This window comes from Salvia miltiorrhiza, unplaced genomic scaffold (assembly GCF_028751815.1).
Source record: "Salvia miltiorrhiza cultivar Shanhuang (shh) unplaced genomic scaffold, IMPLAD_Smil_shh Hic_asm_8, whole genome shotgun sequence".
NCBI classification, from domain to species: domain Eukaryota; kingdom Viridiplantae; phylum Streptophyta; class Magnoliopsida; order Lamiales; family Lamiaceae; genus Salvia; species Salvia miltiorrhiza.
Genome location: NW_026651397.1, coordinates 445,477 through 517,565, shown reverse-complemented (window position 1 = coordinate 517,565; position 72,089 = coordinate 445,477). Strand labels below are relative to the sequence as shown.

General features: G+C 39.3%; 1 protein-coding gene and 2 long non-coding RNA genes across 10 annotated transcripts; all 3 read right to left on the bottom strand.

The window, feature by feature from the left end:
- Positions 1-30,296: 30,296 nt before the first annotated feature.
- Positions 30,297-33,072, bottom strand: LOC131002251 (uncharacterized). The gene is made up of 3 exons (XR_009094226.1): positions 32,956-33,072; positions 31,204-31,284; positions 30,297-30,583 (listed from the first exon to the last, which is right to left on the bottom strand). It is a non-coding gene; the product is annotated as an uncharacterized LOC131002251 (long non-coding RNA).
- Positions 33,073-38,029: 4,957 nt separating this feature from the next.
- On the bottom strand, positions 38,030-40,717 carry LOC131002262 (uncharacterized). The gene is made up of 2 exons (XR_009094236.1): positions 40,608-40,717; positions 38,030-39,017 (listed from the first exon to the last, which is right to left on the bottom strand). It is a non-coding gene; the product is annotated as an uncharacterized LOC131002262 (long non-coding RNA).
- A 2,663-nt stretch (positions 40,718-43,380) lies between these two features.
- LOC131002233 (uncharacterized) lies at positions 43,381-52,119 on the bottom strand. 8 transcript variants are annotated; one of them, XR_009094208.1, is made up of 4 exons: positions 50,049-50,652; positions 48,701-49,368; positions 44,309-44,373; positions 43,381-43,612 (listed from the first exon to the last, which is right to left on the bottom strand). XR_009094208.1 is itself a non-coding variant. In XM_057928740.1 (4 exons), exon 4 carries the CDS (start codon positions 48,199-48,201, stop codon positions 47,137-47,139), a length of 1,065 nt encoding a protein of 354 aa, XP_057784723.1. In that variant the 5' UTR covers position 48,202; positions 48,701-49,368; positions 50,049-50,113; positions 52,041-52,119; the 3' UTR covers positions 46,945-47,136. The 8 variants fall into 8 exon arrangements, 6 of the variants coding, with proteins under 6 accessions (XP_057784723.1, XP_057784722.1, XP_057784720.1 ...); XM_057928740.1 differs by lacking the exons at positions 43,381-43,612; positions 44,309-44,373 and adding exons at positions 46,945-48,202; positions 52,041-52,119 and having other exon boundaries at positions 50,049-50,113; XM_057928739.1 differs by lacking the exons at positions 43,381-43,612; positions 44,309-44,373 and adding exons at positions 46,945-48,202; positions 51,896-52,009 and having other exon boundaries at positions 50,049-50,113.
- Between the last annotated feature and the right edge of the window lie 19,970 nt (positions 52,120-72,089).

Sequence of the window (72,089 nt, the reverse complement as noted above, 5' to 3'; positions counted from 1 at the left end):
TCAACAGATTATCAATCTCGCCCTTGACCTTTATTACGAGAATATATGTACATATATAAGGTATTTGCTCGAATAAAAATCCTCAAATGAGAATGTATATTTAACTATGCATGATCCTTATGCATGAATTATTATTCTGAAATAATAATCAGGGAATTTCTATTGTTAATCCAGGTTATCGGATTTAAACAAAAGTAAGTCTCGTCTCATGAAGCCAGATAATTAATAAAAATTAATCCGTTCTCTTAGGTTGTTCTAATCCGCCAATTAAATAAACCCCGCTCCTCATAGTCAATAGAAAATAAATAAATACTTCAACTTATTCGCTTTATAACCTCATAATTAATCGGGCTTAATAAATAGGAACAAGTAATGTTATAAGATTAAATAATTAAAAGGCTCCACATAAGGCAGCCTAATAATTAATTAAATATGATTGACTTGAGTAGTTAACATGAGACCCGATTGAAATAATTCATCGGCTCAAGTAATTAAATAAATCTTGGCCCAATAAATAATTTGATTAACTGGCTCAATTAAATAAATTAAACGAGGCCCAACGAAGATAATATAACAGCTCAGTTAAAATAAAATAGATGGGCTTCAATTTAAATAAATTCGGCCCAAAATTAATAAATAATCCAGCCCAACTCAAGCCCACTGAAAATAAATAACAAAGCCCAATAAAATAATAACTAGGAGGCCCAAATTTTTCGGCCCAACTCAATTAAAATAAAGGCCCAATCACAGCCCAAATACTAAAATAAATAAAGCCCAAAGAATTGGCCCAACTCCATCTTCTTCTCCTTCAAACACGGTCCATACCATTCTCTCACCCACACAATTTAAATCTCGCCTCTCTCTCTTTATTCAAAAAAAATCGAGCTCCCTCTCTTCAAGAAATCGCTATCTCTCTTTTTCTTCTCTCAAAATTGTCGGCCATGCTTGTTTCACTTCCTCTTGCTCAAAATCCCATCTCTCTCTCTCAAAGGAAACACATATCTCTCCTCACTCACGCATCTCTCCATCTCGCTCAAAATCAGTCGAGCTCAGCCGAGTTCTCTCTCTCAAAAATCACTCACGCCTCTCTCCATCTTCCTCTTCAGCCGAGTTTTCCCTCAAGATCAGTCGAGCTCAGCCCCTTCCTCTTTCTTTCTCGATCTGTTCGTCCGAGGCGAGAAGGACGAGCCCAGTTTCTCCCTGACATTGAAATCGCCTCTGTCACCGCTGCAACATCCGGCGAACAGCCGGGTCTCGCTCGACCTCCTGCGTCGGCTCTTCTCACTCTCAAAGAAACACACACACAGACGCACATCTCACCCTCTCACGCGATCTGCTGCCGCTGCCTGAGACCCGCGAAGGATCCGGCGCAACCACCGCCGACAGATGTTGCTGTTGCTGCTGCTGTCTGAGATCGGTGGTCAAAACGCCTGCTGGAGGAACGCCGCTGCCGTCAGCTCGTCCGAAGTCGCCGCCAACTACCGCTGCCGTTTCGCCGGAGTCGCGGCCTGGAGCTGCTGCAGCTCGAGCCCTTGCTCGGCCATGGTTCAGGTCAGCTGCTGTTGTGTGATTTCCGGCGAGCAGGGGAGGGTCCACGTTTGTTGTCGCTGTTCCCGGCGAAGGGTGTTGCCTTCGTTGTTCTCCGGGGTCGATGGGGTTCGAGTTGCGCCCCACGTCGCCGCTGCTGCCGTTCTCGGACTTCTCCGTCGAAAGTCTGCCGCCTCCGTCGATTCCCCGAGCCCCGACGTCGCTGCTGTAACTCGGATTCCGACAAGGCAGCTCGCTTTCGTCTTCCTTGAGCTCGACTAAACAGGGCAGTCGGCCCTATTCCTTAAGCTAAGTTCTTTAGTTTAATTCTTCCTTTTTATCGATTCGAAAACGTGAACTAGACAAGGTGAAATCTTCTTGTTTTGCATAACTCAAATTATGCTCGTTTACTCCTATGTAATCTGTCATTTGTTCATGATCGCATAGTTGGGTGTTTACTAAGTTCAAGATGCTTATAACTTGCTATTCTAGAGTGCATCAGATTGTGAAACTTATGATCTCTCTACTGTAGGACATATCTTCCCTATTTGATGTTGATGCAGATGAACTGTGATATGTAAGATATGGATGTGAACTGGATTGAATATTAGGATAGCATGATTACCTTGAATGTTTGTGCTTTTGGTTGGCTGCGGTGATGTTGAGTTCAATGAGAAAATAGCTGAAAACAAATTGTGTATTTTGTTTGCTTAACAATGCAGGAGGAACTTAGGAAGAAACTGGAGAGGATCAGGTCAATCTTACCTCTCGAATCTTGCAGCAACTATGACAACTTCCTCAAGCTGTTGATGCGTAAAGAGAGAAGGATTTTTGGTGGATGATATAATAAAGAGTGAAGTTGGTGGCTGTAAAGGGAGGAAAGCATGGCTTTTGGTGGTTGAAGAGGTGGGGAATAAAGGATGGTGGCAACATACTTATTTCTTTCCACTAACTCTAATGATTTTCCTTTATTGCTTTAATGATTTTCCTTTATTGATTCCTTGTCTGCTGATGGTATTAAACAAGGAATGGTGTTGCATTTGATGTGTAGTAATGTGGGATATGGCTGAAGTACAGCTCTTGCCTCTTGGGAATTATAGACTTGTAGTACAGTAACGCGCTTAATGAAATACTAATCTTGAATTCTTACTAATGTAGCGTATATATATATATACTCGCACGATATTTGATTTCTTGCTTGCTAGCATCGATGGACTGTAAAATAAATTTAAATTAAATCCGTAGATTTAATTCTCCTCACAAGCCGGAAATAATCCACGACTTAAGTAATTATAAATAATAGAATCGATAGTCTCATCTCGCTTAATTAATTAACGTAACTTTGCTAAGTCAGTTATAACTCTGAAATAATATCATTGACTGCTTTAATAATATGAATTCAGGATCATAAGCTGAATTCATATCAGGATAATAAACGTTTTCATTCACTGATGAACAAAAATAAACACTCATTACTGGATTTAAAATATATAAAAGAGCGGGTCACTACATCAAACAATTCTCATCACAAAACATCTCAAATACATCACATCATAACTCATAATTATGCATCCTCAATCATATAACATCATACGATACAAACGCTCTCATGATTCATCATGTAACATCAACATATGCTCTTACAACATAATAACTCATTATTAATCATGTTGTCATCCTCAAACTCAAACTATGCACCTTTAAAGTGTAACATCATAACTCATCATATAACCTCAACATCATGCTCTTCAAAATTTAACGTTAAATAAACTTTGAAATTTTACATACCTCGTTGAGCCTGGTGTGATGGTGCGCTGAGCTCACGGTTGTTAATAACTATTAGTCTAGTGACTCATTCTAGACTAAACTCAAGACTTCTAATTCAGAGCTTAACCTTCGCTCTGATACCACTCTGTCACAGCCCGCCCTAACTAGGGATAGTTAGGCCGAGTGATCCACGACTAGGGATGGGGTTAAAGAAGAAGGGGAAGAAAAGGGGCGTTATTTATAGCCGTAAAACTTACTCATCTTAATAAAACTCGTCATTTTTATTCATTAATACTCAATTGAAAACAGTCTATGAAAGACAGCATAAAACTTAATTAATATCATTAATCAAGTTATACATCATATGAAACCATTCTCTTAAGACTCAAAGTATGACATAACATACTATAACATCAACAACATCTTGCAGCGGAAAGTAGCTAGACATATGTATGAAGACATATTCTAGACAGGTTAACTATTTATTAACAACCCTGGAGATTCCGCTCATTGCAGCACCATCATCACATCAGCTCAACCTGCACATTTAGAAAACATATACAGGGCTGAGTACAAAAGCACTCAGTGGGCACGTATGCCTAGGTATAAAAATACATGCTTCAAAACTGTAAATTGTCATGCCATCATAATCAGTACAGCAAGGGAGTTTTTCGCTAAAAATGCCCAAGCTTACTAAGTTCATTTGTGATTCTTAAAGTTCGTCTGATCAGACTAAGTTCTTTTGTAATCTATCATATCTGAAACTGTGTGCCGGAGAGGTGGCCACCTCTCACGGTCACTTGACCGGCCAACCCGCTAGATGACTCACGGTCACTGGTGTACACTAGCCCTGGCAGGATAGCTATCAACTGCTCAGGACCCGAATTCGATTGCATCATTGGCAAAGCCAAAGCAGATAGATATCATACTAAAATTTAAACATTTTATGGCAAGACAACAGTTGTAATATTTTCCAGTTCAAAGATTTGTAACGAAATAACTTGTTCAAAGGTAGCATTAAACTCGTTTGATAGATATATAAAACTGAAATTAACAGTTAAATCATCTCATGCATTCATTCGTATAAGAGGCCTACGACACGCAGGGGATCTCTATATACGTATAGTAAAAGTAATGCCCACCTCGTTGTGTCTCTGTATCAATGAGTAACGTCACTCTCTCCCTCAAGTCGTTACTTCCCAAAAGGACCTTCATCGTTATGAAGAATTGGTGAGAAGTTATAAAAGAAACCTCGATTAATAATCTAATTTCTTTTATGAAACATTAGTATCTCTAATGTTCATATCTCTTGATTGTTAATCAATATAACAATTATTATCTCTCGTCATTACTCATTAATTATAACATCCTTATGTTATAATTAGCAGCGCTTCAATTAAAAGAAATATTTAACACATCGAAAAGTCCACTTTCTTAGCAGATCTATTCGCTCTCATCTCGTCTAATTAACCAATTAGAAAGTTAAACTTTCCATTAGGCATGTATTTGAGTCACGGGTCAACAAGAATCGACTATGCTCAAATTCTAATTTCACTAAAAATTTCGACATGACCTATTCATATATAATGTCAGCCACGAGATTTCAACGCGTGAATCTCACTACGTGAACTCGTCTCTCGACTCAAAACTTAACATCTTGACATCTTTTCAACGCAAACCAAACAATTCAAAATCATCAAAACTCTTTATCAGTAAACTATCATTTATACTCGACACCAATTGTTCGAGTGTCAGATACCAACATTTATGTGCGTTAATCATAACTCTCACAACTCACACCATTTAGTCATATCGTGTCATCCATCAAAACAAATATAATCAAGTTATTTTCTAGAAAGTTTTGCTGTTTTTGTGTCATCTTTAAAAATTCATAACAACCAACTCAATCATCATAAACTCTCATACCAATTGATCTCAAAAACTCCATGAAGTGTAGTTCACTCTAAAAATGGTAGTTAACCAAAAAGGTTAAAGGTTTTTTGGAGATACTGCTCTTTTAGTGCAGGCTGTCAAAGATTGACAGTTTCTGCCAATTTTGTTTAGGCCATTAGAAACCAAGGCAAACCTTAATAAAATTCCATCAAATTTAATCAGCCAAAACTAAAGGTATCCTTGAAGATTTGGTTAAAATTTCACAAGAGAAAATGTTCATATGATCTGCCAAATAAACAATGAAACTCATACACTTATACTGTTGGAAAAATATGACAGCAGAATAGGGCATTTTTGAAATAATAAACTGCTCTGTTTCAGAGGTCATAAAAATCGAAATCTTATGTTTTTAGAAAAGTATTGAAGTCTAGTTTCGTTTAAAAAAAACGGTGATGCAAAATCCTTCATGGATTAATAGATATAAACGTTTTTGTGAAGTCTACCAACAGTTGACAGATTCTGTCAAGGATTTTTTCAAAATATCTTTAAAATACCAAACATCATCCAAAAGACATGAAATTTTGCAGCGACGAAATACACATATCATAGATAAACATACTAAAATTTCAGAGCCATCAAGCAATGAAAACTCATCGAAACATAAGCTTAAAACTGCTGTAAAATTTTGACAGAATTCCAGTTTTAATTTCGTTCAACAATTATCATCCATAAATTGTAAATCAATTAGCATGCTCATGTGATATCGTAGAACACATATACGCAATAATATTCATTATGCAACGTCCCAAACTTCACGAATTTAAATAATCATACTCTAAAAACTTATAAAATTTTCGTGCTTGGAAAAATACGAATTTAATATATATCGATTCTAGCATACCCTTAAGCACAAATATCAAGTCAAAACGATCAAACAAAAATCGAAAGACAAGCTAATATGTGAAAAACGGGGCTGCCCTCATGGGTTTCATAGCTACGGTTCGTTCCGTTCTTACTCCCTTCATTAAACATGCTCAACATCTAGCCAAGAACAACATACTAAAATTTCACGACGATCCGACGTCGTTTCAAAATAAAGTCGAGAATCGACGTTTTTCGACGTCGACGAAAATCGAAAAGAAAACCATCAAAACGTAGGTAGAGATCTTACCTACTTAGATACGTGATCGAAAAGATGATCGGCGCTCGTCTCGGTGCTTAAATCGGAAGTCAAAAGCTTGAGCTCAAGCTAAAATGAAAATGGCGTGAAGTGTGTGTGTGTTTTAGGTGTTGTGTGTGTGAATGTGTTTGTTGTTGTGTGAGTTGGCTGATATAGCCGTGTAATAAATGTGAGTGGGTGGGTTTGGTTGGTTGGGGGGTGGTTTGGGGTAGGGTAGGTTTAGATATTTAGGATATTAACCCGTTAGTCGTTAAATATCTCGTTTCGTCTCGTTTTAACGACTAACTACCCATACTCTTCGTTACTCGCCCTCTCAACCTCTACTCACTTTCATTGCACTCGTAATTCTATATAAATAAAGAAAACGCAAGCTCGTTCTCGAAATTCTGATAAACGAGCTCATTTCGTTTATCGAGAAATCCTGATTTACTATTCACTCGTCGTCCAAAAATAAAAACTTTCATTATTGGACTCGTATCGAAAAACTAAGAATATTTCTCGACGACGTGCACATAAGATTTTGAAAGTCGACAAAAAGACGAAATAGCAGTATTTTACTATTCATCGTCAAAAAGTCAAAATTTTGAAAAACGTCTTAACGGACTCAGATCTCACTTCCGAGTTCATCGTTCTCATTCAAATAATTATCTCGAATTATTCAAATACTCAAACTCAAATACGGATATAAAATCTCACATCATTCTCACATCATCGAAAGAACATCTCAACATCTTAAAAAAATAACAAGAAAACTTCATATAACTCCTCATCTCTTTACAAAGTAAATCAAACAAGGGATCTAAACCCTAATTACTCAAACTCAAGAAATTAAACACGTCATCAAAAGCCCGGGTATTACATACCCTCCCCCTTAAAATAAATTTCGTCCCGAAATTTGTACCTCTTGTAAATGTTTCGGGTACGTCTCTCACATCTTATCCTCAAGCTCTCTTTCCACTTCTTTCTAACTATCATATCTCCATTGGACCTTATCCAATGCAATCGACTTATTACTCAATTGCCGAATTTTATGATCTAGCATCATCTGAGGTCTCTCTTCATAACTCAAGTCTGGTTCTAAGATCATTTCTTCTTAGTAAACCACATGGTTTGGGTCGAAAATATATATCCTCTCAATTGTGACACGTGAAACGCGTTATGCACATTTCCAAAGCTAGGTGGCAAAGCCAACCTATACGCTATTGGACCTATCTTTTGCAATGTCTCGTAAGGACTTATAACTCTGGTCTAAGCTGTCTTTTAACTCCAAATCTATTCATCCCCTTTGAGGGTGAAACCTTCAAGAAAACTTTGTCTCCTATCTCGAAACTTTGTCTCACATCTTATAGGCAAACTCAATTAGTGGCAACACATTATCCCGATTTACTCCTCTATCAAGGATAGTAGTTCTTATCATATCTTCTATCGCCTGCTATGCTAAAATTCATCCTTGTACCCAACTCTTTCTGTAACTCATCCAAAAATGTGATGAAATTTATTTATTTTCTCTTTCTGAGGTGATCTACACCGGTACTCAATGCAATCTTATAATCTCACGAACGTACAATTGTGCTAACTTATCTGGTCCATACGCGATTAGGATCGGTAAGAAATGTGCAGATTTTGTTAGTCGATCTACAATCACCCAAATTGCTGTATTTCCTCTTTGACTTTTGGGTAAAGCTGTCACAAAATCCATCGCTATGTGATCCCATTTCCACTCGGGAATCTCCAACGGTTTTAACTTCCCATATGGTCGTTGGTGTAATGCTTTCACTTGCTGACAAGCTAAGCATCGCTCTACAAACGAAGCTATGTCTCATTTCATTCCGTCCCACAAAAATCTATTTTTTTTACAACCTGATACATCTTTGTGCCTCCTGGGTGGGCGGTGTAAGGCGTGTCATGAGTCTCACTCATGATCGTATTCTTAAGTTCATCATCGCGGGGAATGCATCTTCTCCCCTTAAATAAGATAGCATTGTCTGATTTTTTTTTTTTTTTTGTAACTCTTGAGATCTCCTGCTCTTATCCTTTCTCGTAACTTGTTCATTGTCTCATCTTTCCTTGTGCTTCAATCACCATTTTCCTCAAACTAGGCATCGTCGCAACAATACTTGCTATCGTCCCTGGTGGTTTTATCATCTCTATCCTCATCTTGTCAAAGTCCTTTATAAGCTCATCCTCTCTCGTGAGAAGACATCCTAACTTTGATGAGACCTTTCGGCTCAATGCATCGGCTACTACATTGGCCTTGTCAGGGTGATAGTTAATGTCGCAGTTAACATCCTTTACTAATTCGAGCCATCTCATTTGCCTCATGTTAATATCCTTATGCTTGAAAAAGTATTTCAAAGTTTTGTGGTTCGTGAAAATCTCACATCTAACTCCGTAGAGATGATGTCTCCAAATTTTCAGGGCATGCACAACGGCTGCAAGCTCTAAATCATGCGTTGGATAATTTATCTCGTGGGGTCTAAGTTATCGTGATGCATAGACTATAACTCTTTCTTCTTGCATCAAAACACATCCTAGCCCACTCTCTAACGCATCTGCGTAGATGGTATACTCTTTATCCATTTCTAGGACTATCAGCACTGGTGCTGTAGTCAATTTCCTTTAAGCTCTTAAAAACTCTTTTCACACTCCTCTTTCCAATTGTATTTAGCTTATTTTCTAAGTAATTGTGTCATCGGTCTTGCTATCGTGGAAAATCCTTCAATAAACCTCTGATAGTATCCTGCTAAGCCTAAAAAGTTGAGAATCTTGTTAGGCGTAGTTGGTGATCTCCACTCATGTACAGCTTGTACCTTGACGGGGTCAACTTTAATTCCTTCAGATGATATAACATGTCCTAGTAAAGTTACTTTGTTCAACCAAAACTCGCACTTGGTGAATTTGGCAAAAAGCTTCTCAACTCTTAGTGTTTCCAACATCGTTTTCAAATGTTTTGGAGCTCCTGCTCATTCTTCGAATAGATGAGAATATCATCTATGAAAACTAGGACAAATTTATCCAGTTATTGATGAAAACTCAATTCATGTGATCCATGAAAACTACTGGTGCCTTCGTCAAACCGAATGGCATAACTATGAACTCATAGTGCTCATACCTCATTTGAAAAGCTGTCTTAGGTATATCATTCTGTCAAAATTTGAACTGGTGGTAATATGATCTCAAGTCAACTTTCAAGAAAAATGCGCTCCTCGTAATTGATCAAACAAGTCATCTATCCTCGGCAAAGGATATTTGTTCTTGAGTGTCAATTTATTCAGCTCTCGATAATCTATGCACATTCTCAACGTGCCATCCTTCTTTTTGACAAAAAGGACTGGTGCTCCCTACAGGGATACACTATGTCTAATAAAACCTAACTCGAGCAATTCTTGTAGCTGAATCTTCAGCTCTTGTAGCTCCTTAGGCGCCATTCTATAGGGTGCCTTCGACACTAGTGCTGATCCAGGTTCTAGGTCGATAGTGAACTCCAACTGTCTTGTTGGTGGCAATCCTGGTAAGACCTCGGGAAATACATCTCTATATTCCCTTACCACTACTACATCCTCAAAGTTTTTACTTGATTCTCCTTCATCATTCAAGTAAACTAGGTAAGCTTGTGCTCCTTTCTTCTTTACCAATTTCGATGCCTGAAGTGCCGAAATGATTGAAATTCTCTTCTTTCTATCAATGTCGTGAAAACATGTCTGTTCCTTCCCAGGTGGTTGGAAAGTTATCTGTCTCTTCTTACAATCAATCGGGCCAAAGTTCTCTGCTAACCATTCCATCCTTAGAATAATGTCTACGTTCCACATAGGCATTAAGTGCAAGGTTCTTGCTTTCATCTTTAGTGATCCTAACTCAAGCTCTAAGTTAGAAATCATGTGAGAAACTGTAGTAGCTCTTCCTACAGGAGTGATTACTCTCAACTCGGGACTAGCTTGTTTTTGGTTCGAGTTTGAAGGTAACATGCTTCAACCAATTAAAGAATGCGAAGCTCCTGTATTAAACAGGATTCTAACTGGTGCATCCAATAACTTGCCCATACTACCTTAAAGTCCTGCCTTAAACCGGCACTTAAAACTCAGACATCTCTTCATCAGTATCCATCTTCTGATGAGCGAACGTGTTAGCTCACAGAATTCTCGATTATACTCTACAACCGATTTCTTTCCTTGCATCAAACTTCGATAATCAGCCTCTCGCTGCTTACTGTACTCCTCTGTACATACTTCTCAAGAGTAGTCTTCAATTGTTCTCAAGTGTAGTTTGCCAGTTGCTCAGGTGTTAAAGTCCTCTGACGTGCCTCTCACTAGTCTTATACATCAAAAGAATCTACTAGGATAACTCAAAAGTTGTAAGGGTTCAACCCTAGAATGACATCAAAACAAATTGTTCAAGAGACTCAAATGAATGACCAGAGGGTAGAATGAAGTAACTACCAGGTCGAACAAAAATGACCTAGAGTAAGAACCCATCTGGCTTTTCAACCGAAAGTTGAAACACATGGGTTTATAAACCCAAAACACGTCTACTGAGATTTGGATCATGCGGACTGGCCAGGTCCAACATAATCACTCCCCAGTCACACGGGATATACTATCCCGAACTTGGAAATTCTGTGTCTTCTAAACCCTCAACATACTATACATAACAAAACTTAAGTTCACACCAGCAAGCTAAAAGCTTAAACTCAGGGTCCTATGTTCTAGACTCTTGTTTCGAAAGTTCAATATTTTTTTACTCTCCTCTCATGTTGCGGTGGTGGTGGCGGAGTATTATCCCGCCTATCCTTCACATCACACTCTTGATGACATCTTTGAGGCATTTTTGAAATCACAAAAGGAAAACTCAACTCGACCAACGCTCTAAGCATCCTCAAAACTCAAGTTCAATTTACTAACTCAACTTTAAGGAAAACCCTCACGGTCACCTTAACATTCATCTGTAAGGCAATAAGCACTCACGAAATGCTAACAAAAAGACCACTCTGGTCAACCTAATATATCCATCAGTAGAATGCCTCTTTTTAGAGGGCTTACATAAAGGGGTTATTTAAACCCTACAAAAACCATAGTATCTATCGTAATGTCCCTTCTAAACCGACACCATTAATAGTACTATGTCTCGGTCTGGACCTCCTACGGTAATTGCTACCAGTTAACTCATCTAGTTGCTACTTTAGCACACTAGGAACATCCATCTACTTAACATCAGTAGGGTACTATATTCGCATGCTTATCTATCATCATGTCAAAATCTCAAGTACCAGTATCTCCTAAGTAAGTTATATACATCGCAATGTAATTGCAACTAATCAAAAACGAGGGTGTACCGCGCATACTCTCAAGATCATCCTTAGCTCTAGCCTACATCGACTTCTCTTCTCATCCTCATCAACTCTAGCCCTCCTCGGCTACTTCTCATCCTCATTATCGTTTATCATTTTATCATCTTTGGTAACTGATACTCAAGGATCGACTCGATATCTGCTACACTCTTCTAGAGTCCCTGGTAGAAAACAAGCATCCGGTCAGTAGATCCGCATAGAAAATCTGGGTATCTGTAACAAATCTCATCTCCTGTGTCCAATGCTCAAGACAACATGTCCCATCATATTGAGTGGCTTTCTTCCTTGCTCAATCCTACCACTCGATTGGTAGCACGGGGACTAGGTGCACGATGCCATCCAGTCTAGTAACAACCATAAGGCTTTCATCCTTTCATAGTCTATGAACATGTGTTTGAAAATCTGCTAGGGTATCTCTGTACCACATACTGTACGCCTCGTCCTCGTATCCGATCTTTCCTGAGTTCGATCTCACAACAGTCCACTTTCGTGCAGTGCCAACAGTCCTGGCCAACCTATAAGGAGAACTTAAAGGTGACTCTAGGAACTAACTCTACTTGGCTCCAGCAACAGAAATAAACAAAACATAACTTAGCAAAACTCCTATTAAGTAGTACTGTTATCTTAAAACTCAAGCTCAAAACATCTAAATTCTCATCTCGTCCCATCTTTACTCAGTAGGGAATCTCTCTAAACAATGATATTAGATCCCTTAATCTAAATCATCGTGACTCAGTAAGACAACTCAACAATTCTCTCTCAAAGCCATCTCCAAAGACTATGGCTCATGATACCTCCTCAAGTACCATTAAGGTTGCGTGAGCAAAACTCGCGTCACAAAACAACTCAACATATCGTACAATATCTCATTGCAGCATGCTAATAACTCATCATTAATCATGCTATTATACTCAAGCTCATAACTCAACTCATAACTCAAACCAACAAGTATTTAAAGCAATTGCTAATTCTCTCAAGCTTTAGCTCTAAGTTCTCATTTCATCCTTCTACTTAGTAAAAAAATCTCTCTTAACAATGACATTAGATTCCTTCATCTAAATCATCGTGACTTATCACAACTGCTCAAACAATTCTCATCACAAAACATCTCAAATACATCACATCATAACTCATAATTATGCATCCTCAATCATATAACATCATACGATACAAACGCTCTCATGATTCATCATGTAACATCAACATATGCTCTTACAACATAATAACTCATTATTAATCATGTTGTCATCCTCAAACTCAAACTATGCACCTTTAAAGTGTAACATCATAACTCATCATATAACCTCAACATCATGCTCTTCAAAATTTAACGTCAAATAAACTTTGAAATTTTACATACCTCGTTGAGCCTGGTGTGATGGTGCGCTGAGCTCACGGTTGTTAATAACTATTAGTCTAGTGACTCATTCTAGACTAAACTCAAGACTTCTAATTCAGAGCTTAACCTTCGCTCTGATACCACTCTGTCACAGCCCGCCCTAACTAGGGATAGTTAGGCCGAGTGATCCACGACTAGGGATGGGGTTAAAGAAGAAGGGGAAGAAAAGGGGCGTTATTTATAGCCGTAAAACTTACTCATCTTAATAAAACTCGTCATTTTTATTCATTAATACTCAATTGAAAACAGTCTATGAAAGACAGCATAAAACTTAATTAATATCATTAATCAAGTTATACATCATATGAAACCATTCTCTTAAGACTCAAAGTATGACATAACATACTATAACATCAACAACATCTTGCAGCGGAAAGTAGCTAGACATATGTATGAAGACATATTCTAGACAGGTTAACTATTTATTAACAACCCTGGAGATTCCGCTCATTGCAGCACCATCATCACATCAGCTCAACCTGCACATTTAGAAAACATATGCAGGGCTGAGTACGAAAGCACTCAGTGGGCACGTATGCCTAGGTATAAAAATACATGCTTCAAAACTGTAAATTGTCATGCCATCATAATCAGTACAGCAAGGGAGTTTTTCGCTAAAAATGCCCAAGCTTACTAAGTTCATTTGTGATTCTTAAAGTTCGTCTGATCAGACTAAGTTCTTTTGTAATCTATCATATCTGAAACTGTGTGCCGGAGAGGTGGCCACCTCTCACGGTCACTTGACCGGCCAACCCGCTAGATGACTCACGGTCACTGGTGTACACTAGCCCTGGCAGGATAGCTATCAACTGCTCAGGACCCGAATTCGATTGCATCATTGGCAAAGCCAAAGCAGATAGATATCATACTAAAATTTAAACATTTTATGGCAAGACAACAGTTGTAATATTTTCCAGTTCAAAGATTTGTAACGAAATAACTTGTTCAAAGGTAGCATTAAACTCGTTTGATAGATATATAAAACTGAAATTAATAGTTAAATCATCTCATGCATTCATTCGTATAAGAGGCCTACGACACGCAGGGGATCTCTATATACGTATAGTAAAAGTAATGCCCACCTCGTTGTGTCTCTGTATCAATGAGTAACGTCACTCTCTCCCTCAAGTCGTTACTTCCCAAAAGGACCTTCATCGTTATGAAGAATTGGTGAGAAGTTATAAAAGAAACCTCGATTAATAATCTAATTTCTTTTATGAAACATTAGTATCTCTAATGTTCATATCTCTTGATTGTTAATCAATATAACAATTATTATCTCTCGTCATTACTCATTAATTATAACATCCTTATGTTATAATTAGCAGCGCTTCAATTAAAAGAAATATTTAACACATCGAAAAGTCCACTTTCTTAGCAGATCTATTCGCTCTCATCTCGTCTAATTAACCAATTAGAAAGTTAAACTTTCCATTAGGCATGTATTTGAGTCACGCGTCAACAAGAATCGACTATGCTCAAATTCTAATTTCACTAAAAATTTCGACATGACCTATTCATATATAATGTCAGCCACGAGATTTCAACGCGTGAATCTCACTACGTGAACTCGTCTCTCGACTCAAAACTTAACATCTTGACATCTTTTCAACGCAAACCAAACAATTCAAAATCATCAAAACTCTTTATCAGTAAACTATCATTTATACTCGACACCAATTGTTCGAGTGTCAGATACCAACATTTATGTGCGTTAATCATAACTCTCACAACTCACACCATTTAGTCATATCGTATCATCCATCAAAACAAATATAATCAAGTTATTTTCTAGAAAGTTTTGCTGTTTTTGTGTCATCTTTAAAAATTCATAACAACCAACTCAATCATCATAAACTCTCATACCAATTGATCTCAAAAACTCCATGAAGTGTAGTTCACTCTAAAAATGGTAGTTAACCAAAAAGGTTAAAGGTTTTTTGGAGATATTGCTCTTTTAGTGCAGGCTGTCAAAGATTGACAGTTTCTGCCAATTTTGTTTAGGCCATTAGAAACCAAGGCAAACCTTAATAAAATTCCATCAAATTTAATCAGCCAAAACTAAAGGTATCCTTGAAGATTTGGTTAAAATTTCACAAGAGAAAATGTTCATATGATCTGCCAAATAAACAATGAAACTCATACACTTATACTGTTGGAAAAATATGACAGCAGAACAGGGCATTTTTGAAATAATAAACTGCTCTGTTTCAGAGGTCATAAAAATCGAAATCTTATGTTTTTAGAAACGTATTGAAGTCTAGTTTCGTTTAAAAAAAACGGTGATGCAAAATCCTTCATGGATTAATAGATATAAACGTTTTTGTGAAGTCTACCAACAGTTGACAGATTCTGTCAAGGATTTTTTCAAAATATCTTTAAAATACCAAACATCATCCAAAAGACATGAAATTTTGCAGCGACGAAATACACATATCATAGATAAACATACTAAAATTTCAGAGCCATCAAGCAATGAAAACTCATCGAAACATAAGCTTGAAACTGCTGTAAAATTTTGACAGAATTCCAGTTTTAATTTCGTTCAACAATTATCATCCATAAATTGTAAATCAATTAGCATGCTCATGTGATATCGTAGAACACATATACGCAATAATATTCATTATGCAACGTCCCAAACTTCACGAATTTAAATAATCATACTCTAAAAACTTATAAATTTTCGTGCTTGGAAAAATACGAATTTAATATATATCGATTCTAGCATACCCTTAAGCACAAATATCAAGTCAAAACGATCAAACAAAAATCGAAAGACAAGCTAATATGTGAAAAACGGGGCTGCCCTCATGGGTTTCATAGCTACGGTTCGTTCCGTTCTTACTCCCTTCATTAAACATGCTCAACATCTAGCCAAGAACAACATACTAAAATTTCACGACTATCCGACGTCGTTTCAAAATAAAGTCGAGAATCGACGTTTTTCGACGTCGACGAAAATCGAAAAGAAAACCATCAAAACGTAGGTAGAGATCTTACCTACTTAGATACGTGATCGAAATGATGATCGGCGCTCGTCTCGGTGCTCAAATCGGAAGTCAAAAGCTTGAGCTCAAGCTAAAATGAAAATGACGTGAAGTGTGTGTGTGTTTTAGGTGTTGTGTGTGTGAATGTGTTTGTTGTTGTGTGAGTTGGCTGATATAGCCGTGTAATAAATGTGAGTGGGTGGGTTTGGTTGGTTGGGGGGTGGTTTGGGGTAGGGTAGGTTTAGATATTTAGGATATTAACCCGTTAGTCGTTAAATATCTCGTTTCGTCTCGTTTTAACGACTAACTACCCATACTCTTCGTTACTCGCCCTCTCAACCTCTACTCACTTTCATTGCACTCATAATTCTATATAAATAAAGAAAACGCAAGCTCGTTCTCGAAATTTTGATAAACGAGCTCATTTCGTTTATCGAGAAATCCTGATTTACTATTCACTCGTCGTCCAAAAATAAAAACTTTCATTATTGGACTCGTATCGAAAAACTAAGAATATTTCTCGACGACGTGCACATAAGATTTTGAAAGTCGACAAAAAGACGAAATAGCAGTATTTTACTATTCATCGTCAAAAAGTCAAAATTTTGAAAAACGTCTTAACGGACTCAGATCTCACTTCCGAGTTCATCGTTCTCATTCAAATAATTATCTCGAATTATTCAAATACTCAAACTCAAATACGAATATAAAATCTCACATCATTCTCACATCATCGAAAGAACATCTCAACATCTTAAAAAAATAACAAGAAAACTTCATATAACTCCTCATCTATTTACAAAGTAAATCAAACAAGGGATCTAAACCCTAATTACTCAAACTCAAGAAATTAAACACGTCATCAAAAGCCCGGGTATTACATTTCTTGAGAACTCAAAGATTGTATGGATGAATGGGTTAGTGTTCTGATGTTTAATTATATGGCTGGCAGACAAACTAAAGTTGTCACGACCGGTCCTAATTAAGGATAATTAAGCCGGGAAAACCGTGACTAATGGAGGGATATTAGAAGCGTGGTAGAAAGGGGATAATTAAACAAAGAAGAATCACATTTCATCATTTAACAAAAGGAATATTTATAATATAACAGAAGTTTAGTCGTATAGACTCAAATAACTAGTAAGTTCAGATATCTCTGACTTAGCCAAATAAACATAAAACTTCTGAGTACGCAGCGGAATAAGGTTCTGATTACATGTATGAAGACATGTAATCCTAGAGTTCATTAATACATAATAAGACAAAAGAATCTTGCTCGTCACTTCATCACCATCGGCAGCTGCTCAACCTGCACATTTAGAAATATATGCAGGGCTTGAGTACAAAAGTACTCAGTGGGCACGTATGCCTAAGTATAAAATACATGCTTCAAAACTGTAAATTGTCATGCCATAATAAACAGTACAGCAAGGGAGTTTTTCGCTAAAAGGCCCAAGCTTACTAAATTCATTTGTGATTCTTAAAGTTCGACTGCAGTCTAAGTTCTCTTGTAATCTATCATATCTGGAACTTTGTGCCGGAGAGGTGGCCACCTCTCACGGTCACTTGACCGGCCAACCCGCTAGATGACTCACGGTCACTGGTGTACACTAGCCCTGGCAGGATAGCTATCAACTGCTCAAGACCCGAATTCGATTACATGATAAAAGTCACATCAGATAGATATCATACTGAAATTTAAATATTTTATGGCAAGACAATATTTGAAATAACTTCAATTAATTTAATCATGAAATAACTTGCTTGAACGTAATATTTAAACTCATTTGATATATATGAAAGTAATGCCCACCTGTTAGAAACTTTTTGTGGTACAGTAGCTCCTTGACTGATTATTAATCTCGTGCTTGACCTTTATTACGAGAATATAAATAAGATATTGCTCGAGTAAAATCCTCAAATAATGAGATTACAGAATTAACTATGCATGATCTTTATGCATGATTTATTACTCCGAGATGATATTAGAGAATTACTACTATTAATCCTCACTATCGGATCAAATAAATACCAACTAGGTTTCATCTTGCGTGGTTGAGTAATTAACTAAAATAATCCGTTCGCTTCAGGTGTTCTAATCCGCCAATTAAATAAACCCCATTCCTCGTAGTCAATAAAAAAAATAATTAAATAATTACTTCAACTTATTCGCTTTATAACCTCATAATTAATCAGGCTTAATAAATAGGAACAAGTAATGTTATAAGATTAAATAATTAAAAGGCTCAACATAAGGCAGCCTAATAATTAATTAAACAAATATGGGCTTGATTTAAATAAATCGTGGCATTCCAATAATTAAATTGAAAAGTTTAGTTGGAGTAATTCATGGACTCAAGTAATTAAATAATTTTAGGGCCCAGTTGAATAAATAACCAAGGCCTAAAGAAAATAAATAGGAGGCCCAATCGGAATAAAATAACAAAGCCCAATGAATTAATTAAATTAGGCCCAATGAATTAATTAAATTAGGCCCAATGAATTAAACTAAAGCCCAAGCAAAATAATTGAATTAGGCCCAATTATAATAAATACAACAAGGCCCAAAAATAAATAAATAATGAAGCCCAAAGAAAATAAAATAAAGGCCCAAATTTTCGGCCCAACTCAAGCCCACTGTAATTTAAAACAAAATCGGCCCACTGAAACGAAGCCCAAATAAGGAGTCCAACATAATTAAATAAACTCCGGCCCAATGAAATGGCCCAATGTAATGGCCCAATTATTAAAATAAATAAAGTCCAACTCAATTAAATAAAGCCCATACAAATCAAAACAACAATTAAATCAAAGCCCATATAAATAAAATCGGAGGCCCAATCAGTAATTAAAATCGGCCATTTAAATAAAATCAGAGGCCCAATATTAATAAATAAGCCAGCCCAACTCAAGCCCACTAAAAATAAATCAACAAGGCCCAAAGAATTTAATAAATAAGCCCAATTAAAATAAGGAGCCCAACTTTAATTAAAATAGGAAAAAGCCCAAAATTTCCCCCCCCCCCCCAACATCTCGGTTCTCTCTCTCTATTTCAATACACACTCACATACACCCTCACAAATAGATCTCTCTCTCTTCCTCTCAATTCTCATCTCTCTCTTCTCCAATGAGGGCTCGCCGCCGCTGCTCCGAAATCCGGCGAGCACCGCCGCCGCGACTCTCTCTCCGACCAGATTCGCCTCTCTTTCTGCTCCCTCAAATCTCCTCCGGCTATGGCCGAGCAGCAGCTGATCGGCCCGTCATCTCTCCCTCCGTCGACCAGCTTCGCATCCAGCCGCCGTCCAGCCCCCTGTCCAGCCGCCGTTGCTGCTGTGCGATTTCCGGCGAGCAGGGGTCCGTCGTTGCTGCTATCTCCGGAGTCGAAGGTTCGAGTCACGTATCCAACTATAGCTGCTGTTTCACTGGGTCGTGGATTGGAGTTCTATCGCCGGACGTCGCCGCTTGGGAGTGCCGCCGTCAGCCGCTGCTGTTAACAGCAAGAGTCCGGCAGCCTCCTTTCCCGGAGCCTCCGTCGCCGTGAGTCGCAGAGCTCCGACAGTCCACTACCACTCAATCTAAAGCTAAGTTCTCTAGTCATTCTTCCTTTTTATCGATTCGAAAACGTGAACTAAACAAGGTGAAATCTTCTTGTTTTGCATAACTCAAATTATGCTTGATTAGAACTACATAGGAACTGTCACTAGAATATTAGAATGTTGTTGGTGCTTGCTAAGTTCAAGATGATTATACGGTTTTCCGGTATTGTGAAACTAACCATAATCATGCTTGATATGAATATTTTCTGGAATGGTTATTTGAGATAGTGAATTACCTCACTTGTTTTCAACTGATTGGTTGTTACTGGAGTTTAGTGAAGTATGAAATAGCTGAAATGAATTGAAACTGTCATTATTTAACGAATGAATGAGACTTTGGCAGAAAATGGTAGAGTTAAAGTATAAAACTCACAGTGAATTTGCTTCGTTTGGTTGATGAACTATTTGCCAAACTTGAGTAGTTTAAACTAGGGAGATAACTGAAATGAATTTGGTCCTTCTGTTAATGCAGGTTGCATATGGAAGAAATTGAACCCAGCTTACCTTTGAAATTTTGGCAGCAGGACAATGAATGTAGTTTTCTCCTGGGTGGTTTCCCTTGTGAAGATTGGGAGTGAAAATGGTATGCGTGGCTGAAAATGTTGGTGGTGCACTTGAATATAGTGGGGAAAAATAAGTAGTGGTGAAAGTGGTGGGGAAAAAAAATAATGATAGTGGTGTATAGAAGTTGGGGAACAAAATTTAATGGAAAGAAAAAGAGAAGAAAAAGAAAGGAAAAAAAATGTAGAGGAGAATTATTGATGTATTTTCTCTGACTCGGTGATTCTGTAACTGTAAAGTGAATCGCGTGCTCATATTTGCTTGTACTGTTTATTTAAATAAATCTCGATTTCGACATGTGATATCTCGCTAAAATCGATAAGTTATAAAATGAATCTAAATTAAATCCATAGATTTAATTCGTTCGTTGTTCTGATATCTAAATCAAATCCGCAGATTTAATTAACTTCTTGAGTCGGAAATAATTCCCGACCTGAGTAAAATAAAATCAAATTCCATCTCGCTTAAAAAAAATAAATAAATAACGTGACTTTGCTAAGTCAGTTATAACTCTGAAATAATATCATTGACTGCTTTAACAATATAAATTCAGGATCATAAGCTGAATTCATATCAGAATAATAACCGTTTTCATTCACTGATGAACAAAAATAAACACTCATTACTGGATTTAAAATATATAAAAGAGCGGGCCACTACATACTACCCCTCTTAACAAAAATTTCGTCCCGAAATTTGCATATTTCTTCTACAACAGTTCGGGGTATTTCTCCTTCATTTTGTCTTCAAGCTCCCACGTGGCTTCCTCTTGTCCGTGGTGTCTCCATAAGACTTTTACTGATGTGATTGCCTTATTCCTGAGTTGTTGTACTTTTCGATCTAGAATGGCCTCTGGTCTCTCTTCATAACTCAAGTCTGGGCAAAGGATCATCTCTTCTTGGTGGATTATGTGCTTTGGATTGAAAACGTATTTTCTGAGTTGTGATACGTGGAAAACATTGTGAACGTTTCCAAAGCTTGGTGGTAACGCCAACCTATAGGCTACTGGGCCTATTCTCTCCAAAATCTCATAAGGTCCTACGAATCGGGGCCTAAGTTTTCCCTTGACACCAAACCTAGTTATCCCCTTGGTAGGAGATACCTTTAGGAAGACCTTGTCTCCTATTTCAAACTGTAATTCGGTTCGGCGTGCATCAGCGTAAGATTTCTGTCTATCTTGCGCCTCCTTTATTCGCCCTCTAATTTGGCGGACTATCTCAACCATCTCATTGACCATGTCTGGTCCTAAAACTTTTCTCTCACCCACTTCATCCCAATAAAGCGGTGATCTACATTTTCTTCCATATAATGCCTCATATGGTGCCATATCGATAGTCGCCTGGTAACTGTTATTATAGGCAAATTCAATCAACGGCAGCACTGCTTCCCAACTTCCACCCCTGTCTAACACCACTGTTCTCAACATATCTTCGAGGGTCTGAATTGTCCTTTCAGACTGCCCATCTGTCTGCGGGTGGAAGGCGGTGCTGAAATTTAACCTCGTGCCTAACTCTTTCTGTAAGCTTGTCCAAAATCTAGATGTGAATTTTGAGTCTCGGTCTGAAGTGATTGACACGGGTACACCGTGTAAGCGTATAATCTCTCGAACATACAACTTAGCTAACTTGTCTGACCTATGTGTGATCGGTATTGGTATAAAATGAGCACATTTTGTAAGTCGATCCACTATTACCCAAATGGCAGTGTTTCCTTTCTTTGTTTTGGGCAAACTGGTCACAAAATCCATTGCTATGTGCTCCCACTTCCATTCTGGGATTTCCAATGGTTGTAGTTTTCCATATGGCCTTTGGTGTAAGGTCTTCACCTGTTGGCATGCCAGGCATTTCTCCACAAATGACGCTATGTCTCTCTTCATGCCTTCCCACCAAAAGTGTTTCTTTAGGTCCTGATACATCTTAGTACTCCCTGGGTGGGCAGTATAAGGGGTATCGTGAGCCTCACTCATGATTTGATCCTTAAGCTCATCATCGTGGGGAATGCATATTCTTCCCTCAAAGAGGATAGCATTATCTGCTGCTTCTTGATAATTCTTGACTCCTCCTTTCCTTACTGCTTCCCGTAGTTTCTCCATTTTCTCGTCTTTTCTTTGTGCTTCTACAATCATCTTTCTCAAGCTAGGTATTGTTGCAACAACGCTTGCTATCGTCCCTGGTGGTTTAACCACTTCTATGCTCATTTTTCCAAACTCTTTGATGAGCTCATTCTTTTGGGTGACGAGACATCCCAACCTAGATTGAGTTTTTCGGCTCAATGCATCAGCTACTACATTGGCCTTACCCGGGTGGTAGTTAATACCGCAGTCATAATCCTTCACTAGTTTGAGCCATCTCCTTTGTCTCATATTAAGGTCCTTTTGCTCGAGAAAGTATTTCAGGCTTTTGTGATCTGTGAATATTTCACACCTAACTCCATATAGGTGGTGTCTCCAAATCTTCAGCGCATGCACCACTGCAGCTAACTCCAGATCATGAGTCGGGTAATTCAGTTCATGTGGCCTAAGCTGTCGTGACGCATATGCTATCACTCTTCCTTCTTGCATCAGCACGCAGCCAAGTCCATTTTTGGACGCGTCTGTGTAGATCACGTATTCCTTATCAGCTGTTGGGACGGCTAACACTGGTGCCGTAGTCAACTTTTCCTTGAGTTCTTGGAAGCTCTTCTCGCACTCCTCTGTCCAAGAGAATTTTATTCCCTTCTTGAGTAGTTGCGTCATTGGCCTTGCAATTTTGGAAAATCCTTCCATAATCCTCCGATAGTAACCTGCCAATCCTAAGAAACTTCTTATCTCATTAGGGTTAGTAGGCGATCTCCATTCGCGCACTGCTTGCACTTTTTCAGGGTCCACTTTAATCCCTTCTGATGACACAATATGTCCTAAAAACGTGACTTCGCTGAGCCAAAACTCGCACTTGCTGAATTTGGCATAAAGGCGCTCTGTCCTCAACGTTTCTAGAACAATTCTCAGATGTTTCTCATGGTCTTTCTCATTCTTCGAGTAGATCAGGATGTCATCTATGAATACCAAGACAAATTTATCTAAGTACGGATGGAATACTCGATTCATGAGGTCCATGAACACGGCTGGCGCATTAGTTAGCCCGAATGGCACAACTACAAATTCGTAGTGGCCATACCTATTTCGAAATGCCGTCTTAGGTACATCTTCTGGTCGAATCTTCAGCTGGTGATAACCAGACCGCAAATCAATCTTCGAGAACACGCTTGCACCCTTGAGCTGGTCGAAGAGGTCATCTATCCTTGGTAAAGGATATTTGTTCTTCAGTGTCACTTTGTTCAGTTCCCTATAGTCTATACACATTCGCAATGTGCCATCATTTTTCTTCACGAAAAGTACGGGTGCACCCCAAGGTGATACACTTGGTCTAATGAATCCAAGTTCCAAAAGTTCTTGCAGTTGTATCTTGAGTTCTTCCAACTCTTTAGGAGCCATTCGGTATGGTGCCTTCGAAATGGGAGCTGCCCCGGGCTCCAAATCAATGGTAAACTCAATTGGTCTGTCCGGTGGTGGCCCTGGCAGAATCTCTGGAAATACATCTGAAAAGTCCCGTACAATTGCTACATCTTCTATGCTCCTTTCAGTTCCCAGTTCTCCGTGCAAGTATACGAGGTAAGCTGGGTATCCCTTATTCATCATTTTCGTTGCTTGGAGGGCGGAGATGATCATCTTTCTTCTTCCCATACTAATTCCGTGGAAATGTGACGGCTCCCTTCCTGGGGATCGGAATGATATCCGTCTTTCGTTACAAAGGATGGTGGCATAGTTCTCGGCTAGCCAGTCCATTCCTAGGATTATGTCCACATCTCCCATCGGTATAACATACGAGCTGTTCACTACAATCTTGAGTGACCCTATGTTCAGTTCTAGGTTCAAGCACACATGGTCTACTGTCGTCATCCCTCCTATAGGTGATGATATACTCAACTCCTGATCAGCTCTTTCCATTTTAAGTTTTAAGGTGTCGACACATGTACTTGAAATGAAAGTATGCGATGCGCCCGTATCAAATAGAAGTACAACAGGAGTATTGAGTAGCATGCCCATACCTGCCAGGTTTCCCTGGTTGTTCTCGGGCTGTTTCTGCCTCATAGCATAGGCTCTAGCATGACGAGGTTTTTCATGTTGTTTCTGTTGTCGCTGCTGTTGTTGGCGGACCTGTTGCTGATACGGTTGTTGAGGTTGTGGTTGGTACTGTAGCTGTTGGTGCTGCTGTGGCTGCTGATACTGTGGTTGCTGCCTTGGATATGGTTGGGGCAAAGCTTGAATTGCTCACAGAGGTGGAGCCTGGATAGGTGGGTTTGGTCTTGAACCCGTTCCATGTTGCTTATTCGGGCACCGGTTTGCATAGTGCCCCTTCTGGTTACAGATATAGCAACTATCATTGCCGGCCTTACAGATTCCCACATGATTTTTGTTACATTTGGGGCAATGTGGGGCCCTCTGTTGGTTATTTCCCATCTGTTTCGGTGCACTCTGACCTCCATAGCCCTGTGACTGGAAGACCCGTCCCTGCCATGGCCTCTTCTCGCCTTGGTTCGGTTTACTGTTGTCCCATCTTCTTTTTCCTTTAAAATTCTGATTATGATTTTGATCCTGTGGAGGTGCTGGCGCAGGTACAATTGCAAGTCTTTCTCCAGGCATGGCTGCCTCAATGTCTAACGCTCGGCTGAGCGACTCAGTGTAAGACAATCCTCCGTGGCTTGCCAAAGCCATCCTAATCTCGTGCCTCAGTCCGGCACAAAACTTTTCAGCCATCTTCTCATCTGTGTCAACTTGTTCCGGCGCATATCTAGACATATCGCAGAACATCCTATCGTATTGAGTTACCGACATCTTCCCTTGCTTTAGATTGTAAAATTCAGCCTCATTTTTCTTGCGGTAGCTCTTGGGTATATACTTGTCATATATACCGGCTTTGAATTGTTCCCAAGTCAGGTTTTCTAACTGCTCTGCTGTCATCGTTTTCATCCTTGCTTCCCACCAGAATCAGCTGACCCAGTCAACTGAAAGGACATACAAGTCAGACGTTCTTGGTCGGTGCAACGCAGGAAGTTGAAAATGCGTTCAATAGCGCGAACCCAAGTTTCAGCTTCTTGCGGGTCTCCTGTCCCGTTGAAGGTAGGTGGGTTCTGTCGCAAGAATAATTCTTCAATCCGTCGTTCTGGCTGAACAGGTGGTTGAACTATTTCGGGTTCTGGTTCTGGCCCTGTTTCTGGGCCTCTTCTTTCATTTCGGGGAATCCTGTCCCCTCCTCTTGGTCGTCCTCGTTTTGGCGGCATTCTATTAGGTCAAAACACAAGTTGTCAGCGCATTAAAATACAATAAGGACATACTATCATTTCTATGGTTACTCCTTAACTCATCGAGTTCTGCTCTTGCTAAAACTTAAGCGAATATATAAATAAAACATAGCGGGATGACTTGCCGCGAAAGACCAATAAGGTCACCATATATAACATAGGAAAATTGCCTCAATGAGGACTTTACATCATCATAAAAGTCTAGATTCAAAGATCTATTTAAGTACCACACATGATGAACTGGCTACCTAGCGAAGCCATCACAAAAAGTACTCTATCACGGAACGCCCCAAGGTTTCACGTCTCCTTACTTAATACTAGTCAAAATAACTAAGCCAACATAGGGGCATACAAAAGCATCGAAATGATCATCGTTTTCGAAATATACAAATAAGATCCTACTAAATGCACAAGAGATTGTTTGTATGCATTACGTGCTTGACCCTTGGGTTGAAGCATACGTGTTTGACTAATTTAATCTGATGAGTATCTGTTTGTCCTTGGGTCACAAAAATCTACCAATAGCTAGTAGATCGCAATGATTCAAATCAAAAATGGCAATTAGGCAAAGTGTTTCAATAATTTGCCAAACAATTGAAAATGAATAACCATAGGATAGAAATGAATTGACTGTAAGGTCGAAACGAAATGACCTAATAGTCTGAACTCGTTTGGCTTTTCAGATGAAGGTTTAAAATATATAGGTTTAAAGACCCATATATGACGACTACTGAGATTTTGGCCATGTGGACTGGCCAGGTCCGACACAACTACTTCTCAGTCATTCGGAAATACTTTTCCGAACTTGGCAACTCTTGTTCCTTGGCTGCAAAAGGTATATTTGGTCTAAAATCACCACTTTCTTCTTAATATCTTGAACATGTCCTTGAGAATATTCTAGAGCTTCTCAAACTTGGAGTCTACCTCCTAGTTTAATGCAATCCTTAAACATCTTCTATAGGCGAAATAAGGTAGGCTCGACCTTACTCAACAATGTTCCTCTATATGATCTTAATGTAGTACTTCTAGTACTTAGTGTTTCTTCACATAGCGCTTGAAATGCAACCATATAATTTGAAGCACTCTTTCATTTTATTGCAAAAAACCTTTTGAATCATCACGCATTCAATAAGGAAATAGCTTTTGCTCATCTGAGCACCTTTATAGGGTATGTGTCTCCATGTGTAATGCTAAGTCATAGAATGACCTTAGTCAATGCTCTCATTGCGGCTACCAGACTAAATGCATAATCCAAGACGTTCTAACTGAGGCGATGTCCTCAATAGGTTAAGGTATATATACTTATCTTGAGTATATCCTTAGGGTCTCATTAGAATCTTAATTCATTTGTTTCAGCATTGATCCATTGTCGGCGCTTCTAGCTATTATTAAACTCTAAACCATCTTCGAGAACTTCTCTCGTCTTACACACTTGCGTAAACTTTTATGATCAATCATAATGGTTGGTAACTGCTAGTACCCATATCACATCTCGTCTTTCCAATTCGTAGTAGGTGATCGTAATCAATAGGGATTCTCAGTCATGTCCTTATCTATTGCGATAGGTACTGTAAGTAGAATGGTTCTGAATATCTGAAACTATAAGCTGATAGCTTTAATCGTAATATTATAACATCATATACAAAGCATTTTGACCCCTCGTAAGTCTAACTCTGAAGTTCATACATGAATCATGAAGGTTATCCTCAAGCCATAACTAGTGATAATCGAGGCTAGAAGCGAGTCTCAGCTTATTAAGGATTAGCTAACTGATTACATCAGTCGCACTCATCACCTATAAGCAATATTGTACTTAAACTATCATCGAAGGCAATAGTCGATTAGGTGTTCCGTCTCGCGTGAACAATCTGAATGAAGAACTATGCCTGCTTCAGTGATTCGTGCGTGGCACTCTGCTTGCACTGCTTTCATTGGATTCTCTTCCTCTTTCTTAGCTCTTCACCATGGCTATAGTGAAATATAACTGAGTTTCTATCTTCTATTGTTCTTCTCGTAACAGTGGTCATGCATTCTTAACGCATCTAAGTTCATTGAGATATCTAATCAATCAATAAAGCATAAAACTTGAATGTAAGCATCAGTACATTCATATAGAACGTGAACTTCTCAATGTTTTAAAATCACTACCACCTTCTTTCTTGCTGAGCATGACGATGTGATGAAGTGATGAGCTTTGGTCGACTGACTCTTTCATAGCAGTGATCATACTAGAAAAATTGGTTAACTCTAGGGTTCAGAGCAAATGAACTGCTCTGATACCACTCTGTCACGACCGGTCCTAATTAAGGATAATTAAGCCGGGAAAACCGTGACTAATGGAGGGATATTAGAAGCGGGGTAGAAAGGGGATAATTAAACAAAGAAGAATCACATTTCATCATTTAACAAAAGGAATATTTATAATATAACAGAAGTTTAGTCGTATAGACTCAAATAACTAGTAAGTTCAGATATCTCTGACTTAGCCAAATAAACATAAAACTTCTGAGTACGCAGCGGAATAAGGTTCTGATTACATGTATGAAGACATGTAATCCTAGAGTTCATTAATACATAATAAGACAAAAGAATCCTGCTCGTCACTTCATCACCATCGGCAGCTGCTCAACCTGCACATTTAGAAATATATGCAGGGCTTGAGTACAAAAGTACTCAGTGGGCACGTATGCCTAAGTATAAAATACATGCTTCAAAACTGTAAATTGTCATGCCATAATAAACAGTACAGCAAGGGAGTTTTTCGCTAAAAGGCCCAAGCTTACTAAATTCATTTGTGATTCTTAAAGTTCGACTGCAGTCTAAGTTCTCTTGTAATCTATCATATCTGGAACTTTGTGCCGGAGAGGTGGCCACCTCTCACGGTCACTTGACCGGCCAACCCGCTAGATGACTCACGGTCACTGGTGTACACTAGCCCTGGCAGGATAGCTATCAACTGCTCAAGACCCGAATTCGATTACATGATAAAAGTCACATCAGATAGATATCATACTGAAATTTAAATATTTTATGGCAAGACAATATTTGAAATAACTTCAATTAATTTAATCATGAAATAACTTGCTTGAACGTAATATTTAAACTCATTTGATATATATGAAAGTAATGCCCACCTGTTAGAAACTTTTTGTGGTACAGTAGCTCCTTGACTGATTATTAATCTCGTGCTTGACCTTTATTACGAGAATATAAATAAGATATTGCTCGAGTAAAATCCTCAAATAATGAGATTACAGAATTAACTATGCATGATCTTTATGCATGATTTATTACTCCGAGATGATATTAGAGAATTACTACTATTAATCCTCACTATCGGATCAAATAAATACCAACTAGGTTTCATCTTGCGTGGTTGAGTAATTAACTAAAATAATCCGTTCGCTTCAGGTGTTCTAATCCGCCAATTAAATAAACCCCATTCCTCGTAGTCAATAAAAAAAATAATTAAATAATTACTTCAACTTATTCGCTTTATAACCTCATAATTAATCAGGCTTAATAAATAGGAACAAGTAATGTTATAAGATTAAATAATTAAAAGGCTCAACATAAGGCAGCCTAATAATTAATTAAACAAATATGGGCTTGATTTAAATAAATCGTGGCATTCCAATAATTAAATTGAAAAGTTTAGTTGGAGTAATTCATGGACTCAAGTAATTAAATAATTTTAGGGCCCAGTTGAATAAATAACCAAGGCCTAAAGAAAATAAATAGGAGGCCCAATCGGAATAAAATAACAAAGCCCAATGAATTAATTAAATTAGGCCCAATGAATTAATTAAATTAGGCCCAATGAATTAAACTAAAGCCCAAGCAAAATAATTGAATTAGGCCCAATTATAATAAATACAACAAGGCCCAAAAATAAATAAATAATGAAGCCCAAAGAAAATAAAATAAAGGCCCAAATTTTCGGCCCAACTCAAGCCCACTGTAATTTAAAACAAAATCGGCCCACTGAAACGAAGCCCAAATAAGGAGTCCAACATAATTAAATAAACTCCGGCCCAATGAAATGGCCCAATTATTAAAATAAATAAAGTCCAACTCAATTAAATAAAGCCCATACAAATCAAAACAACAATTAAATCAAAGCCCATATAAATAAAATCGGAGGCCCAATCAGTAATTAAAATCGGCCATTTAAATAAAATCAGAGGCCCAATATTAATAAATAAGCCAGCCCAACTCAAGCCCACTAAAAATAAATCAACAAGGCCCAAAGAATTTAATAAATAAGCCCAATTAAAATAAGGAGCCCAACTTTAATTAAAATAGGAAAAAGCCCAAAATTCCCCCCCCCCAAACATCTCGGTTCTCTCTCTCTATTTCAATACACACTCACATACACCCTCACAAATAGATCTCTCTCTCTTCCTCTCAATTCTCATCTCTCTCTTCTCCAATGAGGGCTCGCCGCCGCTGCTCCGAAATCCGGCGAGCACCGCCGCCGCGACTCTCTCTCCGACCAGATTCGCCTCTCTTTCTGCTCCCTCAAATCTCCTCCGGCTATGGCCGAGCAGCAGCTGATCGGCCCGTCATCTCTCCCTCCGTCGACCAGCTTCGCATCCAGCCGCCGTCCAGCCCCCTGTCCAGCCGCCGTTGCTGCTGTGCGATTTTGTCACACCCCAATTCTTGAATGAATAAATATAATCGAGGTGCAACTAATTCATAGAAATAAACAAGGAACAACCTTGTAAAAACCCGAAATAGGATAGAAAGTCGGGCTATGCCCCTTTGGATCACAAGTTTTGTTTCATGCTTCTGACAACCGACATTCATTGGCATAAATTTAGTAGTGAAGAGTCTAAGCTCGGTCAGGTATATCATTTGAAATTTAACATGAAGATCTTAAGTTGGAAAAACAAAAGACTGATATGAGTAATTGCTACAGCGGAAGTCTAACATAGGAATTTATCGCTAGCCTCAGCTCCGTCCCGTCAGCACCGGCCAGCCAACCTGAAAACATTTGAAAGTATTTTTGGGCTAAGTACTAATGTACTTAGTGGGCATGCATTTTCTGAAACATTTTATATTTTAATAAAGACAGTTTATCCAATCATACTTGACATGACTTAGAAGGTTTTAAATTAAAATAACTTCTAAGCATGTTAAAACATTTTCTTTCATTTGTGCGCACATGTCACACTCCCTTTCTGTTACTCGCTATGATCCCGGACCTCTAGCCACCGACGGATCTCTGTCTCCCGCTGACACTTGCCCTGAGGACGTAACTCAAACAAGTTGAATTGACCTCGGGACGCTACCCAGGCGGGCCTGATATTTCTCATGCTCCGGAACACATCCAGCCGAGCACCCTTATAACGCCTCTGGTTAGAGCCCGATGGAGATCAACCCACCGAGTCAACTAACAAGTGTACACAATTCTCAAACAACGTATTAGGTCATTAGAGAACCTCAATTGATTAACTGCGCGAGCCTTAAACAGAGCAGAGTGCACATAAACATTTTATTGGATAAACAGTTTTCATTACATTAAATAAACAATTTGCATTTCATTGAAACATTTAGAGCTTAATAACTCAATCATACTTTGTACATTTGGAAAGTAAGCCCACCTGGTTAGGCAAAGCCTGAAGATCATAATCACATATAAACCTGTCTTGGGAAAGCAGCGCTGATCCCCCTGGTCACAAAGCCTACAAGAAATTCTATTCTTAATAGGTCTCGTGAAGCTAATCTTAAGTCATGGTGTAGTGCTTAATATTCTATGATTCACTTAGCCGGGTTTTCAAAATTTAGTAAATAAATAATTGAAAACTAAATTCTTGAGTTAAGGACACCAACAATATCCTTACTCGATTTTCTTCAAATAATTGGAATTATAAATAAAACCAATTAAATACTTTTATTGCAAAATAAATGCAATTTCATGTCATGCTTAGCATTTATTAAGTAATTTACTTAAAATATACACATAATAATAATATAATATTATTATGCAAATTATTCTTTAAAAATAATAATTAATTAAACTAATTAATAGTTCAATTAATTAATATAAGTGTAGTCCATTTAATTAATAGAAGGCAGTCCAAAATTTTAAATAAATGAAGGCCCACTATTAATTAAAACTGAGTCCATGTTAAATAAATAAAATAGGACCCAAACACTTAAAATAAACTTAGCTCAAACCATTTAAAAGATGAGGCCCAAACATTTTAATAAAAGAAATCGGCCCAAGTCAAGCCCACAACCCAAACCTAGCCTAGCACAAAACTCAAAGCCCAACCCCCTTCCCTTCTTCTCCCCCCCCTTCAGCCGCAACACACACGCACACACACTCACAACCTTACGCAGATTTCACTCTCTCTCTCTCCCAAGGCTCCGCCTCTCTCTCTCCCTCGAATCTCCTCCGGCGGACGACGACAACTATCGCCGAACACACCGCCGCCCCTTGACTCTCCTCTCCCTCAACTCGTCTCTCTCTCTCGGCCCTCAACACACGACATTCACCGGACACGGCGCCGGCCACCCTCTGACTCCGGCGACGACACGACACCAGCCGTACCGCCGCCTCACACACAGACGCATGCTCCCAGCGTAGCCAGTAACCCCGCTCAGCCCTCTCTCTCTCTTCTCTCTCAACTGTCGGCACAAGGCGCAGCAGGCGCAACCGCCGCGGAGCGCCGCCGCCTCCGGCGTCCTCGCAGCAGATCCGCCGTCACCTCCTTCTGAAAAATCCAGCGGACTACGGCAGCGGCTTCACGCCACCACCACCGGCGTCCTAGCCCCCAACTCTCTTCTCAGATCGGAACCCACCGCTGCGGCTTCGTCTTCGGCGAAGGGCCACTGGCCTCATCTCCCTCTGTACCCCCCTGTTCTTTCTCCGAACGGCGACTGCAGCGGCGATGAACAGCCGCCACCAACTCACCTCCGAAGAATCCGTCATTTCTTTGCTCTCCGGCAACAGTGGCTCCGCGCCACCGCTACCGTCCAGCGTGCCCCATGTTCTCCCCCTTCCTCTTGCTCCGACGGACAACGACCGCCAGGCCGCCGCCGTTCTCTCATTCCCCTCCACTGACTCGACATCGCAAAATCGAGGACGAAGAATAAAAACAGAGTTCCAAGACTCAACCTTTCTTCCTTCTTTTCTTTAAAAACAGGCATGCTTCATGTATGTATCTATATGCACATAAATTGTATGTCTGAACATTGGTGATTTAAGAAATTGTTGTTCTTTATGAATGCGTATACATATGCACCGAAATGATGAGATGAAAATATGTGAAAGTTTGATGTGCTATAATTGCAGTGTCATAACTGATTGAGCAAGTATAAAAATAGGTAGAGAGATTCAAAGATGAAACCTCTGGTTTGAGTTGCTGAAATCTGAGTTTTGTGGCAGTTTGATCCATTCGCAATATGGCTGAGCTCTGCACTTGGATTTCTTTGGGTTTAATATAATTGAGATATGGCAGAGATTGTTGGATTTCTTTGGGTTTAATATAATTGAGATATGGCAGAGATTGAGATATGGCAGACAGAGAGGAGTGGACGAATGATTTGCTGTGTAGGAGTAGGTGTAGTGGGTAGTGGTTGTAGTGGGAGTAAGTGGGAGTAAGTGGAAGGGAAAGTGGGAGGAAAGGTGGAGGATGGAATAAAAAAAAATCTTTCGGGTTGTACTATAAAAACTGTAATAATACTTCATGGTTCGCTAAATAAATAGCTCGTGAAAATACTTGAATGCTAAATGCAATAAATATGCAATGCATATAATTTAATTACTAAATTTACAAATGCTTTTGTAAATCATTTTTGTTGGAATTAAAATAAATTCTTTCTCTCAATCCGGCGTGAATCATCTTAAATCTAAGTTCGAAAATTTTCTAAACTTAGCTCGAGGAAACGGGGTATTACATCCCTCCCTCCTTAAAAAAATTTCGTCCCCGAAATTACATACATTGATAATCTAGCTGGGGATACTAGTCTTTCATTTCATTCATCTTTTTCGTGGCTTTTTCCATCCTGTGATGGTTCCACTACATGATGAGAACAAAATTATTGTCTCATAAAACTTGAACCTTGCGATCAAGTATCTGGACTGGTTTTTCTTCATAACTTAAGTCCTAACTTGGACTACTTTATCTGGTTTAATCAAATGCTTTGAATTAAACACATACTTTCTTAAGTGAGAGACATGAAACACATTGTGCACGTCTCCAATACTGGGTGGCAATGCCAACCTATAGGCTACAGGGCCTATCTTATCTAGGATCTCAAAAAGTCCTATATAACGGGGTTGTAACTTGCCCCTCTTTCTGAAACGTATAACTCCTTTTGAGGGAGAAACTTTGAGGAAAACTCGATCTCCAACATTGAATTCTAACTTCGATCGGCGTTTATCGGCGTAAGACTTTTGTCTATCTTGAGCTTCTTTGATTCTTCGCTTGATGTGGTCGACCTTCTCAACCATCTGTTGGACCAGTTCAGGACCTAACAGCTTTCTTTCACCCACATCATCTTAGTAAAGTGGTGAACTACATTTTCGGCCATAAAGACCTCATCTGGATTATTCCAAATGTTGCTTGATAACTGTTGTTATAAGCAAATTCTTCGAGAGGTAACAAATTCTCCTAACTTCTACCTTTGTCTGCGATAATTGTTCGCAACGAAAATTTTAGAATCTGAATCGTTTTTTTTCTGACTGTCCATCAGTCTGAGAATGGTACGCTGTGCTGAAGTTCAGCTGAGTGCCCATGGCTTCTTGTAAACTTTTCCAGAAACGCGATGTGAATCTGGTGTCACGATCTGACGTGATAGATACAGGTACACCGTGAAGGCGTACTATCTCTTTGACATATAACTTTGCAAGTTTCACCAATCCAAATGTCATTTGAATTGGCAGAAATCGCGCTGACTTTGATAATCGACCCACTACAACGTTATATCTCTTTTCATTCCTGTTCATCAGAAAATTTTCTTTAAATTCTGGTGCATCTTTGTACTGCCTGGGTGTGCAGTGTATGGAGTATCATGAGCCTCGCTCATAATCTCGTTCTTTAACTCTTCATTGTGCGGCACACACAATCTTTCACCAACCATAAGTGTATTATTCTTTGCTTCAGTTAATCTTTTCGTTTCATTCGTTCTTGCAGCGAGACGCATCTTCTCTAAGAACAAATCTTCTCTTTGTGCTTGCACAATTCTTTCTCTCAAATCAGGTTTAGATGTCAGCGCAGCTACACAACCCGATACTGAATCTGGGGAATAAACAATCTCTAAACTGAGTGAGGCGAACTCACGAAACAGCTCCTTCTGTTGGGTAATAAAATACCCTAGCTTAGCCTTCGTCTTTCGACTCAGGGCGTCAGCTACTATATTCGCTTTTCCTGGATGGTAACTGATGGTGCAATCGTAATCCTTTACTAATTCGAGCCATCTTCGTTGTCTCATGTTCAAATCCTTTTGCTCGAAGAAGTACTTCAAACTCTTATGATCTGTAAAGATCTCACACTTAACTCCATAGAGGTAGTGTCTCCAAATCTTCAGCGCGTGCACGACGGCTACTAGTTCTAAATCATGAGTCGGGTAGTTCAGCTCATGGGGCTTCAATTGACGAGACGTATATGCTATCACTTTCTGATTTTGTATCAACACGCAACCCATTCCTAGTTTCTAGGCATCAGTGTACACCTCAAATTCTTCATTCTCCCCTGGTATTGCTAATACTGGTGCAGTAGTCAGCTTAGTCTTGAGCTACTTAAAACTTTGTTTACAAGCTTCGGACCAAACATACTTAGTCCCTTTTCTTAAAAGCCGAGTCATTGGCCTAGCCAATCTCGAGAATCTTTCTATGAACCTTATGTTGTAACCTGCTGGACCGAGAAAACTTCTAATCTTATTGACATTTGATGGTGCCTTCCATTCCTTGACTGCTTCGACCTTGGCGGGGTCTACTTAGATTCCTTCAGTCGACACTATGTGACTGAGAAACATAACTTCCTTTAACCAAAATTCACACTTGATGAATTTGGTAAACCATTTCTCATTGCGCAGGGTTTTGAGTACGATGCGTAAATGCTCTTCATGTTGTTCTTCGGTCTTAGAGTGTACGAGGATGTCGTCGATAAACACTAAGACAAAACTATCGAGATACAGATGGAAAACTCTGTTCATTAGGTCCATGAAAACTGCTGGGGCATTCGTTAAATCTAAGGGCATCACTGTGAACTCGTAAAGTCCATAACGCGTTCGAAACGCTGTCTTTGGAATGTCTTCTCTTTTCATCCTGAGTTGGTGGTAATCAGATCTTAGGTCAATCTTGGAAAACACACCGGCTCCTCTCAACTGATTTAACAGGTCGTCTATCCTCGGAAGGAGATATCTATTCTTATGAGCTTGCTTCAACTTCTTATAATCAATACACATCCTTAGTGTATCATCTTTTCTTTGACATCTTTAATTAGTGCTCCCCATAGTGGCATACTATGTTGCATGAAACTAGGTCTGGTGAAAATTTGGTAATTCATTGGGAAAAATATTTTTGTACTCTCAAATCTGTTGAACTTTCTTAATTGTTTCCTTCGTCTTAAGTCACCTTCTCAAATTGACTAGGGAATTCTAACATCAAACTTTTCTCATCGTCTTCGTAACTTTCACTTTGAGGATTAATGGCACTCCTTCTGCCCTGTAAACTCATTTTCCCATTTCCAAATGGTTATTTAATGGGGTTTCTAAGTTTCCATTGTGGTGGCGTTCCAACTTTATTCTTGCTGTAGCTTCTGGCACTTTAGCCAAAGCATTCACTCTATTAGCTTGAGCCTACTAGTCTTGGGGTTGGGTTATACCTTAAGTTTAGTTCTAGTGCTTTCCTTCTATTTAAGGGTTTCATCTATTTCTTTCATTCCATTTCCTTTTTCTTTACCTCCATCTTGAGGTGGTGTACATATCTTGTTTGTGCGTGAACTTTTTACTTCTCCATTTGTTGTAGTGACTTGGTGGTGAAAGTCTCGTTCATTGCTTGTTCCTTCATAATATCTCCCTGGTTCACTAGGGGAATTGAATATCTCATGACGCGATTCATTCACGAACTCCTTTACGCATTTCTTATTATTGTCCACCATGTGGACCACATATTAACAGCTGGTTGAAAACTAATGATAAACTGAGTAATTCTAATCGCTACTATACTTATCGTGATAAAAGGATATTCTATTGTGACAACTATATAGTGCGAGTCTATATATATTGTAGTGATGCTCTACCTCGAGATCAAAAATCTTAATTGACAATCACCGAGATCTTAGTCATGTGGGCTGGCCAGACCCAACAAAACGAATCACTCAGTCAAATGGGAACTTAGCCCCCAATCATGTCAACTTCTTATTCATGTAAGTCTCTGGTCAAACTTCTAACTTAAAACTTACTAGTAAATACTTCATCATAAGTCATTGATACCATGAAAGTCCATTCTATGCCGTTCTAGCAAAGCTATCACGACTGACATCATAATCATAAGCAACATAAGTTCTTATGTGAAAAAATTAATCTCACCGCTATTGAAATAGCTCAAGTGAATTCTTAGTCTTAAGGCAGTGCCTCTATGTTGTAACATTTCTATGTTAAACATTTCTATCTTACCAGTCTTTACTTAAATCGATCAAGCGGTGCTATCACGATTAACATTCTCAAAACATTCTTGGGTGGTACTCAAACAGTTTGCAAGAGGATCCACCATTCTAATCGTATAGGCAGCTAGCCTAAAACGACAACATAAAGCTTTCTTATTCGTTCATTCTCTTTGAAACTTGAAACATGTTGACATTAAATGCCACATGAAACTTTTCTATTGCCGGGAAGATTCAAAGAATCTAACTCGACCATTCATCTGGTATTCGTGAAAGGCTCAATAGTCCTAAACACGACTTTAACTCATCTTATCGTTAAGGGCTCGGGTTGTCCCAAACACGATACTTACTTATCTTATCGTTAAGGGCTCGGGTTGTCCCAAACACGATACTTACTCATCTTATCGTTAAGGGCTCGGGTTGTCCCAAACACGATACTTAACTGGTTATATGGGTCGGAGACCCAAAATAACAATATGAAAGCGATTAGCAATTCATAACTTATAGCATATGGGAAGCGGTAAGCAATTCACATAGCATCATTCATTGAAAGCGCACACTTTTTCTTGGAAAGATTCATAACATCTGAAATACATATATGTATATTTTGAAACTATTATCGTACCTTGGTTGCGGCAGTGTGACGGTGAGCTGAGGGCTACTGACATTCTTGGAAGTCTAGAGATACTATTCTAGACTCTACATCAAAAAGCTTATGGTTATCAGAAACATGAAAGAAAACTCATGCTCTGATACCATTCTGTCACACCCCAATTCTTGAATGAATAAATATAATCGAGGTGCAACTAATTCATAGAAATAAACAAGGAACAACCTTGTAAAAACCCGAAATAGGATAGAAAGTCGGGCTATGCCCCTTTGGATCACAAGTTTTGTTTCATGCTTCTGACAACCGACATTCATTGGCATAAATTTAGTAGTGAAGAGTCTAAGCTCGGTCAGGTATATCATTTGAAATTTAACATGAAGATCTTAAGTTGGAAAAACAAAAGACTGATATGAGTAATTGCTACAGCGGAAGTCTAACATAGGAATTTATCGCTAGCCTCAGCTCCGTCCCGTCAGCATCGGCCAGCCAACCTGAAAACATTTGAAAGTATTTTTGGGCTAAGTACTAATGTACTTAGTGGGCATGCATTTTCTGAAACATTTTATATTTTAATAAAGACAGTTTATCCAATCATACTTGACATGACTTAGAAGGTTTTAAATTAAAATAACTTCTAAGCATGTTAAAACATTTTCTTTCATTTGTGCGCACATGTCACACTCCCTTTCTGTTACTCGCTGTGATCCCGGACCTCTAGCCACCGACGGATCTCTGTCTCCCGCTGACACTTGCCCTGAGGACGTAACTCAGACAAGTTGAATTGACCTCGGGACGCTACCCAGGCGGGCCTGATATTTCTCATGCTCCGGAACACATCCAGCCGAGCACCCTTATAACGCCTCTGGTTAGAGCCCGATGGAGATCAACCCACCGAGTCAACTAACAAGTGTACACAATTCTCAAACAACGTATTAGGTCATAAGAGAACCTCAATTGATTAACTGCGCGAGCCTTAAACAGAGCAGAGTGCACATAAACATTTTATTGGATAAACAGTTTTCATTACATTAAATAAACAATTTGCATTTCATTGAAACATTTAGAGCTTAATAACTCAATCATACTTTGTACATTTGGAAAGTAAGCCCACCTGGTTAGGCAAAGCCTGAAGATCATAATCACATATAAACCTGTCTTGGGAAAGCAGCGCTGATCCCCCTGGTCACAAAGCCTACAAGAAATTCTATTCTTAATAGGTCTCGTGAAGCTAATCTTAAGTCATGGTGTAGTGCTTAATATTCTATGATTCACTTAGCCGGGTTTTCAAAATTTAGTAAATAAATAATTGAAAACTAAATTCTTGAGTTAAGGACACCAACAATATCCTTACTCGATTTTCTTCAAATAATTGGAATTATAAATAAAACCAATTAAATACTTTTATTGCAAAATAAATGCAATTTCATGTCATGCTTAGCATTTATTAAGTAATTTACTTAAAATATACACATAATAATAATATAATATTATTATGCAAATTATTCTTTAAAAATAATAATTAATTAAACTAATTAATAGTTCAATTAATTAATATAAGTGTAGTTCATTTAATTAATAGAAGGCAGTCCAAAATTTTAAATAAATGAAGGCCCACTATTAATTAAAACTGAGTCCATGTTAAATAAATAAAATAGGACCCAAACACTTAAAATAAACTTAGCTCAAACCATTTAAAAGATGAGGCCCAAACATTTTAATAAAAGAAATCGACCCAAGTCAAGCCCACAACCCAAACCTAGCCTAGCCCAAAACTCAAAGCCCAACCCCCTTCCCTTCTTCTCCCCCCCTTCAGCCGCAACACACACGCACACACACTCACAACCTTACGCAGATTTCACTCTCTCTCTCTCCCAAGGCTCCGCCTCTCTCTCTCCCTCGAATCTCCTCCGGCGGACGACGACAACTATCGCCGAACACACCGCCGCCCCTTGACTCTCCTCTCCCTCAACTCGTCTCTCTCTCTCGGCCCTCAACACACGACATTCACCGGACACGGCGCCGGCCACCCTCTGACTCCGGCGACGACACGACACCAGCCGTACCGCCGCCTCACACACAGACACACGCTCCCAGCGTAGCCAGTAACCCCGCTCAGCCCTCTCTCTCTCTTCTCTCTCAACTGTCGGCACAAGGCGCAGCAGGCGCAACCGCCGCGGAGCGCCGCCGCCTCCGGCGTCCTAGCCCCCAACTCTCTTCTCAGATCGGAACCCACCGCTGCGGCTTCGTCTTCGGCGAAGGGCCACTGGCCTCATCTCCCTCTGTACCCCCCCTGTTCTTTCTCCGAACGGCGACTGCAGCGGCGATGAACAGCCGCCACCAACTCACCTCCGAAGAATCCGTCATTTCTTTGCTCTCCGACAACAGTGGCTCCGCGCCACCGCTACCGTCCAGCGTGCCCCATGTTCTCCCCCTTCCTCTTGCTCCGACGGACAACGACCGCCAGGCCGCCGCCGTTCTCTCATTCCCCTCCACTGACTCGACATCGCAAAATCGAGGACGAAGAATAAAAACAGAGTTCCAAGACTCAACCTTTCTTCCTTCTTTTCTTTAAAAACAGGCATGCTTCATGTATGTATCTATATGCACATAAATTGTATGTCTGAACATTGGTGATTTAAGAAATTGTTGTTCTTTATGAATGTGTATACATATGCACCGAAATGATGAGATGAAAATATGTGAAAGTTTGATGTGCTATAATTGCAGTGTCATAACTGAATGAGCAAGTATAAAAATAGATAGAGAGATTCAAAGATGAAACCTCTGGTTTGAGTTGCTGAAATCTGAGTTTTGTGGCAGTTTGATCCATTCGCAATATGGCTGAGCTCTGCACTTGGATTTCTTTGGGTTTAATATAATTGAGATATGGCAGAGATTGTTGGATTTCTTTGGGTTTAATATAATTGAGATATGGCAGAGATTGAGATATGGCAGACAGAGAGGAGTGGACGAATGATTTGCTGTGTAGGAGTAGGTGTAGTGGGTAGTGGTTGTAGTGGGAGTAAGTGGGAGTAAGTGGAAGGGAAAGTGGGAGGAAAGGTGGAGGATGGAATAAAAAAAAATCTTTCGGGTTGTACTATAAAAACTGTAATAATACTTCATGGTTCGCTAAATAAATAGCTCGTGAAATACTTGAATGCTAAATGCAATAAATATGCAATGCATATAATTTAATTACTAAATTTACAAATGCTTTTGTAAATCATTTTTGTTGGAATTAAAATAAATTCTTTCTCTCAATCCGGCGTGAATCATCTTAAATCTAAGTTCGAAAAATTTCTAAACTTAGCTCGAGGAAACGGGGTATTACAGATTTCCGGCGAGCAGGGGTCCGTCGTTGCTGCTATCTCCGGAGTCGAAGGTTCGAGTCACGTATCCAACTATAGCTGCTGTTTCACTGGGTCGTGGATTGGAGTTCTATCGCCGGACGTCGTCGCTTGGGAGTGCCGCCGTCAGCCGCTGCTGTTAACAGCAAGAGTCCGGCAGCCTCCTTTCCCGGAGCCTCCGTCGCCGTGAGTCGCAGAGCTCCGACAGTCCACTACCACTCAATCTAAAGCTAAGTTCTCTAGTCATTCTTCCTTTTTATCGATTCGAAAACGTGAACTAAACAAGGTGAAATCTTCTTGTTTTGCATAACTCAAATTATGCTTGATTAGAACTACATAGGAACTGTCACTAGAATATTAGAATGTTGTTGGTGCTTGCTAAGTTCAAGATGATTATACGGTTTTCTGGTATTGTGAAACTAACCATAATCATGCTTGATATGAATATTTTCTGGAATGGTTATTTGAGATAGTGAATTACCTCACTTGTTTTCAACTGATTGGTTGTTACTGGAGTTTAGTGAAGTATGAAATAGCTGAAATGAATTGAAACTGTCATTATTTAACGAATGAATGAGACTTTGGCAGAAAATGGTAGAGTTAAAGTATAAAACTCACAGTGAATTTGCTTCGTTTGGTTGATGAACTATTTGCCAAACTTGAGTAGTTTAAACTAGGGAGATAACTGAAATGAATTTGGTCCTTCTGTTAATGCAGGTTGCATATGGAAGAAATGTGAAGAAATTGAACCCAGCTTACCTTTGAAATTTTGGCAGCAGGACAATGAATGTAGTTTTCTCCTGGGTGGTTTCCCTTGTGAAGATTGGGAGTGAAAATGGTATGCGTGGCTGAAAATGTTGGTGGTGCACTTGAATATAGTGGGGAAAAATAAGTAGTGGTGAAAGTGGTGGGGAAAAAAAATAATGATAGTGGTGTATAGAAGTTGGGGAACAAAATTTAATGGAAAGAAAAAGAGAAGAAAAAGAAAGGAAAAAAAATGTAGAGGAGAATTATTGATGTATTTTCTCTGACTCGGTGATTCTGTAACTGTAAAGTGAATCGCGTGCTCATATTTGCTTGTACTGTTTATTTAAATAAATCTCGATTTCGACATGTGATATCTCGCTAAAATCGATAAGTTATAAAATGAATCTAAATTAAATCCATAGATTTAATTCGTTCGTTGTTCTGATATCTAAATTAAATCCGCAGATTTAATTAACTTCTTGAGTCGGAAATAATTCCCGACCTGAGTAAAATAAAATCAAATTCCATCTCGCTTAAAAAAAATAAATAAATAACGTGACTTTGCTAAGTCAGTTATAGCTCTGAAATAATATCATTGACTGCTTTAACAATATAAATTCAGGATCATAAGCTGAATTCATATCAGAATAATAACCGTTTTCATTCACTGATGAACAAAAATAAACACTCATTACTGGATTTAAAATATATAAAAGAGCGGGCCTCTACAAAAGTGTGGGTGGAAGACAAACTTTAGTGTAAAGTGTGAGTGGAAAGAGTGGGTGGAAATGGTGGGGGGCAAGGTATCGTGTAGTGTGAGTGTAAAGTGTGAGTTGAAAGGAAATTGGGTAGGTGTAGATAAAATAAAATATAATAAAAAGTCTTCCGGGTTGTACTATGAAAACTGTAATAATCGTTCAGTGTTCGCTTAAATAAATAGCTCGTGTAGATGCTAAATGTTAAATTAAATAAATATGCAATGCATATAAATTTAATAACTAAATTTACAAATATTTTTGTAAATCATTTTTGTTGGAATTAAAAATAAATTCATTTTCTTTTATCCGGCATGAATCAACTTAATATCTAAGTTCAAAAATTATTCTAAACTTAACTCGGGGAAAACGGGGTATTACACTTACTTAGTCTAATATTTCAACTAAGGAAGCCAATCTTGAATTGTCTTTCTTAGTCTAATATTTCAACTAATTTCTAAATAATTATGTCACGACCGGCCTTAATTAAGGATAATTAATCCGGGAAAACCATGACTGGGGAGGGGAAATTAAGAAGCGGGTTGAGAAAGGGGCGCATAAAAGAATACTCAAAGGACTTGAATACGCGTGAAATATTCCTTAAAAAGGAAAAAGGCATAGGTCGCATAAAAAGGGTACTCAAAGAACTTGTATACGTGTTATATTCCTTAAAAGGAAAAAGGCATAGTTCGCATAAAAAGGGTACTCAAAGAACTTGTATACGCGTTATATTCCTTAAAAGGAAAAAGGCATCGTTAGGGGCTTGGCTAAAATATTATCAGAGTTTGCAACGGAAGGCGTAACTGAAATAATCAGTGTTTACAGCGGAATGCATAACTGAGATACATGTATGAAGACATGTACCCTTTCTGAGCCTACTTTAAGTTCGACAAAAACTCCACTCAGCAACAACACTTCATCGCCCATCACAGCTCAACCTGCACAAACATAAACATCGAAGGGCTAAGTACAAGAGTACTTAGTGGGCAGTTGCCAAACATATAACATAACATCATTAACAATTTCACAATATCGCATAAGAGGCATGAGTTTCTTTCATATCCTTTGCTCATTAAACATTTCCAAATTCATAAATAGCATAAGGGCATTCTTCATCATTAACAATCATAAACACGCATCGTGTCGTGGAGAAGGCCTTCCCCAACGAACACGGGCATCGCACCGTGAGAGGGGGCCTCCCTCAGCGGTCACGGCATCGTACTATTGAGGGAGGCCTCCCCCAATAGACGCTGTAACACTGGCATACTGGCATACTGGCATCGCGCCGCGAGAGAGGCCTCTCTCAACGGACACAGGCATCGCGCCGTGAGGAAGGCCCTCCTCAACGGACACGGCATCGTACTGTTGAGGGAGGCCTCCCCCAACAGACGCAAGCATCAAACATAAGCATAAACTTATCAGCGTAAAGCATTCAAGCGTAAATAAGTGTAATCAAGCGTAAATTACATAGGGCGTAAATAGTATAAACAACATAACGTAAATCATTTAACGTGCAGCATAATAAAGCTTAACTCATTTAAGCGTAATAAAGCATACCATACTTGAAGATCCAATTTGCATTTTAAAGCATAACATTTGCATAGCATTTTATTTACGCGTAAGGAATTGCCCACCTCAATTGTTCTTAAAGCTGGCGTGGAGTCGTTTCTTCTTCGGCTTCACTTTCTGTCGCCCGGACCTTCATTGATGAAGAGTCGATAAGTTCGTGAAGTAATTGTCATAAGACAAAGTCTAATTCTACGTGCCTAGGGTATCTTTTAGTGTTTTAGGGTTCTAGCATCCATAATTCGTTACATTAAAGACAGTCAAAAATCAATCATACCTCGTCTAATCTCATTCAAACACATAGGCAACACAAACACATAAGGCACAAAAGAATCACAATCAAACATCATCAAAACATGCTCTGTTTTTACACTGACTCAACTTCAAAATTTAATCTGTTCTGACTCCGACATCTCCTGGACTCGAGACTCATACCGAAAGAAAGATCTTCGAATCTAGTTTCATATAAAAAAAAGTAGAGTCGAAATCTCCGAGTGGTTTGAGAGATATGACGTTTTTACCACGATCTACCATGTTCGGCAGTTTTGAACAATCGAAAACTTGGATTTTTGAAAAATAGTAAACGTTGTCAAACTGGGCTCAACTTTGGTGGATATCTAGCTAACACAATAAGGTTAATACCATAAAAATTTGGAAAGCTAGATCACACAGGAAGCTACTGAAATAAATGACTCTTTCATCTGTTCTCTGAAATTCTCGGTAGTTATGTGCAGTTTAGGTTTTGCATTTTAAAGAAGTATCAAACGAAGTTGGAATGGCTTGAAATTTTACCAGGGTACTCAAGACTCATGTAGGGACTTGCTAGAAAGTTTTCAAAGCTATTAGACATCGACAAACCGTCGATCACAGTAGGTCAGTAGGCCTACGAAATTCATATTTATAAGTCCTTAAAAAAAATAATTTATATAAATCCAGAAATAAGAGTTTAATCCCAAAAATATTCATTAAAAGTCCATCATAATTTAAATAAAGAACGGACCTCATTTAAAATAAATAGTCCCAAACTTGTTACGCACATATACTAAATCTTTCATGAAACATCCTTTAAAATAAACTTTGATACATAGAAAATAATTCAACAACTTGAGCTCTTAAGGGGTTATTTTGCAACAGACACCAAATCTGCCTCGGATCTCCAAATGAGGCTCCAAAAGACATTCTGGAAACTAGACATTTCAAGGATCATTCTTCAATTTGAATCGAATGAAAAACAATTCAAACGAGCAAGATATGCCCTCTCAAAGATGGGTATTTAACAAGCAAAAATCTGAAAATTTCAGATTTCCAGATTACAACCAAGTCAGTGGGCTTTCTTTAAAAATTCATATCTCCCTTTACAAAACTCCACTGGGAACCCCAAGGGTCAATCTGGAAACTAGGGAGAGATCATAACACTCTCCAGTTGGATTTACTCTAAGAACATTCATGGTTTAGAAGATATGACTATCTAAAGTTCAATGCACAAAAAGAGTTCAAGTTTGGCAGATTCAGAACATAAATCGGAAAAACCACTTTAGGCTTCACAAAAAATTCTAAAACTGAACAAGTAAGTTCCCAACATGTCAGTGAATATTCAGTAGAAAGATAGGCTTGAGAATCAAAGATTTAAGTCGGTATTTGCCACCTCAAAGTCGTAGGTTTGTAAAATCTACTGGATGGTACAAGGAATAAGAACTAGATTTCAAGAATTTATACCGGTTGTTTCCCTTACTCAAAAATGGTGAGGCCGATTGCAAAAGAAAGATACGGAAGTCTAGAGTGACGTATTCAAGTTTCAAAGGTTTTCACCGATTGAAACTTTACTTATGGCCTCCCAAAGATTGTTTACCAAAAATGTATTCCAGATGGGCAGTGATGTTTACAAATTCATAAATAAATCATAAGAGCTTCAAACCTTCTGAGATTTTACCAAAGTATAGAAAACATATGAAAGATAATACACAATTAATTTGGGAATTTTTGGGAATCGTTTGGATGGCTGGAATCGCCTTGCAAACCACTGCCGGAGCAGTGTGCTTATGGCAGATTCGCTGCCTTACCTCATGCACGGTTTTTCACCCAATAAACTCTAGCTTCGAGTGTTGGGGTACTACTGGACTGGAGCAGCTTGAAATCTTGGCAAAGTAGTTAAGCCAAGTCTTCCTTCTCTTTATGATTGCTGGTGCGAAATGGAAGGAATGGGTGAAGTGTTGGAGTTGGTGGGGAGCATAGGGTAGTGGAGTTGGTGGTGCACTAATGTGGTGGGAAAAAAGTAAAGTAGTGGTGGGGAGGTAGGTATAATGGAATTTGGTGGAGTGGATGCGTATATAGTGTAGGAAACATTAGGGAGTGGAAAAATAATGATTTGTAAAGTATTGAAGTTACAAGTATTTGTAAAACTAATATTGGGTTCTACTAAATAACGACACTTCGTTATATCTCTCTGTGAATTAAATATCTAATTTAACTCGTTCTTATGATTCGGAATTAGATCACGACTTCCAAGTAAATAATAGAAATAATATTTCTATCACATATAAATTAATAACTTGACTTTGCTAAGTCAGTTATTAAACTGGATAATAAATTATTGAATGGTTCAATAATCCTCGTCACGTTTTTCTCATACGTTATAAAAGTATAAAGCTAAAATAATAACTCCGTTTCTGAAAAAAAAATCAGGACCATAAACTGGATTCATTTATATAAAAAAAAAATTGCATTTACTAGTTTTTATCATAAATAAAAGAGCGGGCTACTACATACTACCCCTCTTAACAAAAATTTCGTCCCGAAATTTGCATATCTCTGCTAAAACAGTTCGGGGTATTTTTCCTTCATCTTGTTTTCAAGCTCCCACGTAGCTTTTCTTGTCTGCGGTGTCTCCATAAGATTTTCACTGATGTGATTGAGGCTGATTTCGCAAGTGTCCACGTATTGCTGGCAAGGGGGTGCGGGTGTTCCCAACTGCTGAACCTCGTTGTCTATTGGGGCATTGCGTGGAGTAGTGACCTTTTTGGCCACAATTGTAACAACCGTTAGTTCCAGCCCGACAGATACCCCTATGCATCTTACCGCAATTTGGGCAAGGTGAAATTCCTTTCTGACCTTGGTTACCTCCAGTTGGCTCGAGGTTAGTCTGTGCCTCGTACCTTGGTTGAATAAACTGTTCGGCCCGTTCCTTTTCTTGCCACACTTTCTTACTAGTCTGATTGATATTGTCTTCGTTGTTGTCCCACTTGCGCTTCCCTTTGAGAGTATGTGAGGCTACTGGTGGATCATTTGGCGTTGAGATCAACAATGGGGCTGACTTGTCCGACGGCATTGCAGCTTCAACGTCAAGTGCCCTGTTCAGAGACTCCGTGTATGAGAGTCCTCCGTGGCTTGCTAGAGCCATCTTAATTTCGTACCGTAGACCGGCACAAAATTTCTCTGCCATCTTCTCATCTGTGTCCACTTGTTGCGGAGCAAACCTAGACAGGTTGCAGAATTCCTTGTCGTATTCAACCACAAATTTATTTCCTTGCTTCAACTCGTAGAACTCAGCTTCTTTCTTCTTCCTATAGCTTTTCGGAATATATTTATCATATAATCCCGTCTTAAAATCTTCCCAAGTATAACTTGCCCATTGTTCAGGTGTCAGAATTTTTCGACGTGCTTCCCACCAGAAGTCAGCTGATCCTGTTAGTTGGAAAGAGACGCAAGATAGGCGCTCCTCATCAGTACAACGTAGAAAGTTGAAAATGCGTTCCATTGCACGCACCCAAATCTCAGCTTCAGCCGGTTCACTCGTTCCGTCAAACGTAGGTGGATTTTGCCTTAAAAAGAGTTCTTCGACTCTCCTAGTCGGAGGCGGAGGGGATGGGTTATGTCCTCGAGCATCTTGTGGTTCTTCGGGTACAGCGTTACGGTTTCTGCGATTGTTATTGTTTTTCGCAGGGCGTCCTCTCTTAGGCGGCATTCTGATAGCAAAGATGTGCCAATTAGTACACTCTAGCATAATCTAATACAAGCCTCAAAAGAATTCTTGTAAATGTCAACTTAATATAACTTGTAAACAAGTCATGACTCCAATGACATCATTGATCATTGATGTAGTAAGCTTTAAGGGTCCTTAGCATCTCAAATCTATGAGTCATAACAATCCTTAAGCATATATTATCACATCATCTAAACTGGATACTTAAGCATAAGTCATGGAGATTTATAGTGGCTATAATATCATCAGCTTAAGAAAATTTTTTTCTATACGTATCACTTATCTTGCTTCCTTCACTATAGCCACCAAAAGATACAATCTAATTTTTTTTTATGTTTGCTTCTATGTTCTGTCGTAGTGGTGATCTCATATCTTAATAGCTCTATGTTCATAGGGATTCATTCCATAGGCATACTTAATCGCGCTTGCGTAAATCATTTCATTCAATAACAACATAACATAGTTATTAACAGTTACTCACTTTGCTATTACGATAATTTTCACTTTTTGTAAACATTAACTCAAAACTTGGAAGAGCATACCATTCTGCTTCGTTGAGTGTGATACGATGAAGTGCTGAGCTTTGTCGATTGAACTCTAGACACTTTAGTGATCCATTCTAAGTTTGGCTTAAATAAACTCTTAGGCTCAGAGCAAACGAACTGCTCTGATACCACTCTGTCACGACCGGCCTTAATTAAGGATAATTAATCCGGGAAAACCATGACTGGGGAGGGGAAATTAAGAAGCGGGTTGAGAAAGGGGCGCATAAAAGAATACTCAAAGGACTTGAATACGCGTGAAATATTCCTTAAAAAGGAAAAAGGCATAGGTCGCATAAAAAGGGTACTCAAAGAACTTGTATACGTGTTATATTCCTTAAAAGGAAAAAGGCATAGTTCGCATAAAAAGGGTACTCAAAGAACTTGTATACGCGTTATATTCCTTAAAAGGAAAAAGGCATCGTTAGGGGCTTGGCTAAAATATTATCAGAGTTTGCAACGGAAGGCGTAACTGAAATAATCAGTGTTTACAGCGGAATGCATAACTGAGATACATGTATGAAGACATGTACCCTTTCTGAGCCTACTTTAAGTTCGACAAAAACTCCACTCAGCAACAACACTTCATCGCCCATCACAGCTCAACCTGCACAAACATAAACATCGAAGGGCTAAGTACAAGAGTACTTAGTGGGCAGTTGCCAAGCATATAACATAACATCATTAACAATTTCACAATATCGCATAAGAGGCATGAGTTTCTTTCATATCCTTTGCTCATTAAACATTTCCAAATTCATAAATAGCATAAGGGCATTCTTCATCATTAACAATCATAAACACGCATCGTGTCGTGGAGAAGGCCTTCCCCAACGAACACGGGCATCGCACCGTGAGAGGGGGCCTCCCTCAGCGGTCACGGCATCGTACTATTGAGGGAGGCCTCCCCCAATAGACGCTGTAACACTGGCATACTGGCATACTGGCATCGCGCCGCGAGAGAGGCCTCTCTCAACGGACACAAGCATCGCGCCGTGAGGAAGGCCCTCCTCAACGGACACGGCATCGTACTGTTGAGGGAGGCCTCCCCCAACAGACGCAAGCATCAAACATAAGCATAAACTTATCAGCGTAAAGCATTCAAGCGTAAATAAGTGTAATCAAGCGTAAATAGTATAAACAGCATAGCGTAAATCATTTAACGTGCAGCATAATAAAGCTTAACTCATTTAAGCGTAATAAAGCATACCATACTTGAAGATCCAATTTGCATTTTAAAGCATAACATTTGCATAGCATTTTATTTACGCGTAAGGAATTGCCCACCTCAATTGTTCTTAAAGCTGGCGTGGAGTCGTTTCTTCTTCGGCTTCACTTTCTGTCGCCCGGACCTTCATTGATGAAGAGTCGATAAGTTCGTGAAGTAATTGTCATAAGACAAAGTCTAATTCTACGTGCCTAGGGTATCTTTTAGTGTTTTAGGGTTCTAGCATCCATAATTCGTTACATTAAAGACAGTCAAAAATCAATCATACCTCGTCTAATCTCATTCAAACACATAGGCAACACAAACACATAAGGCACAAAAGAATCACAATCAAACATCATCAAAACATGCTCTGTTTTTACACTGACTCAACTTCAAAATTTAATCTGTTCTGACTCCGACATCTCCTGGACTCGAGACTCATACCGAAAGAAAGATCTTCGAATCTAGTTTCATATAAAAAAAAGTAGAGTCGAAATCTCCGAGTGGTTTGAGAGATATGACGTTTTTACCACGATCTACCATGTTCGGCAGTTTTGAACAATCGAAAACTTGGATTTTTGAAAAATAGTAAACGTTGTCAAACTGGGCTCAACTTTGGTGGATATCTAGCTAACACAATAAGGTTAATACCATAAAAATTTGGAAAGCTAGATCACACAGGAAGCGACTGAAATAAATGACTCTTTCATCTGTTCTCTGAAATTCTCGGTAGTTATGTGCAGTTTAGGTTTTGCATTTTAAAGAAGTATCAAACGAAGTTGGAATGGCTTGAAATTTTACCAGGGTACTCAAGACTCATGTAGGGACTTGCTATAAAGTTTTCAAAGCTATTAGACATCGACAAACCGTCGATCACAGTAGGTCAGTAGGCCTACGAAATTCATATTTATAAGTCCTTAAAAAAAATAATTTATATAAATCCAGAAATAAGAGTTTAATCCCAAAAATATTCATTAAAAGTCCATCATAATTTAAATAAAGAACGGACCTCATTTAAAATAAATAGTCCCAAACTTGTTACGCACATATACTAAATCTTTCATGAAACATCCTTTAAAATAAACTTTGATACATAGAAAATAATTCAACAACTTGAGCTCTTAAGGGGTTATTTTGCAACAGACACCAAATCTGCCTCGGATCTCCAAATGAGGCTCCAAAAGACATTCTGGAAACTAGACATTTCAAGGATCATTCTTCAATTTGAATCGAATGAAAAACAATTCAAACGAGCAAGATATGCCCTCTCAAAGATGGGTATTTAACAAGCAAAAATCTGAAAATTTCAGATTTCCAGATTACAACCAAGTCAGTGGGCTTTCTTTAAAAATTCATATCTCCCTTTACAAAACTCCACTGGGAACCCCAAGGGTCAATCTGGAAACTAGGGAGAGATCATAACACTCTCCAGTTGGATTTACTCTAAGAACATTCATGGTTTAGAAGATATGACTATCTAAAGTTCAATGCACAAAAAGAGTTCAAGTTTGGCAGATTCGGAACATAAATCGGAAAAACCACTTTAGGCTTCACCAAAAATTCTAAAACTGAACAAGTAAGTTCCCAACATGTCAGTGAATATTCAGTAGAAAGATAGGCTTGAGAATCAAAGATTTAAGTCGGTATTTGCCACCTCAAAGTCGTAGGTTTGTAAAATCTACTGGATGGTACAAGGAATAAGAACTAGATTTCAAGACTTTATACCGGTTGTTTCCCTTACTCAAAAATGGTGAGGCCGATTTCAAAAGAAAGATACGGAAGTCTAGAGTGACATATTCAAGTTTCAAAGGTTTTCACCGATTGAAACTTTACTTATGGCCTCCCAAAGATTGTTTACCAAAAATGTATTCCAGATGGGCAGTGATGTTTACAAATTCATAAATAAATCATAAGAGCTTCAAACCTTCTGAGATTTTACCAAAGTATAGAAAACATATGAAAGATAATACACAATTAATTTGGGAATTTTTGGGAATCGTTTGGATGGCTGGAATCGCCTTGCAAAACACTGCCGGAGCAGTGTGCTTATGGCAGATTCGCTGCCTTACCTCATGCACGGTTTTTCACCCAATAAACTCTAGCTTCGAGTGTTGGGGTACTACTGGACTGGAGCAGCTTGAAATCTTGGCAAAGTAGTTAAGCCAAGTCTTCCTTCTCTTTATGATTACTGGTGCGAAATGGAAGGAATGGGTGAAGTGTTGGAGTTGGTGGGGAGCATAGGGTAGTGGAGTTGGTGGTGCACTAATGTGGTGGGGAAAAAGTAAAGTAGTGGTGGGGAGGTAGGTATAATGGAATTTGGTGGAGTGGATGCGTATATAGTGTAGGAAACATTAGGGAGTGGAAAAATAATGATTTGTAAAGTATTGAAGTTACAAGTATTTGTAAAACTAATATTGGGTTCTACTAAATAACGACACTTCGTTATATCTCTCTGTGAATTAAATATCTAATTTAACTCGTTCTTATGATTCGGAATTAGATCACGACTTCCAAGTAAATAATAGAAATAATATTTCTATCACATATAAATTAATAACTTGACTTTGCTAAGTCAGTTATTAAACTGGATAATAAATTATTGAATGGTTCAATAATCCTCGTCACGTTTTTCTCATACGTTATAAAAGTATAAAGCTAAAATAATAACTCCGTTTCTGAAAAAAAAATCAGGACCATAAACTGGATTCATTTATATAAAAAAAAAATTGCATTTACTAGTTTTTATCATAAATAAAAGAGCGGGCTACTACAAATTAAGTGTTATTGGAATATATCATAATCTAGTCCATAATATCTTTCACAATAAATAAATATCGCATTTATTGATCTTAATCATAAATAAAAGAGCGGGCTACTACATAAAAATTATGGGTATTACAATCTCACTCGTCAAGATATAACCGTAGATCTTTTATATAGCAATAGACCCGCGCGGTTCTATACTAAGAGCATCTCCATCGCTAGTGTGAAGCTCAGCTCGCGCTGATACCATGGGAAGGGTGGCGGGCTGACGTGCCGCTGCGACTCGAGCGCAGCAGAGCCCATCACGTGGGGCTGTAATAGCCGCCATTTTTCTTTATTTTTCGATATTTTATATATATTAATTATTTAGTAGAAATTTAAAACTTTTGAAATTTTCCAAATTAGGGGATTTCTAGTTGTATTTAAAGGTATTCTACCTCCACTGAGAACGTGAGATTTACCAATACCTTTTAAAACGTACACACACACACACACACACACACACACACATATATATATAGGGTGGAGATCTACAAATAATCCCCTTAGTCTAAATGTCACGACCGGCCTTAATTAAGGATAATTAATCCGGGAAAATCATGACTGGGGAAGAGAAATTAAGAAGCGGGTTTAGAAAGGGGTGCATAAAAGAATACTCAAAGGACTTGAATACGCGTGAAATATTCCTTAAAAAGGAAAAAGGCTGTAGTGACCCGCTCTTTTATATATTTTAAATCCAGTAATGAGTGTTTATTTTTGTTCATCAGTGAATGAAAACGGTTATTATCCTGATATGAATTCAGCTTATGATCCTGAATTTATATTGTTAAAGCAGTCAATGATATTATTTCAGAGTTATAACTGACTTAGCAAAGTCACGTTATTTATTTAAGCGAGATGGAATTTGATTTTATTTTTACTCAGATCGTGAATTATTTCCGACTCAGGAAGTTAATTAAATCTGCGGATTTAATTTAGATATCAGAACAACGAACGAATTAAATCTACGGATTTAATTTAGATTCATTTTATAATTTATCGATTTTAGTGAGAAATCACATGTCGAAAAATGAGATTTTTTTTATAATCAGTATCAAGCAGATACGAGCATGCGATCCACTTTACAGTTACAGAATCACCGAGACAGAGAAAATACATCATTAATTCTTCTCTACATTTTTTTTTATTTCTTTTTCTTCCATCAACTTTTGTTCCCCAACTCCTCCACACCATTATCATCACTTTTCCCCACCACTTTCACCACCATTTTCCCCACCACTCAATTATGCAGCAACACAAATTGTTCCAGCCATCAAGTCTCTTCTTCCCTCACTAAAACGTGCAGAAGAAGCTGAGAAAGGGAGAGAGAGTTTCCTCCAACTCCAAACTGTACCTTGAAGAGGTAAGCCTTGAAGCAAATCTTTTCAACTTCTTGTTTAGCCTACAATTATTAAGAAGAACAATATACAATTCAATTTCAGATTTTTTTTCCAACGAATTCCTCAGCTTAACCCAGTTCAAACACATTACAAGGTAAATACTAAGCTCCCTTATTTCAATTCCAGTTCACGCATCATCCATCAAACACACTTTGGATAAAGAATACAGAGTAGAAGATGGGTATATTTTGCATAATGGACATAGCAATCAACCAAAGTTAGTTTTATGTGTTATTCATGAGTCAGACAATGAGGACTTTCGAAATAGAAACAAATCACTATGGCTAGTTTTAACCACTGCATAATCGAATTATAGAAATACTAGAGCTCAATAGAATCATGAACTGAGTTTATACAAACAACAGAGATTACACCTTGTAGTTAATTTGCGTTGAAAGCCGATAGAAAGAGGGTCGAGTTTTACTTAACTTTAGGGAAATGCCGCAGCCTGTTCGGTCGAGCCAAGAAGCGATGATCGGGCGACAGCTCAAGGGGATCCAAGCGCCAACCGTGAATCACGGCGACGTGCAGAGGCCGCCGGACTAGTGCGCAGCAGCGACTCGCGAGGACAGCAGCGTCGACGGCGTCGAGCGGTGAAAGGTAGAAGACTCCCGACCTCAGCGATGGTTCTCGCCGATTCTGAAGTAACAGCGCGGCGAATCTCGCTGATTCTGGAGTGCAGCGGCACGGCGAAGCCGGCCTTCCAGTAGCAGCAGCGGCGTCGGGGCTCGGCGGAAGTCAGATGACAGCAGCGGCCATTCGCGAGCTTTCCGGAGACAACAACAGCAGACGGCTTAGCTGCTGCCGTCGATCTAGAGTAAGAAAAGGGGGGTGGACGGCGGCTGAACACGGAGCTGGTCGACGGAGGGAAAGATGACGGGTCGATCAGCTGCTGCTCAGCCACGACCGTAGAAGATTCGAGGGAGCAGAGTGAGAGGCGGATCTGGTGGTGAGCGGAGAGAGAGCCGCGGCGGCGGTGCTCGCCGGTTGCTCAATGACGGCGACCCATGGTGAACGACAGAGGCAGAGCCTTGCTACTTGACGGAACTCGACGGAAACTAGAGAGGAGTCGGCGACTGCTCTGAATCGGAAGACGGCGGCGCTGAATCGATGGAGCCCGATTTGGTGGGCTGAGAACGAGAGAAAGAAGAGAGGCGAGAAGACGTCGGACCTTGGCGCGGCTGTCGACCTCGCCGGATTTCGGAGCAGCGGCGGCGAGCCCTCATTGAAGAAAGAGAGTCGAATGATTTTTGAGAAGAAGAGAGAGATTGAGTTGAAAGAGAGAGAGACAATGTATCTGAAGAAAAAAAGAAGAGAGAAACGTGAGTTTAGAAAGAGAGAGAACCGAGTGTATTTTTTTTAATTGGGCTTCTTTCTTTTATTTTAAATTGGGCTTCTATTTTAATTGAGTTGGGCCGAAAATTTGGGCCTTTATTTTTCTTTGGGCTTCATTATTTATTTATTTTTGGGCCTTGTTGTATTTATTGTAATTGGGCCGATTTTAATTGTAAGATTGGGCCGATTTTAATTATGAATTGGGCCTCTGATTTTATTTATATGGGCCGATTTTAATTACTGATTGGGCCTCTGAATTTATTTATATGGGCCTTTAGTTATTCACATATTTGGGCTGCTGTATCATTTCAGTTGGGCCTTAGTTATTTTATTTCAGTTGGGCCTTATTTATTTTACTCAGATGGGCTTTTATTACATTATTTCATTGGGCCGAATTTATTTAAATTAAAGCACATCTATTTTATTTTAATTGGGCTGTTATATTATTTTCGCTGGGCCTCGTTTGATTTATTTAATTGAGCCCAGCTAATCAAACTATTTATTTATTGAGACAAGATTTATTTAATTACTTGAACCGATGAATTATTTCAATTGGGCCTCTCATGTTAATTATTCAAGCCAATTCTATTTAATTAATTATTAGGCTGCCTTATGTTAAGCCTTTTAATTATTTAATCTTATAACATTATTTATTCCTATTTATTAAGCCCGATTAATTTATGAGGTTATTCAGCGAATAAGCCGAATTAGTTATTTCTTAGTAACGACCAAGAAAGATGGATTTATTTAATCAGTGGATTATAACATCCTGAAGAGAATAGATTAATTTTAGTTAATTATCCGGTTTCATGAGACGAAACTTAGCTTTTATTTAAATCCGATAGTTTGAATTAACAATAGAAATTCACTGATTATTAATTCAGAATAATAATTCATGCATAAGGATCATGCATAGTTAATTCTGTATTCTCATTATTTGAGGATTTTGCTCGAGCAGTATCTTATTTATATTCTCGTAATAAAGGTCAAGCACGAGATTAATAATCAGTTAAGGAACTACTGTACCACAGAAAGTTTCTAACAGGTGGGCATTACTTTCATATATATCAAATGAGTTTAAATGTTACGTTCAAGCAAGTTATTTCATGACTAAATTAATTGAAGTTATTTCAAATATTGTCTTGCCATAAAATATTTAAATTTCAGTATGATATCTATCTGATGTGACTTTTATCATGTAATCGAATTCGGGTCTTGAGCAGTTGATAGCTATCCTGCCAGGGCTAGTGTACACCAGTGGCCGTGAGTCATCTAGCGGGTTGGCCGGTCAAGTGACCGTGAGAGGTGGCCACCTCTCCGGCACAAAGTTCCAGATATGATAGATTACAAGAGAACTTAGACTGCAGTCGAACTTTAAGAATCACAAATGAATTTAGTAAGCTTGGGCCTTTTAGCGAAAAACTCACTTGCTGTACTGTTTATTATGGCATGACAATTTACAGTTTTGAAGCATGTATTTTATACTTAGGCATACGTGCCCACTGAGTACTTTTGTACTCAAGCCCTGCATATATTTCTAAATGTGCAGGTTGAGCAGCTGCCGATGGTGATAAAGTGACGAGCAGGATTCTTTTGTCTTATTATGTATTAATGAACTCTAGGGTTACATGTCTTCATACATGTAATCAGAACCTTATTCCGCTGCGTACTCAGAAGTTTTATGTTTATTTGGCTAAGTCAGAGATATCTGAACTTACTAGTTATTTGAGTCTATACGACTAAACTTCTGTTATATTATAAATATTCCTTTTGTTAAATGATGAAATGTGATCCTTTCTTGTTTGATTATTCCCCTTTCTACCCCGCTTCTAATCTCCCTCCATTAGTCATGGTTTCCCCGGCTTAATTATCCTTAATTAGGTCTGGTCGTGACAAAGGCATAGGTCGCATAAAAAGGGTACTCAAAGAACTTGTATACGCGTTATATTCCTTAAAAGGAAAAAGGCATCATTAGAGGCTTGAGTAAAACTTTATCAGAGTTTGCAACGGAAGGCGTAACTGAAATAATCAGTGTTTACAGCGGAAAGGATAACTGAGATACATGTATGAAGACATGTATCCTTTCTGAGCCTACTTTAAGTTCGACAAAAACTCTACTCAGCAACAACACTTCATCGCCCATCACAGCTCAACCTGCACAAACATAAACATCGAAAGGCTAAGTACAAGAGTACTTAGTGGGCAGTTGCCAAGCATATAACATAACATCATTAACAATTTCACAATATCGCATAAGAGGCATGAGTTTCTTTCATATCCTTTGCTCATTAAACATTTCCAAATTCTTAAATAGTATAAGGGCATTCTTCATCATCAATCTTCATTAACAAACATCGTGTCGTGGAGAAGGCCTTCCCCAACGAACACGGGCATCGCACCGTGAAGGGGGCCTCCCTCAGCGGTCACGGCATCGTACTATTGAGGGAGGCCTCCCCCAATAGACGCTGTAACATTGGCATACTGGCATACTGGCATCGCGCCGCGAGAGAGACCTCTCTCAGCGGACACGGGCATCGCGCCGTGAGAAAGGCCCTCCTCAGCGGACACGGCATCGTACTGTTGAGGGAGGCCTCCCCCAATAGACGCAAGCATCAATCACATAAGCATAAACTTATCAGCGTAAAGCATTCAAGCGTAAATGTAGTGACCCGCTCTTTTATATATTTTAAATCCAGTAATGAGTGTGTATTTTTGTTCATCAGTGAATGAAAACGGATATTATTCTGATATGAATTCAGCTTATGATCCTGAATTTATATTGTTAAAGCAGTTAATGATATTATTTCAGAGTTATAACTGACTTAGCAAAGTCACGTTATTTATTTAAGCGAGATGGAATTAGATTTTATTCTTACTCAAGTTGTGGATTATTTCAGACTCGTGAGTTAATTAAATCTGCGGATTTAATTTATATATTAGAACAACGAACGAATTAAATCTACGGATTTAATTTTGATTCATTTTATAACTTATCGATTTTAGCGAGATATCACATGTCGAAATCGAGATTTATGTAAATACAGTATCAAGCAGAATCGAAGCCAGTATTTTATTTCAGTTACGGAATCACCGAGACATAGAAAATACATCATTAATTCTTCTCTATTTTTTTCTTTTTCTTCCCATCAATCTTTGACCACCACTTTTCCCCACCACTCATTTTTCACCTCGACCATTCACTCTTTCCCAACCACTTTCCCCCATCACTCATCATTTTTCCCACCACTCATCACTCAAATGTGCAACATCATTTTCTCTATTAGTATCAGCCAGCCAACAAATGCAGTTCCTTACTCTCAACTCATTTCACCGAAAAGAGAATCGAAGAACAGCCCCCATGTTCCTACCAAAGCTCTCAAGGTAAAGCTTGGCTTCAATAATTTCATCTCCTTTCATCAAAGTTCACCTGCATTAACAGAAGGACCAATTCGTTTCAGTTATCTCCCTAGTTAAAACTACTCAAGTTCAGCAAATAGTCATCAAACAAACGAAGCAACTTCACGGTGAGTTTTATACTTTAACTCTACCATTTCTGCCAAAGTCTCCTTCATTCGTTAAACAATGGCAGCTTCAATTCATTTCAGTTATTTCACACTTCACTCCACTCCAACAACAACCAATCAGTTGAACACAAGCGAGGTATTTTACTATCTCAGATTTTCAATCCAGTTCGCATCAATATTTAGCATAATCACAGTTCATCTACCTCAAATAGCCATGAGATGCTTTACAACAGGAAGATTTATACTTCACTCACTGTACTCTAGAGTAGTAATCACGAGAACCCACACCCTCAGAAACTAGATAAGTAAATGGAATGGAGAGAGAGTGTAACTTAGCTTTAGGGGAGAGAAGGGCCGGCTGCCCAAGGGAGCAGCGGATCACCTGCTGCCGAACAGAAAAAGAAGACGGGCAGAAAACTCTCGTCGTCTCGCCTGCATCAGAGTAACAACGGCGTCGGAACTGGAGAATCAATGAGACCGTCGGAACTGGAGAATCGAACAGGGGCTTGAGCGCAGCAGCAGCGGACGCACGACAACGGTGTTCTTCCCTTTTTGAGGTCTAGGGCTCGACGTCGGCGGAGGCTATGAGGCCTGAGAGTTTGACGGCGCCGCACCCGGACGACGACCGCTCGCCGGATTCCAGACGGGCGTGACAGCAGACGGGCTCGATTTAGGGCTCGCCGTTTTGCCTTGGACGAGTTCAGCATAAGAACAGGGGAGAAGGGCGCCGGAGTTGTATGCGCCGGCAGCTGAGTGGCCGGAGAAGGAGGAGCCGATCGATTTGAAGAAGAGCCGAGCGAGCGGCCCTTGAGAGAGATCAGAGAGAGAAAGGCGAGAATTGATTTTTGAGGAAAAAGAGAGAACCGAGAGTGTGTGTGAGGGTGTATGTGAGTGTGTATTGAAATAGAGAGAGAGAACCGAGATGTTGGGGGGGGGGGGAAATTTTGGGCTTTTCCTATTTATTAAAGTTGGGCTCCTTATTTTAATTGGGCTTATTTATTAAATTCTTTGGGCCTTGTTGATTTATTTTTAGTGGGCTTGAGTTGGGCTGGCTTAGTTATTAATATTGGGCCTCTGATTTTATTTAAATGGCCGATTTTAATTACTGATTGGGCCTCCGATTTTATTTATATGGGCTTTGATTTAATTGTTGTTTTGATTTGTATGGGCTTCATTTAATTGAGTTGGACTTTATTTATTTTAATAATTGGGCCATTACATTGGGCCATTTCATTGGGCCGGAGTTTATTTAATTATGTTGGACTCCTTATTTGGGCTTCGTTTCAGTGGGCCGATTTTATTTTAAATTACAGTGGGCTTGAGTTGGGCCGAAAATTTGGGCCTTTATTTTATTTTCTTTGGGCTTCATAATTATTTATTTTTGGGCCTTGTTGTATTTATTATAATTGGGCCTAATTCAATTATTTTGCTTGGGCTTTAGTTTAATTCATTGGGCCTAATTTAATTAATTTATTGGGCCTAATTTAATTAATTCATTGGGCCTAATTTAATTAATTCATTGGGCTTTGTTATTTTATTCCGATTGGGCCTCCTAATTATTTTCTTTAGGCCTTGGTTATTTATTCAACTGGGCCCTAAAATTATTTAATTACTTGAGTCCATGATTTACTCCAACTAAACTTTTCAATTTAATTATTGGAATGCCACGATTTATTTAAATCAAGCCCATATTTGTTTAATTAATTATTAGGCTGCCTTATGTTGAGCCTTTTAATTATTTAATCTTATAACATTACTTGTTCCTATTTATTAAGCCTGATTAATTATGAGGTTATAAAGCGAATAAGTTGAAGTATTTATTTATTTATTTTATTTTTTTATTGACTACGAGGAATGGGGTTTATTTACTTGGCGGATTGGAACACCTGAAGCGAACGGATTATTTTAGTTAAATACTCAACCACGCAAGATGAAACCTAGTTGGTATTTATTTGATCCGATAGTGAGGATTAATAGTAGTAATTATCTAATATCATCTCGGAGTAATAAATCATGCATAAAAATCATGCATAGTTAATTCTGTAATCTCATTATTTGAGGATTTTACTCGAGCAATATCTTATTTATATTCTCGTAATAAAGGTCAAGCACGAGATTAATAATCAGTCAAGGAGCTACTGTACCACAAAAAGTTTCTAACAGGTGGGCATTACTTTCATATATATCAAATGAGTTTAAATATTACGTTCAAGCAAGTTATTTCATGACTAAATTAATTGAAATTATTTCAAATATTGTCTTGCCATAAAATATTTAAATTTCAGTATGATATCTATCTGATGTGACTTTTATCATGTAATCGAATTCGGGTCTTGAGCAGTTGATAGCTATCCTGCCAGGGCTAGTGTACACCAGTGACCGTGAGTCATCTAGCGGGTTGGCCGGTCAAGTGACCGTGAGAGGTGGCCACCTCTCTGGCACAAAGTTCCAGATATGATAGATTACAAGAGAACTTAGACTGCAGTCGAACTCTAAGAATCACAAATGAATTTAGTAAGCTTGGGCCTTTTAGCGAAAAAAAAAACTCCCTTGCTGTACTGTTTAATTATGGCATGACAATTTACAGTTTTGAAGCATGTATTTTATACTTAGGCATACGTGCCCACTGAGTACTTTTGTACTCAAGCCCTGCATATATTTCTAAATGTGCAGGTTGAGCAGCTGCAGATGGTGATGAAGTGACGAGCGGGATTCTTTTGTCTTATTATGTATTAATGAACTCTAGGGTTACATGTCTTCATACATGTAATCAGAATCATATTCCGTTGCGTACTCAAAAGTTTTATGCTATTTTGAATAAGTCAGAGATATCTGAACTTACTAGTTATTTGAGTCTATATGACTAAAACTTCTGTTATATGATAAATATCCCTTTTGTTAAATGATGAAATGTGATCCTTCCTTGTTTGATTATCCCCTTTCTACCCCGCTTCTAATCTCCCTCCATTAGTTACGGTTTCCCCGGCTTAATTATCCTTAATTAGGCTCGGTCGTGACAGAGTGGTATCAGAGCAAATCATTTGCTCTGAACCCTAGAGTTAATAAATTTTTCTAGTATGATCACTAGTATGAAAGAGTCAGTCGGCAAAAGCTCAGCACTTCATCACATCGCTATGCTCAACAGAAAGTTTCGAATGTTGAAGTTTATATTTCGCCTTGATGCAAATGTTGATTTTACTTATGCCTTTTTATGGAGATGTTACTCAATGAACTTAGATGCGCTAAGGATGCATGATCACTGTTATGAACACAACAATAGAAGGAATTTAGCAAGAACATTTTGCTTTTCTCTGTAAATTGAGGCGATGAGTAAGTTACAAAATTAGTGAACCAGACGAGAAATCAACAAACAAAATACAATGGGGAGTAAAGAAAAGTGTCACACACGAGATAGTGACACGGGCATAGATCTTCGTTCGGATTATTCACGCGAGGCGGATACCGAATCAACTATTGCCTTAATCAGAGTATAGTGGGAACACTTTTCATAGTAATAAGAATACCCTACATAGTTTGGAAACTGCAACATAGCGGAGTTATCTCTTTTCAAAAACCTAGTTAGTACTAGTTGCAGCATATTTAAGACTTCACGAATTATATTCGAGTCTAGTGTTAGGCTATTATGATTATAATACCGTGGTTTGAATTTCGAGACCTCAAGTAGAATTATTACCTTACTGTTGTAGATATGTTTGAACCCTACTGTTTTTGCCACCTATTTTGATATTCGTGAGTTTGATTATGCGACCTTCATGTATAGATGGCAAGGATGCGCTTTACCAGACGACGGCCGTTGCGTCGAGATGCTAGTCCGGATACTATCAGGAACTCATATTTTACTTATCGCCGATGCCACGGTGATGACTTAGGCCAATTCTTGGCCGGCTTCCATCGACACTGGGTCGCTGCAAGAGACCATGGGATATCGGACTATGACGGAATGGAGCGGCTAATGGATTTGCTGCCATCAGAATGGCAGGGATGGGCGAGGATGATTTCCGCTCACTACATCACTCGTTCTGGCAGGTCCTATGACTTGCATTATGACTTCTCTGGATTTACTGCTGAGATCCAGGCACAATTCACTCGTTGGGGAAATGCTCCTCGAGGGCCGTATATACGTCCGGGAAACCTTGCTCGAGTCGGAGTACCTTCGCCCGACGAACTACTAGACCCACTTCCGGAGCCGACTCCACCAGCAGCCCCTATCTTAAGGCAACCCAGGAGGCACGACGCTGAGGCAGGCCCCTCTAGACCTCAAGCCTACAGAGATTTTCCACCTGGCACGGGTTCAGTGCCATTAGTATGTGAGCCACCATTGTCATCGAGGCAGTTGAGCAAGGCAGAGATAGCAGCCGCTATGGCCGACGTTGACAGAGTCTTAGCCGATACCATGGATTTCCTCAAAAAGGGCAAAGCCCCGGCCATGGACGACCGCCCAACTCTTCGAGTCACCTTGAAGATGATTCGCTCAGCCATCATTGGCCAGGCAGCAGGTGAAGGAGGGGGTGAGTCGCACCCATCTGGCGGAGAAACAGATGAGGACCCAGAGGAAGATCCGGAAGAGGATCCAGAGGAAGATCCGGAAGAGGATCCAGAGGAAGACAGCCATGCCCCGACCCAGGGATCTTGTACCCGATCTTCTTAGACCGGTTTATATATATATCTAATAGGATGATATTTAAATATTCTAGAAACATAGATTGTTCTGATGCTTTTGTATGCCATGTGTCGGCATAGACTTTTGACTAGTATTAGTACGGAGACGCGAAACCTTGGGACGTTCCGTGACTGAGTAGTTTTTGTAATGGCTCACTAGGTAGCCAGTTCATCATGTGTGGTACTTAGATAGATCTTTGAATCTAGATTTTATGATGATGTAAAGTCCTCATTGAGGCAATTTTTCCTATGGTATATATGGTGACCTTATTGGTTTTTCGCAGCAAGTCGTTCCGCTATGTTTTATTTATATGTTCGTTTAAGTTTTAACAAGAGCAGAACTCGATGAGTTAAAGAGTAACTATAGAAATGATAGTATGTCCTTATTGTTTTTTTTTATGCGCTGACAACTTGTGTTTAACCCAATAGAATGCCGCCAAAACGAGGACGACCAAGAGGAGGGGGTAGGATTCCCCGAAATGAAAGAAGAGGCCCAGAAACAGGGCCAGAACCAGAACCCGAAATAGTTCAACCACCTGTTCAGCCAGAACGACGGATTGAAGAATTATTCTTGCGACAGAACCCACCTACCTTCAACGGGACAAGAGACCCGGCAGAAGCTGAAACTTGGGTTCGCGCTATTGAACGCATTTTCAACTTCCTGCGTTGCACCGACCAAGAACGTCTGACTTGTATGTCCTTTCAGTTGACTGGGTCAGCTGATTTCTGGTGGGAAGCACGGATGAAAACGATGACAGCAGAGCAGTTAGAAAACCTGACCTGGGAACAATTCAAAGCTGGTATATATGACAAGTATATACCCAAGAGCTACCGCAAGAAGAAGGAAGCTGAATTTTACAATCTAAAGCAAGGGAAGATGTCGGTAACTCAATATGATAGGATGTTCTGCGATATGTCTAGATATGCGCCGGAACAAGTGGACACAGATGAGAAGATGGCTGAAAAGTTTTGTGCCGGTCTGAGGCACGAGATTAGGATGGCCTTGGCAAGCCATGGAGGATTGTCTTACACTGAGTCGCTCAGCCGAGCGTTAGACATTGAGGCAGCCATGCCAGGAGAAAGACTTGCAACTGTACCTGCTCCAGCACCTCTACATGATCAAAATCATAATCAGAATTTCAAAGGGAAGAGGAGATGGGACAACAGTAACCCGAACCAAAGCGAGAAGAGGCCATGGCAGGGACGGGTCTTCCAGTCACAGGGCTATGGAGGTCAGAGTGCACCGAAACAGATGGGAAATAACCAACAGAGGGCCCCACATTGCCCCAAATGTAACAAAAATCATGTGGGAATCTGTAAGGCCGGCAGTGATAGTTGCTATATCTGTAACCAGAAGGGGCACTATGCAAACCGGTGCCCGAATAAGCAACATGGAACGAGTTCAAGGCCAAACCCACCTATCCAAGCTCCACCTCTGCGAGCAATCCAAGCTCTGCCCCAACCATACCCAAGGCAGCAACCACAGTATCAGCAGCCACAGCAGCACCAACAGCTACAGTACCAACCACAACCTCAACAACCGTATCAGCAACAGGCCCGCCAACAACAGCAGCGACAACAGAAACAACATGAAAAACCTCGTCATGCTAGAGCCTATGCTATGAGGCAGAAGCAGCCCGAGAACAACCAGGGAAACCTGGCAGGTATGGGCATGCTACTCGATACTCCTGTTGTACTTCTATTTGATACGGGCGCATCGCATACTTTCATTTCAAGTACATGTGTTGATACATTAAAACTTAAAATGGAAAGAGCTGACCAGGAGTTGAATATATCATCACCTATAGGAGGAATGACGACAGTAGATCATGTGTGCTTGAACCTAGAACTGAACATAGGGTCACACAAGATTGTAGTGAACAACTCCTATGTTATACCGATGGGAGATGTGGACATAATCCTAGGAATGGACTGGCTAGCCGAGAACTATGCCACCATCCTTTGTAACGAAAGACAGATATTGTTTCGACCCCCAGGAAGGGAGCCGTCACATTTCCACGGAATTAGTATGGGAAGAAGAAAGATGATCATCTCCGCCCTACAAGCAACGAAAATGATGAAGAAGGGATACCCAGCTTACCTCGTATACTTGCACGGAGAACTGGGTACTGAAAAGAGTATAGAAGATGTAGCAATTGTACGGGACTTTTCAGATGTATTTCCAGAGATTCTGCCAGGGCCACCACCGGACAGACCAATTGAGTTTACCATTGATTTGGAGCCCGGGGCAGCTCCCATTTCGAAGGCACCATACCGGATGGCTCCTAAAGAGTTGGAAGAACTCAAGATACAACTGCAAGAACTTTTGGAACTTGGATTCATTAGGCCAAGTGTATCACCTTGGGGTGCACCTGTACTTTTTGTGAAGAAAAAGGATGGCACATTGAGAATGTGCATAGACTATAGGGAACTGAACAAAGTGACACTGAAGAACAAATATCCTTTACCAAGGATAGATGACCTCTTCGACCAGCTCAAGGGAGCAAGCGTGTTCTCGAAGATTGATTTGCGGTCTGGTTATCACCAGCTGAAGATTCGACCAGAAGACGTACCTAAGACGGCATTTTGAACTAGGTATGGCCACTACGAATTTGTAGTTGTGCCATTCGGGCTAACTAATGCGCCAGCCGTGTTCATGGACCTCATGAATCGAGTGTTCCATCCGTATTTAGACAAATTTGTCTTGGTATTCATAGATGACATCCTGATCTACTCGAAGAACGATAAAGACCATGAGGAACATCTGAGAATTGTTCTAGAAACGTTGAGGACAGAGCGCCTTTATGCCAAATTCAGCAAGTGTGAGTTTTGGCTCAGCGAAGTCACGTTTTTAGGACATATTGTATCATCAGAAGGGATTAAAGTGGACCCTGAAAAAGTGCAAGCAGTGCGCGAATGGAGATCGCCTACTAACCCTAATGAGATAAGAAGTTTCTTAGGATTGGCAGGTTACTATCGGAGGTTTATGGAAGGATTTTCTAAAATTGCAAGGCCAATGACGCAACTACTCAGGAAGGGAATAAAATTTTCTTGGACAGAGGAGTGCGAGAAGAGCTTCCAAGAACTTAAGGAGAAGTTAACTACGGCACCAGTGTTAGCCGTCCCAACAGCTGATAAGGAATACATGATCTACACAGACGCGTCCAAAAATGGACTTGGTTGCGTGCTGATGCAAGAAGGAAGAGTGATAGCATATGCGTCACGACAGCTTAGGCCACATGAACTGAATTACCCGACTCATGATCTGGAGTTAGCTGCAGTGGTGCATGCGCTGAAGATTTGGAGGCACCACCTATATGGAGTTAGGTGTGAAATATTCACAGATCATAAAAGCCTGAAATACTTTTTCGAGCAAAAGGACCTCAACATGAGACAGAGGAGATGGCTCGAACTAGTGAAAGACTATGACTGCGGTATTAACTACCACCCAGGCAAGGCCAACGTAGTGGCTGATGCATTGAGTCGTAAGACCCAATCTAAATTGGGAGCTCTCATCACTCGAGAGACGGTGCTCATAAGGGAATTTAGCAAAATGAGCATAGAAGTGGTTAAACCACCAGGGACGATAGCAAGCGTTGTGGCAACAGTACCTAACTTGAGGAAGATGATCGTAGAAGCACAAAGAAAAGACGGGAAGATGGAAAAACTACGGGAAGCAGTAAGAAAAGGAGGCGTCAAGAATTATCAAGAAGCATCAGATAATGTTATCCTCTTTGAAGGAAGAATATGCATCCCCCACGATGATGAGCTTAAGGATAAAATCATGAGTGAGGCTCACGATACCCCTTATACTGCCCACCCAGGCAGTACTAAGATGTATCAGGACCTAAAGAAACACTTTTGGTGGGAAGGAATGAAGAGAGACATAGCGTCATTTGTGGAGAAATGCCTAGCATGCCAACAGGTGAAGGCCTTACATCAAAGGCCATATGGAAAACTACAACCGTTGGAAATTCCAGAATGGAAGTGGGAGCACATCGCAATGGATTTTGTGACCAGTTTGCCCAAAACAAAGAGAGGGAACACTGCCATTTGGGTAATAGTGGATCGACTCACAAAATGTGCTCATTTTATACCAATACCGATCACACATGGGTCAGACAAGCTAGCTCAGTTGTATGTTCGAGAGATTGTACGTTTACACGGTGTACCCGTGTCGATCACTTCAGACCGAGACTCAAAATTTACTTCTAGATTTTGGATGAGCTTACAGAAGGAGTTAGGCACGAGGTTAAATTTCAGCACCGCCTTCCACCCGCAGACAGATGGGCAGTCTGAAAGGACAATTCAGACCCTCGAAGATATGTTGAGAACAGTGGTGTTAGATAGAGGTGGAAGTTGGGAAGTAGTGCTGCCGTTGATTGAATTTGCCTATAATAACAGTTACCAGGCGACTATCGATATGGCACCATATGAGGCATTGTATGGAAGAAAATGTAGATCACCACTTTATTGGGATGAAGTGGGTGAGAGAAAAGTTTTAGGACCAGACATGGTAAATGAGATGGTTGAGATAGTCCGCCAAATCAGAGGGCGAATAAAGGAGGCGCAAGATAGACAGAAATCTTACGCTGATGCACGCCGAACCGAATTACAGTTTGAATTAGGAGACAAGGTCTTCCTAAAGGTATCTCCTACCAAGGGGATAACTAGGTTTGGTGTCAAGGGAAAACTTAGGCCCCGATTCGTAGGACCTTATGAGATTTTGGAGAGAATAGGCCCAGTAGCCTATAGGTTGGCGTTACCGCCAAGCTTTGGAAACGTTCACAATGTTTTCCACGTATCACAACTCAGAAAATACATTTTCGATCCAAAGCACATAATCCACCAAGAAGAGATGATCCTTTGCCCAGACTTGAGCTATGAAGAGAGACCAGAGGCCATTCTAGATCGAAAAGTACAACAACTCAGGAATAAGGCAATCACATCAGTGAAAGTCTTATGGAGACACCACGGACAAGAGGAAGCCACGTGGGAGCTTGAAGACAAAATGAAGGAGAAATACCCCGAACTGTTTTAGAAGAAATATGCAAATTTCGGGACGAAATTTTTGTTAAGAGGGGTAGTATGTAGTGACCCGCTCTTTTATATATTTTAAATCCAGTAATGAGTGTGTATTTTTGTTCATCAGTGAATGAAAACGGATATTATTCTGATATGAATTCAGCTTATGATCCTGAATTTATATTGTTAAAGCAGTTAATGATATTATTTCAGAGTTATAACTGACTTAGCAAAGTCACGTTATTTATTTAAGCGAGATGGAATTAGATTTTATTCTTACTCAAGTTGTGGATTATTTCAGACTCGTGAGTTAATTAAATCTGCGGATTTAATTTATATATTAGAACAACGAACGAATTAAATCTACGGATTTAATTTTGATTCATTTTATAACTTATCGATTTTAGCGAGATATCACATGTCGAAATCGAGATTTATGTAAATACAGTATCAAGCAGAATCGAAGCCAGTATTTTATTTCAGTTACGGAATCACCGAGACATAGAAAATACATCATTAATTCTTCTCTATTTTTTTCTTTTTCTTCCCATCAATCTTTGACCACCACTTTTCCCCACCACTCATTTTTCACCTCGACCATTCACTCTTTCCCAACCACTTTCCCCCATCACTCATCATTTTTCCCACCACTCATCACTCAAATGTGCAACATCATTTTCTCTATTAGTATCAGCCAGCCAACAAATGCAGTTCCTTACTCTCAACTCATTTCACCGAAAAGAGAATCGAAGAACAGCCCCCATGTTCCTACCAAAGCTCTCAAGGTAAAGCTTGGCTTCAATAATTTCATCTCCTTTCATCAAAGTTCACCTGCATTAACAGAAGGACCAATTCGTTTCAGTTATCTCCCTAGTTAAAACTACTCAAGTTCAGCAAATAGTCATCAAACAAACGAAGCAACTTCACGGTGAGTTTTATACTTTAACTCTACCATTTCTGCCAAAGTCTCCTTCATTCGTTAAACAATGGCAGCTTCAATTCATTTCAGTTATTTCACACTTCACTCCACTCCAACAACAACCAATCAGTTGAACACAAGCGAGGTATTTTACTATCTCAGATTTTCAATCCAGTTCGCATCAATATTTAGCATAATCACAGTTCATCTACCTCAAATAGCCATGAGATGCTTTACAACAGGAAGATTTATACTTCACTCACTGTACTCTAGAGTAGTAATCACGAGAACCCACACCCTCAGAAACTAGATAAGTAAATGGAATGGAGAGAGAGTGTAACTTAGCTTTAGGGGAGAGAAGGGCCGGCTGCCCAAGGGAGCAGCGGATCACCTGCTGCCGAACAGAAAAAGAAGACGGGCAGAAAACTCTCGTCGTCTCGCCTGCATCAGAGTAACAACGGCGTCGGAACTGGAGAATCAATGAGACCGTCGGAACTGGAGAATCGAACAGGGGCTTGAGCGCAGCAGCAGCGGACGCACGACAACGGTGTTCTTCCCTTTTTGAGGTCTAGGGCTCGACGTCGGCGGAGGCTATGAGGCCTGAGAGTTTGACGGCGCCGCACCCGGACGACGACCGCTCGCCGGATTCCAGACGGGCATGACAGCAGCGGCGATGATTTCCAGAGTTAGGGCTCGATTTAGGGCTCGCCGTTTTGCCTTGGACGAGTTCAGCATAAGAACAGGGGAGAAGGGCACCGGAGTTGTATGCGCCGGCAGCTGAGTGGCCGGAGAAGGAGGAGCCGATCGATTTGAAGAAGAGCCGAGCGAGCGGCCCTTGAGAGAGATCAGAGAGAGAAAGGCGAGAATTGATTTTTGAGGAAAAAGAGAGAACCGAGAGTGTGTGTGAGGGTGTATGTGAGTGTGTATTGAAATAGAGAGAGAGAACCGAGATGTTGGGGGGGGGGGGGAAATTTTGGGCTTTTCCTATTTATTAAAGTTGGGCTCCTTATTTTAATTGGGCTTATTTATTAAATTCTTTGGGCCTTGTTGATTTATTTTTAGTGGGCTTGAGTTGGGCTGGCTTAGTTATTAATATTGGGCCTCTGATTTTATTTAAATGGCCGATTTTAATTACTGATTGGGCCTCCGATTTTATTTATATGGGCTTTGATTTAATTGTTGTTTTGATTTGTATGGGCTTCATTTAATTGAGTTGGACTTTATTTATTTTAATAATTGGGCCATTACATTGGGCCATTTCATTGGGCCGGAGTTTATTTAATTATGTTGGACTCCTTATTTGGGCTTCGTTTCAGTGGGCCGATTTTATTTTAAATTACAGTGGGCTTGAGTTGGGCCGAAAATTTGGGCCTTTATTTTCTTTTCTTTGGGCTTCATAATTATTTATTTTTGGGCCTTGTTGTATTTATTATAATTGGGCCTAATTCAATTATTTTGCTTGGGCTTTAGTTTAATTCATTGGGCCTAATTTAATTAATTTATTGGGCCTAATTTAATTAATTCATTGGGCCTAATTTAATTAATTCATTGGGCTTTGTTATTTTATTCCGATTGGGCCTCCTAATTATTTTCTTTAGGCCTTGGTTATTTATTCAACTGGGCCCTAAAATTATTTAATTACTTGAGTCCATGATTTACTCCAACTAAACTTTTCAATTTAATTATTGGAATGCCACGATTTATTTAAATCAAGCCCATATTTGTTTAATTAATTATTAGGCTGCCTTATGTTGAGCCTTTTAATTATTTAATCTTATAACATTACTTGTTCCTACTTATTAAGCCTGATTAATTATGAGGTTATAAAGCGAATAAGTTGAAGTATTTATTTATTTATTTTATTTTTTTATTGACTACGAGGAATGGGGTTTATTTACTTGGCGGATTGGAACACCTGAAGCGAACGGATTATTTTAGTTAAATACTCAACCACGCAAGATGAAACCTAGTTGGTATTTATTTGATCCGATAGTGAGGATTAATAGTAGTAATTATCTAATATCATCTCGGAGTAATAAATCATGCATAAAAATCATGCATAGTTAATTCTGTAATCTCATTATTTGAGGATTTTACTCGAGCAATATCTTATTTATATTCTCGTAATAAAGGTCAAGCACGAGATTAATAATCAGTCAAGGAGCTACTGTACCACAAAAAGTTTCTAACAGGTGGGCATTACTTTCATATATATCAAATGAGTTTAAATATTACGTTCAAGCAAGTTATTTCATGACTAAATTAATTGAAATTATTTCAAATATTGTCTTGCCATAAAATATTTAAATTTCAGTATGATATCTATCTGATGTGACTTTTATCATGTAATCGAATTCGGGTCTTGAGCAGTTGATAGCTATCCTGCCAGGGCTAGTGTACACCAGTGACCGTGAGTCATCTAGCGGGTTGGCC

Excerpts from the sequence above, each read along its gene's own strand:
- LOC131002233 (XM_057928740.1), bottom strand. The coding sequence starts at position 48,201 with ATGCCGCCTAAGAGAGGACGCCCTGCGAAAAACAATAACAATCGCAGA.